The following is a 56,172-nucleotide window of genomic DNA, read 5'->3' as shown; positions in this document are numbered from 1 at the left end:
TGAAATGCTCCATTATCCTCGCATAGTTGGTGTGATGACTAAGCCACATTATATTGGGCCTGAACTCGCAGACACTCAGCATGTCTAGGTGCTTGTTCGCATCAAATCGCATCTCCTCGGGACAAAACCCCTCCCAAGTGACCTCCTTTAGCATCGGAGCAACGACTGTCAACTCTGTGCCAGCCGGATCTTTCCTGCCCTTCCGCATATAGCAACATGACACTATGAACACAAGGAGTTTCATGGCTACAACGTGCAACCGCTCCAGGTCCGGGAGTACAAATAGATGCAGCTTCAAGAGTTGTTTGGACTGAATGTTGAGCTCTGTGACGCCTATGACATTAAACAGTCGCAGATATTGCAGCTGGGGCAGCTCGAAGAGATGAGGTCACCCATGGAAGCTCCACGATCACCAAAGCGAAGATTGAATAATAGGTCCAAGGCGTTTAGGAAGGCGAAGTTGCCTGTGCTTGGCATCGGAAGCCTAAGGCCGTCCACAGCGTGCAAGTGGTGCTCAGAGAAAAGCAGACGCGGTGGAAAACGAGGCATCGCCCTAGCACAGCTGCAGTGTGGAAAGAAAAAGGCATCGCAGCCATTCGTGACTCTTCAAATAAAATAATCAGTACATCACTATTTCTCCCTAAACAAGGTACAATGCACTGACCAATGGTTGTAGAGACCGGACCAACAAATTATTTTGTTGTTGTGCGGGCAGCGCAGCTTGTACATGCGTCGCTCCTTCTAGGCATCCCTCGAATTTGGCACCACCGGTTGCAGTGGAAGGAGCGGTGCTCAAATCCTCTCTCTCCTTTCTTAGCTTTACTCCGGGAACAACACTGCAGAGGGCCTAAGTTCAGTGTTGGTTGTAAGGCACAAGTAGATGTACCTGGCCCTCAGGAAGCATGGAAGGTCAAGAACTGTGTGCTGCTGAGCATCTAGCACTGCCACAATAAGCTTGAACTGGCCGGTAACCCGTGGGGCCACAGCACGGGCCAAGAGCCCAAGCGTGGCACATCCAGGTTAGCCGCATTGGCAATGCGAATTTCAAAGAAATTGAGGACACCAGAGGCCCGCGTCAGGGCGGCATCAACAAGATTGGCGAAGCCCCAATAAAGGGTGCTAGGCCTTGTTCGGGACACTGTAGCACGTTTTGTTTGTATTTGACAAACTTTGTTCGATCATGGATTAATTAGGCTTAAAAGATTCGTCTCGTGATTTATAACCAAATTGTGTAATTAGTTATTTTTTTTACCTACATTTAATGCTCCATGCATACGTCCAAAAATTGATGTGATGGAGAGAGTGAAAAAACTTAGAATTTTGAGGCAATCTAAACAAGGCCCTAGTTTCATTGTCGTGAAAACTAAGCTTTGGGAGTCGTGTCCAAAGATCGCGCCACATAGGAGAGAGGACACATGTGCGAATGGCCTCGACGGTAGTGAGGCCGAGGAGGATCGTCAGGAGGAGATCATCAGGCAGCGAGTTGATGATGTGTCCTGTGCTATTATGTTTTTTCGCCATTCTGTGCAAAATGATGTCTAGAGCGAGTATTAAAAATGCAAAAAAATACGGAAATCAACTACAAAAGTTAGATGCATTGCACATAACAATCTACTACCAAGTATGTCTACGGTTCCCTTAGTTCCCCGCATATCCTATTGTCATCTAGAGCTGGCCCTATCCCACACCCGCCCACCTGCCATTGTTAATGATGTCATTGCACTTGCTAGATACATGACCTCTATGGATGAATTCTGTCGGGCTCCTCACTCTCTTGATCCAAATCCACTATAGCACAAAATGATTATCCTTGCTACCTCCTATCTCTAATTCTTGATGGATAGTGCTAGAACCATATAATACCCCCTTTAGACTATTGAAATCCCCCAGATGAGCATGAATTGTATGATTGTGCAACGTATCAATACAAAATTGTAAAGAACTATGCATGTAAACTCTCTAACTTTCACACTGGTTTGAGGAATCAAGATCCAACAGGACTGTTTTTCTGGGGGAAATAGAATTAGGTATAGGGGATTCAGTTTCCCCTTGCTCTAAAATAATAAGATTCTCGATGGTACCTAGGTGATTCAAGATATAAGTGCAACAATTCAAATCAAGATGGGTAGCACAAGGCTAAAAGGGATAACCTGGACAAACAGGGAAAGTAGGCGAAGGTGGGTGTGATTTGCCGTCGATGTGGTCGAAACGAATGAGGTAAATGGATAGTGGACGACGAGACGGTGGCGGCGGGGACTTGGAAAATAATTTAGGGTTTGGGGAGTTGAGATGTTTATATAGGTGAGAGGATAGAGACAGAAACAAAAATGGGCCATGGGGTGTAACTGGTGCCATATCGATGCATCCTAGGGCCCAAGGATCCAAAAGGTCAAGCATTCTAGCCCATGTAATCCAATATAAGTTATTAGGAACAGATCCAAAGGGATATTTGTTTATGTTCGACCTCATGTGTTTCTGCTTGATGTTGTGCTTCTACTAGCTAACGCCCTATGCTTCAATCCATATAGGCACTTGCTGGAGCCTAGAGGATGCACAATTGCTGCCAAAGTCCCTTTCCTCACTAGACACCACATTGCTACATCATGACTACTAGTCGCGCGTGGCTTACAAGAAACCCGAAGTTTCCAACTTATATTTCCTTCCATCTATTTTTTCTTGATTCTTTCAAACAATTCAAAGCCCCAAATTTGGAAGATATGTTTGTTGGTATAAATTAATGCACAAAGAATAATCCGCAAGCGCACATATATTATACCGTTGTAGCACTTCACCAAGAGTAACCCAGTTTTATATCGAACCCAAAGGAACGAGGGTGAGAGTATCCAATTCTAACTTAACCTAACTTCACAATCAAGGCTAGATAATAGGAGCATAAAGGAGACTGCTAAGGTCTTATGCTTCTAACTTCGTAAGCTTTGTCTTCTATTATTCAATTCTGGGGATATTACTAGAGAAAACACAAGCATAGTTTGTTTCCTATAGTAACAAAGTCCTGCTAGACCTACTAACGGGAGGTGGACTATAGAGGATTCAACGAGGCTATAGGAGTCACCCTCGCGAGCTACCACCGATCCAAAAAATAGGGTACATCCACGAGTAACCGAGTCTAAGTACCACACTTACACTACGAATACTACTTTAACCCAGGAGCTACAAGGATTAAAATACTCAAAAGAGAGTCGCAAACCTAAAGAATAATATAAACAAGATGCTTACTTAAATTAGAAGTCGATTAACAGAGAAATCTCAGAAGCAAGCTCAAGAAGAACTTGATTCCGCCAAGGTACAAGCCGTAGAGAGAGCACCGACAGGCCGAGACTCCTCCAAAACTCTTCCCTCTCACTCTATCTCTCTATCTCTAATACAAGACTAGATCCTATCGAGGATTAATCTTCTCTTGATTGCTAGCCCTGATCCTGGTGGACATATGAATTAGGGTTTCTGGCTTCGCAGCTCTCAGGATCTGAACATGGTAATGAATTAGGGTTTTTGGCGGGAGGTGTAGGCAGGTATATATAGCTCGGAGCATCAATCCTAAGCCCTTGGATCAAACCGACTTGAAATAACGGTTGAGATGCATCCTAGGAGGCGGTGGAGAACCGACATAACAAAGAGGATGACAAGTGGGGCCCAAAGGGGCTGGGTGGCCTGGTAGTGGGGCCCGATGGCCCCACTTGTTAGTGGGTCGAGCCCTGCTTCGGTGGTGGGCCTCCTGGAGTCTTTTGGAACCTTCCCACGTTGATCCCGTGGTGGAATTCCGTGATTTCCTTTGACAAATAAGTCTCCTTGATGGGTTTTTGATTAAATCCCACTGAAAACATAGATTTACCAAAACTCATGGACTTTGTCAGTTTAAACCCCTAAGTCTATGTTGGTGATCCATTTTAGCCATTGATGCAAGTTACATTGATGTGTTGTGATGAGTGTTAACTACCGTCAACAAGCTCCCCCACACTTAGGCTTTTACTCGTCCTCGATAAAAGGATGGATTACTCAAGACATAACATTAGGACAAGGCATCAACATAAAACCATTCTAGTCATACATGTACTATGGGATTCAAAGTGTTTACCATGAAACTTTGGGCGGTTGAAGAATGGAACAGCTTGAAACAGATCACCATCTTCCTTCAGCCAAGTCAATTGGAGAAATATTTAAGATTTTTGAAACAAACACATAGCCTACCTTCTTTTATAGTACTCTCAAATCACTCTGTATATGTGATATTTTTGGATCCTCACCAAGGCATCAATGACTTGCCTTCTTTTTGCCTACTTCTAAAAGCTTATATGGAGCTCCAGTAGGAATAAATGTGAGAACATACTTGCGTTGCATATATTGTAAAGTCAAACCATGAATCCAAGGAGAAAAATGTCATACTCTTAGATCAAGATGTGCATGTGTGTGGATATATATATGGTGGCTAACCTAATTCTGCTATGCTCCTTGAAACATATCTCTCTTGTTTTTGAAACTTGGAAAACTTTTTGTAAGAAAACATGGGCTATCTTATTCATCTCTTTTTTTTCAGGCGGGCATCCAAGTACCCATTGTTTTAGATATCTCAAACACTTGTCCATTTTTTCATCACTTTTTTACTTGAATTACTTTTGCATAGCCTATGCCTCTTTTTCTGCAATTGAGATTTTTCAAGAGAGACATTTACAAGAACTTGGAGCATTTATCCTATCAAGCATATTTTTGTGTCTATTCCTAGTGTAGGAGTAGAATATTTTTGGGTGGATGGAAAACATATTGTTGCATACTCCTAGTGTAGGAGCAGCAGGTATATGTGGAGTGTATGCGATCTTGATCTTTGAGAGCATGATAAGTTTCTCAACAAGGGTCACAAGGTTTGACCGAACTCAACACCATGACAAGTAGTATATGTAGAAGGTTTCCCTAGTCTATATATCATGTATAGCTTTGGTAGGGCATTACTTACCACAAAGGAGAGGTGTAGCTATTCATTTTACTTTTTGAAATAAAATTCTCCAATAACAAGATATCAAGAATCAAGTTCTCATTATTCTACTATATCTCATTCCACAACAACTTAAGTGACATGGGGTCCCTAATAATAAGTTCCCAATAGTAGCATGACTTCTAGCAAAAGTATTATGTGAGTCTATCCTTAAGTCATGACTGAAATAACCTTTCCTCATGTTTTAAGTTGTTTTATCAAGTGATTTTCAATTCGGTTTGAAACAGAAAGCAAAACATACGAAAATAGAGTGTATGGGCTGCAAACCTGACCGTGGACAAAGCTCAGGGTGAGGCGGCGCAGTGATGGGCTAGGCAGCCCATAGAGGAGGTTGGGTGACCACTCTAGGGTCTGCTCGAGGCCCGCTTCATAGGACATGGTCATTCGCTCATTACTTTCTAAATTTCATGATTTTCGCGATTGAATTCCGTCTTGTTGTCATGGTGTGTCTCCCCCCACTTGTTTTCTTGTATACCTTTATGCACAACTTGCGGAGACAAAACACATATCTGAAAGAAATAGAAAGCATATAATAATAATAAGACTCCATTAATATATAAGGCACTTTATTACACAAGCACAAACTAAACACAAACTTTTGACTACCTAGCATAAACTTCAATATTCTAACGATCTGGGCTAAGTAAGTAACCTAATCATACTATCTTTAAAACACTTGACATAACCACTCATGCCTTATTATTAACTACCTAATTCTCACTTCTTCATCTTAGCAACAAAATGATTAAAAGCATTTAGGTCATGTTGTAGGCTCTTGCGATAGACGTGTTCTTCATCAATCCTTTGCTCTAGGGTATAGATAACATCGGAGAGGTCTTCAATCTTCTTCTCTAAGAGAGCAATAGTCATCCTTGGATGCTTCTCAGCCTCTAGAATAGGTGGTGGCACCTTCCTCTTCTTCTCCTTCATGGAACAACATTGATCTTGATCCGACATAGCCCAGACTCCATCAATGATTGTACGCGGCTGTGACTAACTTATATTTCGCATATGTAACATCTCCAAACTTATTGGTCTTGATTCCAGTTAGCAACCCTCGTGTCCCTTCGGAGGAAGGAGGTTGATCTCCTTCATCACCTTGATCACCTTCTTGACGTCTAGACGAGGCTCTTGTTGGCATGGCTGGCCTTTAAGAAGTGGGCATGGCGGCGGTGGATGGGGAGAGATCTTCGAGATGACAAATAGCTTGGGTGAAGTATAGACTAGCTTGAGTGAATGGGGGCTGATCTCTGGAGGAACAATACTTAGCGCAAGCGTGTCGGGCTTCTTGTTTAGATCAAAACCGTAGGGGTACGATCTGTTTGTTGGCCATGGGGACTAGAGAGGAGGAGAGCTTTGCTGCTGTTGGAGAGAGAATGGCTTTGACGGGATGGCTATGGAGACAAGCAGGGGCTCATTTATATAGGGGTTCAACTTGCAGTAGGGGTCAAGATCTATCCATATGAGGTCTCGTAATGAGGAAAAACAAAATGCGTCGAAAAAACTATGGGATTGTGAAGAGGAAGGATCTAGAAGACATGAGAGAGTTGACGAAAAGCGAGAGGCGCTGACAGTGGGCTAGGCGGCCCCACATGTCGGGGTCTCAGGATGATTTTCTCGCAGTGGTTTCTAACTCCTATCTAATCCCAAAAAGTATATTTTTGCGTTATGAAACGTTACAGAGTATGGCAGTGGTGTAAATCTATGGTAAAATCAGAAAATCTACCTCATCCAAATCCTCAGGTGGTTTTTTAGGTTCTAGAAAGATCTTGAGATGGTGGCCATTTACCTTAAATAACGTACATTCATCATTTAGAAGTGTTACCGCTCCATGTGACAAAGTGCTTATCACCTTGAATGGCCCTTCCCATTTGCTTCGAAGTTTTCTGTGCTCGAATAATTTAACCCTAGAATTAAAAAGTAGTACCTTATCTCCAGGGGCGAATTCCTTCTTCTTGATCCTCTTGTCATGCCATCTCTTCATTCTCTCCTTGTATATCTTGGTGTTATGATATGCTTTTTCACACCATTCATCCAACTCAAAGAGTTGCATCTTCCTCTTGGTTCCTGCGCCTTCAAAGTCCATGTTCCATCGCTTGATGGCCCAGTGAGCTTTGAATTCTAGCTCGACAGGCAGATGGCAGGTCTTTCCATAGACCAATTGATATGGTGACATCCCCAATGGTGTTTTATAGGCCGTTCTATAGACCCATAGTGCATCGGATAGTCTATCCTTCCATGCAGTTCCCATCTCGTTGACTATCTTTTGCAAAATGTTCTTGATTTGTTTATTTGATGTTTCTGCTTGGCCACTTGTCGTAGGGTGATATGGAGTAGTGACATTGTGATGGATCCCATGCTTCATCAAATAGTGGTGGAAGTTCTTGTCCGTGAAGTGAGTTCCTCCATCACTAATCACCACCCTTGGAATTCTGAATCTTGGAAATATTATTTCTTCAAACATCTTCTTGGAGTTCTTTGCATTAGTAGTGTTATATGGCATGGCTTCAACCCGCTTGGAGACATAGTCAACTACCACCAAGATGTACTCATAGCCTTTTGACTTTGGAAATGGTCCCATGTAGTCAATTCCCCAGACATCAAAGAGCTCGATCTGGAGGTTGTTGGTGAGTTGCATGACATCTCTTGAATTAATGTTCCGATGCCTCTAACACACTCCACACCTCCGGATGAAGTTCTTCGTATCTTCATACATGGTTGGCTAGAATAATCCACTTTGCTAGATCTTTGAATGAGTGCGGAATGCGCCATAGTGCCCTCCATATGGTGATGAGTGGCATCGTTCGATGATCTTGATGCCTTCTTCCACCGGTACAACATCTTCTAAGCAGGTCATCAGAGCAGACTCTAAAGAGGTACGGTTCATCCCATATGTGGAGACGACTTTCATAGATGAGCTTCCTTTTGTTTTCCTCTAGTGGTACATAACCTACAACCATAAAATTAACAATATTTGCGTACCACGGGTTGGATTTGGAGACCTTGTAGAGCTTGTCATCCCATAGAGAATCATTGATGGGCAGATCCCGTGAATTCTCAAACTACATTCTAGACAAGTGATCGACAACATAATTTTCTACTCCCTTTTATCTTTTATTTCTAAATCAAATTCTTGGAGTAGCAAAATCCATCTTATTAATTTGGGTTTAGCATCTTTCTTAGTGACCAAGTATTTTAAAGTAGCATGATCAGTATAAACAATCACCTTAGCTCCTACTAAGTAAAATCTAAACTTATCTATAGCAAAAAACAACAGCCAATAGTTCTTTTTCAGTTGTTGCATAATTAAGTTGAGGTCCTATCAAAGTTTTGCTAGCATAAGTAATTGCATGATACTTTTTATCTTTAGTTTGTCCCAAAACTGCCCCATAGCTTAATCACTAGCATCACACATAATTTCAAAAGGTAGCGACTAATCAGGGGGTTGAATGATTGGTATAAGTGCTTTCTTAAGAATATTAAAAGATTTCAAGCAGGCATCATCAAATTCAAAGGGAACATCCTTAGCCAAAAGATTTGTAAGTGGTCTAGTAATGTGTAAAAAATCTTTTATAAAGCGGCGGTAAAAACCAGCATGACCAAGAAAACTACGGATCCCTTTGATATTTATGGGAGGAGGTAATTGTTTGATTACTTCAATTTTAGCTCTATCTATCTCAATCCCTCATTCAGACACCAAGTGTCCAAGAACTATGCCTTCTCTAACTATGAAATGACATTTTTCTCAATTAAAGACTAAGTGCTTTTCTTCACATCTTTGCAAAACCTTGTCTAAATTTTCAAGACAATCATCAAAAGTTTTTCCATAAACAGAAAAGTCATCCATGAAAACTTCCATGATTTCTTCAATCATATTAGAAAATATCAACATCATGCATCTTTGAAAAGAAGCTAGAGCATTACATAATCCAAAAGACATTCTACAGTAAGCATAAGTTCCATATGGACATGTAAAAGTGGTTTTGCTTTGGTCATCTGGATGAATCAGTATCTGGTGGTAACCTGAATACCCATCAAGGAAACAGAAAAAGAGTGGTTCACCAGTCGCTCTAACATTTCATCAATGAAGGGCAACGGAAAGTGATCCTTCTTTGTTGCCTTATTAAGTTTTCGGTAATCTATACACATTCACCATCCAGTGATGGTTCTTTGGGGGATTAATTCATTCTTTTCATTTTTAACAACAGTCATGCCTCCCTTTTTAGGCACAACTTGAATAGGGCTTACCCACTCACTATGTGGCATGGTATAGATGATCCTGGCGTGCAGGAGTTTCAAAACCTCTTTCTTAACAACCTCTCTCATCATATTATTAAGCTTACATTGGGGCTCTCTAGAAGGTATAGAGTTAGGATCTGTAGGAATGAAATGGGTGCAAAGAGCAGGGCTAATTCCCTTAAGGTCTTGGAGTGAGTAGCCAAAAGCAGAGTGATGCTTCTCTAAGATAGTTAGCAAGCAGAGGGATTCTTCCTGAGAGAGTTTATCACTTATGATCATAGGAGAATCCTGATCATTTTGAGAAAAGCATATCTAAGACCAGAAGACAGGGGTTTAAGTTCAATGGAGGGCTTAGGTGATTCCAGCAATTCATCTAGAGGTTCAGGCTCTATAGGATTTTTGTCTTCTTCTTCAATGAAGAACTGGGCATCATCTTTAAGGTTGGGTTTGATCAAGTCATCAAGAGATGCAACCTTAACCTCTTCCATTGGGTCTTCCTTGGAATTGGCTTAGTCTCAGCATTTAGAGAATGAGTAATGGGTATAGAAAGCTTAAAGTTTTCCCAAGTCTTATATTCAACTTCCCTGTTTGTCCTTTTTGGATAAGTCTTTCAATTGGTTGTCCTATTAATAGGTCGAACTCCATAATACCAAAGATATAGAAGCTCAGATGAATTTTAGTTCCTTTTACCTAGATAGGAAGGACATAAAGTATTCCTAAACTTGGGAGAATGTGTCTTGAAAGATCTTTCAATAACTTTGTTGTTGGGGTTAATGGCATGTGTTTCAATAAATCATGAGCAAAAGATGCAGACATGATATTAACACCCACAACTAGATTGTAAAGAGCATCAAAAGGAGCTTTATTAATTTGGCAACGAATGGATATAGAAGGTGAATCTAAGTGAATCACATCAAATGAAAGCTCTGATTCTTCTAGCAATCCATTACTTATAATAGATACTAGCTCTTTGGTAGTCTTTTTAAGGAAAGCTTGCTCAGATGGGTCTAAAGATTCTTCATGAGATGAGGATTTCCTAGACTTTTGGGGTCTCCTCATAGTATGATAATTCGAGATATTTCCATATTCATCAAAAAGTTCATCCTCGAATTTAAGCATAAAATCCAAAATTGAAGTTTCCTCCTTTTCCGGTGGTTCAGGATCTAAGATAGCTGAAGTTGGTGATGTGTTTTCTATGGATTTAGATTTAGCTATCTGGGATTCCTCCTCTAATGGCTTATCTTCTATTTCTTCAGGGGCATCCTCTAAGATTTTAGTAAGAATGCTTCTCCCTGTATTGGCAGAGACATGCAAGAATGAGCCTCCTGAGGCTGTATTAAGATGTCTCAACATTTTCCTATTAAGACCCATATAAAAGTGTTGAAGAAGAATAGGGTCTTGAATGGTAAGGTTTGGACTAGTTTTATTGAAAGTATTAAAGCGTTCCCATGCCATGCCTAGAGATTCTTTTTTCTTTTTTCTAAAAGATAAAACCTCTAAATGAAGTCTGACTACCCTAGAGATGGAAAAGAATTGCAAGCAAAAGCTAGAGCACAGGGCTTCCCAATCTCCTTGTCTACTCTCAATGGTGAGATTGTACCAATGTTTAGCTTTTTTGTCAAAGAGAATGGAAAGAGCTTCCATCGTAAGGTTTCATCTGACATGCCCTCAATGCGTAGGCATGCACAGGTTTTCTCAAACTCATTTAAGTGAGAATAGGGGTTTTCATCACCTTTGCCTAAAAAGGGTTGATCTTGAACCATGTTGATTAACCATGGGCGTAGGTCATAGCTAGGTGTTAGGATAGGCTTTGAAGATTCTTGTGGTTGTAAGCTTGTGCCCGTGGGTGCACCATATTGGTAGATAGAGGTGGATTCTAGATCTAGGTAAAAAGGATAGAAAAGATAAAAGGATAAAAGTATAGTACAAGGTTAAGCTAGACTCGAAGTTAACTTAGCTACTGTTCCTCGGCAACGGTGTTCCTCGGCAATGGCGCCAGAAATGCTTGTTGGTATAAATTAATGAACACAAAATAATCCATAAGCGCACATGTGGGGGGTATGACTCCAGATACCCATGGCAGACCACATGGGTTGCGCCCTCAGGGGCGGCCCATCCCACAAGATGAAGCCTTACGGGGCACGACTCTGGTTGGCGCCTTCTACAAGACATCTGGAAGATATCCTGAAGATACTACGAGATCTGTTAGGATATGTATGATCTCAAGATTCCTGTAATCAGTTATTACTTTCAGGTTATCTCTCAGATCTAACCGACTTTGTAACCCTGCTCCCCGGACTATATAAGGCGGGCAGGGACACCCTCCAAACTCACGCAATATCATACGATAGCTAATACAAACCAACATACCACAGGAGTAGGGTATTACGTCAGACTGACGGCCTGAACCTGTCTAACTCGTGTGTCTCTGTTTCCTTCTTGTTCTTGATCTCACACACCTCTGCCGATCAATCTACCTTCGTGGGATACCCCTCGGAGGACTGCCGACGATATTCTGTCGACAGTTGGCGCGCCAGGTAGGGGCTTGCGTGCTGTTTTCTTGTCGAACAAGATGGCTTTTTTCGTAGGCTCTTTGTCCCTCCCGCAGCCTGACCAGATCTTCACGGTCGGATCGATCTCCTGAATCATCAACGCTAACAGGAGTCGGAGAGCTCCTCGAGCCGGCGCAAGGTCAATTCTATGCCGATCATCCCCGCACCTGCGACTATAGATCTGATCTCAGAACCACCTCTGAGGTCACCTTCATCAACAACTTGTCGCCCACTTCCTCGCTACCAGAGGAGGCGGATCAACAATGACAATCTGATTGTATCCATCGATTGGGTAAGTCTAAAGCTCGCCGATTGCCTCTCCATCGCCAAATCAGCTCTGGACACTCTGGTTCAGTGCTGAGCACCCTCCGATCCAAATCTATCGGAGGTTGCTCAGAAAACTCTAGGAGTTGTGGCTCTACCCTTTGGGCTCACCAACATCGCCGCCACCTACCAAGATGCCCTAGGGGGCAAATTCGTCGACCAGGTAGGAGACATCTTTCCTCTCGCCGACCAGATCGCCGACCAGCCTCCGTCGGTCATCAACATGCTCCACGTCAGCCGATGCTCTAGAGCGTCCCTCCAGACCATCCCAGAGGAGAATCCAGACTCTGAGTCCCAAGGCTCTATGGAGACCCTTGCCGAAACCTTCACCGAGCAACTTCCTCTCCCTCCTTTCTAGGGTGGTGCGATCTTCAACGTCAGCGTCGACAGTCTCCCCATAATGGCGAGACTAAGGAGGAACGCGCCACTCGTGAGAACCAAAATGTCAACCATGCACAATGCCGAGCAAACGAGAATGCCCTCGCAATTGCCAAGCAGCAGCTCAACTCGCAAAGAAGGCCACTCCAGCACAACCTTGACGAAGAGTTTGTGCGCGTTGACGGCCACGATGTCTTCAAGACTCCAAGCGTCAATCTGGCAGTGGCCGCCAACGAGCTTGTTTGCCTCCCATAGACGCCCGAGCTTGCTAAGGTCACCACCATGCTTAAAGCAGCACACTGCCAGGTCAATGAGATTCAATAGGATTAGACACCTTCGTACTCCACTACTTCGATTCATCGATCAGTCACCACAAGAACCGACCGCCGCCAAAGTCGCTTCACTGACCAGCACCGCGACAATAGGCAACCCCTCTAGGGTGGAGCTAGGGGCAACCACGCTGAACATCACTGCCAACACGACCAGGAGGTCGACCAGGACATCCAGGTGCACCTCAACAATCTCCGAGATGCACGACGATGTATTGACGAACGCCGTTTCAGTCGCCATAAGGATGAAGGACGTCGCCGCCAGGAGTACGAGCAAGAGTATGGCAACCTGGACTCAGCCCTCGAGCCAATCGCTGGTAGCAACGCTGTAGATGATGGCGCCGACAACCTCAAGGGGCCCCCAACATTCACAAGGGCGCTCTGAACACTTTAGTGGCCCCATGGTTTCAAAATCACTGGGGTCGAGCCCTATGAGAGGAGGATGAATCCAACACAATGGTTGCATGCTTATGCCACTGCTATTCGTGCTGCCAAGGGAGACACCAGTGTCATGGTGAACTATCTTCCCGTCATGCTCACGCCAACCATCATGAACTGGTTTACTAGCCTTGCCCTAAAATCCATCGGATCCTGGGATGAGCTGAAGAAAGTCTTCACCGACAACTATATGGCTATGTGTACGTGACCGGGAACCAAGCATGATCTCCTCCGTAGCTACATCCGATGCTTTTCTAAGATGGGGAATTCTATTCCAAACATCATGAAAGCCGAGGTCATCACTGCCTTCATCCGAGGACTCCATCACCGTGAGCTTCGCTCTAAGTTCAACCATAAGCCACCCATGAGGATCGGTGAGATGATCACAACTACCAACTAGTACGTCGATGCCGAGGAAGCCGAGGTGCGCTTCAACGAGGATGCAGGCACTCATCGCCCAACATGCCACTACGATGATCGCTCTGACGATCGCCGCCATGATGACCGTAGTTATCATCATGAAAGTGGCCGTGATCGGCTAGAAGGACCCAAGACTGGTCAAAATCACCGCCGCTGGCCAGACCACGTCGTCGCTGCTGTCAATGAACCTCACGCCAAGCGCAACTATGACAAATAGTACAAGAAGATCCTCGATGGCCCGTTCCCTCTCCATAAGAATGCCAAGCACAAGATGAAGAACTGCCTCAGTTAGGCTAAGGAGTTCTAGGACAAAAAGCTAGATGACGATGCCAACGACGGAGTCAGAGGCTCCTGACCACCTAGGGGCAATGACAATGCCTTCTAGGACCATAGCAAGGTGGTCACCACCATCTTCGGGGGCCTTGCCTCCACCAAGAGTAGAAGAGAGCGGAAGCTCACCGCACGACAGGTGCTCAACATCACTACGAAGGATGCTATCACCAACCCTAGCTATCGCCCATGGTCCGAAGTCCACATCACCTTCAGCAGGGCCAACCAGTGGGTGGACATTCCCTACACAGGGCATTTCCCCCTCATCCTCGATGCAACCATCCAGAAGCTGATCTTTGGAAAAGTGCTCGTCGACGGTGGGGGCGCTCCAAATCTCCTCTTCGCTAGAGCCCTAAAGGTGCTAGGCCTCGGATTAGCGGATCTCACACCCTCCAACTCCTCCTTTTAGGGTGTGGTACCTGGTAGGGCCTCCAAACTGCTTGGAGAGATCACCCTACCAGTACAGTTCAGCACGGCAAGCAACTACCACATCGAGCACATCAACTTCTATGTCGTCGATTTCAACACCGCCTACCATGCCATACTTGGTTGTCCAGCTCTGGCCAAGTTCATGGCTGTACCACACTACGCATATCTGTTGTTGAAGATGCCTTCGCATGTAGGAGTTTTGGCCCTATGGGCCAACCTTTCCATCACCTATGCCTGTGAGATAGAGAGTCTCGCTCTCGCCGAAGCCACTGACCTCTCCATCTAGATGGCTAGCGTGGTCACCGAAGCCAAGACGTTGTCTACCAATGACATGGAGATCCTAGAGCTGGAGCCTCCCCGTGCCTCCGCCAAGTCTAAGGAAATAAAAGAGGTTGGCCTCGGCCTTGACGACCCCTCCAAGACCGTGAAGATTGGGGCTCACCTTAAACCTAAATAGGAAAGCATGCTCATCTCCTTCCTACATGCCAATGCCAACGTGTTTGCTTGGAAACCTGCAGACATGCCGGGGGTACCACAGGAGAAGATTGAGCACTCCTTGAATGTCTTGCCGACCGCCAAACCGATCAAGTAGAAACTCTGCCGATTCACGCTAGACAAGAAGGAGGCTATTAGGGTAGAAATAAAATGGCTCTTAGCTGCTGGATTTATAAAAGAAGTGTATCATCCTGAGTGGTTAGCAAACCCTATTCTCGTTCGAAAAAAGAATAAAGAATGGAGAATGTGCGTTGATTACATTGATCTTAACAAACACTGCCCTAAAGACCCCTTTGGTTTGCCTCGGATAGATGAGGTTGTAGACTCCATCATCGGATGCGAACTGCTCTCCTTCTTTGACTGTTACTCCAGCTATCACCAGATCTCCCTCAAGAAAGAAGATCAGATCAAGACGTCTTTCATCACACCCTTTGGTGCATATTGCTATACCACCATGTCCTTCAGACTCAAGAACACCGGGGCGACTTATCAAAGGGCTATCCAGATGTGCCTCAATCAATAGATTGGCTGCAACGTCGAAGCTTACATCGACGATGTGGTTGTCAAGTCCAAAACCACCGATGATCTTATTGCTGATCTCGAAGAAACGTTCGCCAACCTAAAAAGGTACCGATGGAAGCTGAACCCTTTAAAGTGCATCTTTGGAGTTCCATTCGGTATACTCCTAGGCTACATTGTCAGTGCACGAGGCATCAAGCCCAATCCTAACAAGGTCTCCACCATCACCAACATGAAATGGCCAACATGCATCAAGGATATATAGAAGCTTACAGGCTACATGGTTGCCTTAAGTCGCTTCATATTGCGCCTCGGCGAAAAAGGGCTTCCTTTTTTCAAACTCCTCAAGGCCTCCGAGCACTTTTCTTGGTCGGAAGAGGCAGACATAGCTTTGGAGCTACTTAAGTTGTTCCTAACAAAGCCTCCAACCATGATGGCATCACGACCAGACAAAACTCTCCTAATCTATATCACCGCTACTTCTCGCGTCTTCAGCACAGCAATTGTGGTCGAACATGAGGAGGCTGGGCACGCCTATAAGGTGCAATGTCTAGTATATTTCATTAGTGAGGTTCTTACTAAGCCCAAGACTCATTATCCTCAGGTCCAGAAGCTACTGTACGCTGTCCGGGTCATGTCACGTAAGCTCCGTCACTACTTCGAGTATTACAAGATTGCCATCGTCACTGAGTTCCCTCTAAAGGACATCCTCCATAACAAAGAGGCCAATGGCCATATCATTAAGTGGGCTGTCGAGCTCGGCACTTACTCCATTGAATTCAAAAGCAGGCCTATGATCAAGTCTCAGGTGCTTGCTGATTTTGTCGTTGAGTGGACCGAGATCCAAGAGCCCATCACCACCACCTACCTCGAGCACTGGGTGATGTACTTCAATGATGCCCTTAACATGAATGGTGCTGGTGCAGGCATTCTGTTCATTATGCCGACCAAGGATAAGCTCCGATACGTTCTCTAGATACACTTTCCGGCCTCCAACAACACCGCTGAATATGAAGCATGTCTCCATAGACTCCTTATAGCCGTTGAGCTCAGTGTCAAATGCCTCATGGTATACGGGGACTCCACGCTAGTCATCAACCATCTTAACAAAGACTAGTCTTGCTCCAGCGAGAAGATGGATGCATGTTGCACCGAAATCAGGAAGCTTGAAGGAAAATTCTATGGCATCGAGTACCACCACGTGGTACGTGACCAGAATCAGCTCACCAACCATTTATCCAAGTTGGGCTCTTCTCATGCCATGATTCCACCGGGGGTCTTCATTCAAGATATCCTGGCGCCATCCATTAAATAAGATAAGGAAGTTCCCCCCGCTGAGCAGCTGGTACTGGCGGTACCTTCACTGGCCGCCAATTGGAGGGAATAATTCATCAAGTACCTTACCAGCACCGAAGTACCCACCAATAAGACTGAAACTGAATGCCTAATCCGTTGAAGCAAACATTACATGCTGGTGGATGGCAACTTGATGAGGAAAAGTGCTAAGGAAGGGATTCTGCAAAAATGCATTATCCAAGAAGACAGAGTGAAGTTACTTCTCGAAATTCACTCTGGTTCCTACGGCAACCAAGCGGCTTTGAGAACACTGGTCGGCAAAACTTTCTAAGCTGGTTTTTACTAGCCCATGGCCATCTCCGATGCAGAAGACCTCGTCTGATGTTGTGAAGGATGCCAATTTTTCGCCAAGCAAATACACGTGCCGACACAAGAACTGCAGACCATTCCAGCTTCCTGGCCCTTTGCATGCTGGGGACTGGACATGATTGGCCCTTTTAAGCCAGCCCTAGGTGGCTTTTGGTATGTATACATTGCCATTGATAAGTTCTCCAAGTGGTTTGAGTATAAACCGCTCGTCTCAGCTACTGCAAAGAAAGCAGTCGAGCTCTTCGAAGACATCATCCACATATTCAGTCTCCCGAACAGCATCATCACCGACCTCAGAACTACATTTACTGGCCATCACTTTTGGGACTTCTGCGAAGACCATTACATCTCCATCAAATACATCTTTGTTGCCCATCCTAGAGCCAACGGCCAGGTCGAATGGGAGAACGGCATGATCCTTGATGCCCTAAAAAAGAGACTATATCTGAAAGAAGAAAAGTACCCGGGCAGATGGCTCCAGGAGCTACTAGCCATAGTCTGGGGACTATGCACTCAAGCTAGTCGCAGCATAGGTGTGTCTCTATACTTCTTGGTCTATGGCTCAGAAGCCATACTACCAGCGGATATTGCCTTCCGAGCACCTAGGGTGGAAAATTATGATGAAGAGCAAGCCACAAATGTTCGGACAGAGGATGTTGATAGGGCCGAGGAAGAACGCCTAATCACTTGCATCCGCACAACCAAGTATATAGAAGGCTTGCGGAGGTACTACAACCGCAACATCAAAAGTCATTCATTTGCTGTTGGTGACCTCGTTCTCCACAGGAAACAAAAAACCGAAGGGATGCATAAGCTTTCCTCCCCTTGGGAAGGGCCTTACATTGTCAAAGACGTTACCTGACCAGGGTCTTATCGCCTATGTGACTTAGACGGAATCGATGTTCCCAACTTTTGGCACATCGAGCACCTTATACGTTTCTATCCTTGAAACGCCCTAGATATGTACTCTCCACTTTATGATGAATAAAGTTTTGATCTCCATAATTTGTCTCCATTTTTCTCCATTATGGTTTAAATCTCCACTTACGGTCGCCGGGCTCTATGCCACTCTATGACAAACTCCAAAACAAAATCGCCGAACACGTTTTCTCCAAATCACCGAACACGTTTTTCTCTAAATCGCCGAATGCGTTTTCTCCAAATCGATGAACATGTTTTCTTCGAATCGCCGAACACGTTTTTCTCAAAATCGCCGAACGCGTTTTTCTCCGAATCGCCGAACACGTTTTTCTCCAAATCGCCGAATATGTTTTCTCCAAATCTCCAAGATCTTTCGCCAATCAGCGAGCAGCATACGTTCTATTCTGTTCTCTATGGAAAAGACCCAGTCTCTGATCCCTCCCTACATGTGCCATGGGCTCTACGCTCTGCGTTATGAGTGGTCGGCTATGGTTCCTTGGTCATGCCTATTCCTCCTACACGTCCATGGGCTCCACGCTTGACATTATGGACTATGGGCTAGCCAAGGCCGAGAGCTCAGCATAGAACTAATTGCTCGGACACCGCTTATACTACCTATATCTCCAAGTTTTTTTGATAACCGCCGAGTAGCACACGTTCTGCTCTGTTCTCTATGGAGAAGACCCAGTCTTCAATCTCTCCCTACATGTGCCACAGGCTCCACGCTCTGCATTATGGGTGGTCGGCTGTGGTTTCTTGGTCATGCCTGTTCCTCCTACACGTGCACGGGCTCTACGCTCGACATTATGCACTATGGGCTAGCCGAGGCCATGAGGTTCAGTAGCAAACCAACTATTTGGACGCTACTTGTACTATGTATAATTGCGTTATGGTTAAAACTATGAAGATTGTTTTGCCAAAATACAAGCTAACTGCATACACATGCACCTTATAACATTTATCATATACATAAGTGTTTTTTGCGCTTTTGCACGTTCTAACTACACTGTCTAGAAATTACAGATGATAATCTCCGAGCATATCACCGAGCTTCGCCATCGCCGCTCGTCTCACCAAATAGGTCGATGTCGCCTGGCCAGCTTTCTCACTAGCATCCTCCACCTCATCCTCTAGCTGCTGGGTCTCCGCCTCGCTCAGCCCTTCGGCGAATCCACCCCCTATCGCCTGAAGGTCAATGGATTGATAGTGGGACTAGACCACCGCAAGGGCATGAGTAATGCCAGTAACAACGGCGTCGCGATTGAAGTTCTTGAAGCTCTCCCATGCTGTCTTGCACCTTTTGATGTCAATGTCCTAGGCGCTGGCGGCCTGCCGTTGGGTTGAGGAGTCCACCTCTAGGTCGATGCAGTCGAGCACTGGTTTGACTCCGGCAACTACGGCATCAAACTTGTCCCTCTGTGTTCAGGCGTCCTGCTCCAGCACATCGAATTGCGCTTTGACCCTCCGACGGTAGTCTGCAAGCATTACAAAGTTTTGTCAAGAAAGGAAACTACTTTAGCATTTACTTCGACTAGGGAGTACTTACCATTCAACTCCTTGGCCAGTTTATCTGCTCACCCTGTCTCCTTTGCCTTCTCCTCTCGAAGTTGTTCGAGGGCTTGGTGCAGCTGGCCGAGCTTCGTGTTTTGCACTACAAGCACAATAGTCATCGCTAAAAATATGGCTGTTCAGCAATACAAAGCACATTCGCTGATATACCGTACCTACTTTCTGCTTGGATACACTTCTGAGCTGCTCGGAAGTCTATTCTTGTTGCATGGAGGCACTCGCCAGCTCCTCAGACTTGCTCTATAGCTGCTCGAACGTAGCCGCTAGCTGCTCGGACAGGACCCCCTTCTGGTGTTCTAGATCTTGCATGTTGGACTCAGCAAGGTCTCGCTTGAGCCGGGCTCTCTGGATGTTTCTCTCCATTAGGTTCATAGCCTCTCTAAGTTTTCCATTCTCTTCAGTGAGGGGTTCCATCCTCTTTATCAGCTGGTGCCGTTGCTCGGTAGTCCGAGTTATCCCCTACAAATACACAATTATAATGATGAACTTTGATCTCCAACATCAAAGATGACCTCGCCAGATGAAGTACTGACCTTGATTTGTTTCATCACTCCAGCGAGGGCAATCTTCATCTCCTCATCTCCCTGGTGGTGTCTTCATCCTTGATAACCACCACCTCATCGCCACGCTTGCGAAGGATTTGGACAACTTGGGGTCGAGGTTCAACGCGCTCGATCTCCTCCACCTCGTCCTCTTCCGTTGTAGCTCGAGGCACCCAGGGGGCTCTATGGATGGACAACGGCTTCGACCATGCCCTGCGACCCTTTAGGAAACGCCATTTGCTCCTTGAACACCACTGGCTTCACCGCCCTAGACTCCAGTGCATTGCCGGCAACTTCAGCCTCTACTCCTAAAGACCCGGTAGTTCCCACCGTTGCCTCAGGCACTACCGCCGATACATCCGTCACCAACGCCGCTTGTTAATCGTCGCCAAGATTGCCTGTAGCAGCGGTTGACTGCTCCAGTTGCTGAGCCCTTGGGGATTCTAGGACGGTAGCTGCCAGCATTGCTTCCACCATGGGATCAGCCCTCGGCGGTTCGGCAATCTAGACTGATGGGGTCAGACCCTCCGCACGTATTGCTCTACATCAGATCAGTTCGTCAAGCGCAAAGAAAGCTAAGAAATGACAACAAGGTAACTCCAAGGAAAATATACTCATGGTTTGGTCTACTGAAACAATTTCTTGAAGCGGTGACGCCTACCCAAACACCTTGGTGTGGCCATGGGGTTGACTCCCGTACTCTAGGGTGGAGGTCTGGTTTGCTCCACCGTTGGCCTCTGTGCCGCCTACTGCTCTACGACTCCCTCCGCCTATTATGCAGGGACTCCTATCGTCTGCTTCTTAGGGACTCCCATCACCTACTGCTTAGGAACTTCTTCGCCTCTCCTCGCTTGTTCCTCCGTGCAAATGCTGTGCGGAGGTGCTTTAGTGCTCGACGGAGGAGACACTAAAGTTTCATCATCGTTCGACCACTCGAGCACCACGGTCCTCCGCTATCGAGTGGTCTGGTCACCACCAAGCAAAATGCCACCCGGTTTGAGGGGATTGGCGGCCACCATCTTCCTCTTCTTCTAGGCCAGCTTGTTTGCTGCTGCTCTTTTTCCCCAGACTTTCTCTGATACTAGGGGCAAATTTTCTGTCCAACCATCCTTGGGCTCTAATGAAGCGCTAGCCACATCTCCCTCAGGCCAAGTCAGTGGCTGGGAGTCTACACCCCTCGACCAATCACCCCTTGGCACGCTGGAGAAGTACACCGCTCTTTCCCACAAATGGATGTTTTCATAAGTGAATCAGTTCACTGCTTGACAATGCTTCAGGATAAAGTATCAAAAAAACAATCGAGATGGTTACCTAAGGAGGTGGATTTGTATAGTTGAAGGCCCTCATTTGCTTTGGCTTGCTGAATGAGGCGTTAGGAGGGAATAGCTCTATGGCTCGCTCTAGGACAATTTGTTTCATCAGTCATTCTGTCCTCTCCTGGGTCCTATCGTCATCACCTCTATAGTCAAAGCCTGGGTGGACCCTCTCCTTATAGGGCTAGATTCGGCGCACTATGAAGCTTGCCGCCACTAGTTCACCGCTAATCTCTATGCCTTCAAGTAGGTCGAGGAGCTCCCTTACTTGTTCCATGTCAGCACTGTTCAGTTTCTCCGACCAACTTTTCTGGTTCTCCAGGATAAGGTGGACATCACATCGGATTGCAGGGTGACTCTGTTTCATGTAGAACCACTTGGAGTTCCACCCTTTTAGAGAAGTGTTCAGCGGTACATTAATGTACTCGCTGGTCATTCTATCCCAGAGCTGAAGATATACACTACCGACCACCTTAGATCCACCGCCACCCTTCTTCTTCAACCAGAACAGGTGTCTGAAGAGGTTGAAATGCGGCAGAACCCCTAGAAATGTCTCACAGAAATGAATAAAGATCGATATGTGTAATATGGTGTTGGGGTGGAGATTGCACATACTAATCACCTAGAACTCCAGCAGATCCTGCAAGAAAGGATGAACAGGGAACCCCAACCCACGCCTAAAATAATCCTCGAAGACTACAACTTCATCCGTGTTAGGCATTGGGAAGGGCTCACCATTGGCTGGCCGCCATCCGGCGGTGACGCGGTCAGGAAGCATGCTCGTCTCCACCAATCTCTTGAGCTCCACTTCCCCCATGCACGATGGCACCCACTCTTCATCATGACTGGCTCCCGCTCCTGCCTTGTTTGGGTTCATAGCTCTCCTATTCGGTGCCATCTCTTAGATCTAGATGGGGACTGGCGTTGGGAGCATGCATGGATGCGAATCTAGAAATGTGAGGGCTGAGGATGAAGACGGAATGGCAAAGTGGCTAAGGTATGAACGAGGGATGCGGCGGTGCAATTATAAAGCACTTTCCCCACCCTTTCACATTCGAGGGTTTTTGGGACACCGTTCCCACGATTTGCGCCCCTCCAAATTCTCCAACGCGGCTTGGTGGGCCATAACATGGGCTTTTACGCAACCGCATCCCACGTCGCTAATTTATCGCTACCGTTGGTTATCACTCGCTGAATAAATCGTCGACTTCACCGCCATTTATTGAGGCTCGGTAACAGTTACTGTACAACCATTACTCCAGTTTTTTTCTCCACGGTTGGGTTTTTTAGATATATCTGTAAATGGCTCAGGGACTGGCTGCTTGCTTGGCTGGTCTTTTTATTATTTTTATGTTTCTGACCTTGGCACCACGTGACTGTGTCACCTACTGTTAGGCTCGGGGACTAAGTGGGCACACTTCACCTTGCGGTGAATGTGCTCTCTCTCTCATTTTAGAGCTTCACTCGAGGACTGGCTGCCTGCTTGGCTGGTCTTTTACTATTCTTCTACTTTGGACCCTAGCACCACATGACTATGTCATCTACTGTCAGGCTCAGGGACTAGGTGGGCACACTTCAACTCACAGTGAGTGTGCTTGCTTTATTCCTGAAGACTCCATGCCTCTTGAAGTTGAAGAAGACTATCTCCTTTTCTCATGGTTGGACTCTAAGTGGGCTCACTTATTCCACTGCGAAGAAATTTTCAGTTCTAAACTTGAGCTCCTTACACCCTTATGGCAAGCCATGCTTGGGTTATGCTGCTCGGCTATAGTTCGAGCTGCTCGGTGATAGTACACGCTGCTCGATAACTGCTCACAACTGCTCGGCAACTCATTATGGTGGTCGGACCATGAGTTCGACTGCCCGGCTTCGTTCGCACCTGCTCGGACAAGCTCAAGGCGGCGTTGCACTATAGATACAAGGTGCTCGGGGACTAGCTATGGGGTTATGACCCTAGATACCCATGGTAGACCACATGGGCTACGACCTCAGGGGCGGCTCAGCCCATAAGACGAAGCCTTACAGGGCACGACTCTGGTCGGTGCCTTCTGCAAGACATCTGGAAGATATCCTAAAGATACTACGAGATCTATTAGGATATGTATGATCCCAAGATTCCTATAGTCAGTTATTACTTTCCGGTTATCTCTCAGGTCTAACCAACTCATAACCCTACTCCTTGGACTATATAAGGCGGGCAAGGACCCCCCTCCAAACTCACGTAATATCATACGATAGCTAATATAAACCAACAGACCATAGGAGTAGGGTATTACGTCATACTGATGGCATGAACCTGTCTAACTCGTGTGTCTCTGTTGCCTTCTTGTTCTTGATCTCACGCACCTCTACCGATCAATCTACCTTCGTGGGATACCCCTCGAAGGACTGCCGATGATATTCTATCGACAACATAGATATTATACTATTGTAGCACTTCACCGAGAGTAACCCAATTTTATATAAAACCCAAAGGAACGAGGGTGAGAATATCTAATTCAAACTTAACCCAACTTCACAATCAAGGCTAGATAATAGGAGCATAGAGGAGACTGCTAAGGTCTTCTAGTTTTAACATCGGTATGCTTTGTCTTCTATTATTCAATTCTGGGGATATTACTAGAGAAAACACAAGCAGAGTATGTTTCCTATAGTAACAAAGTCCTACTAGGCCTACTAATGGGAGGTGGACTATAGAGGATTCAATGAGGCTATAAGAGTCACCCTCGCGAGCTACCACCAATCCAGAAAATAGGGTACATCCACGAGTAACTGAGTCTAAGCACCACAATTACACTATGAATACTACTTTAATCTAGGAGCTACAAGGATTAAAGTACTCAAAAGAGAGTCGCAAACCTAAGAATAATATAAACAAGATGCTTACTTGAATTAGAAGTCGATTACTAGAGAAATCTCAGAAGCAAGCTCAAGAAGAACTTGATTCTACCAGGGTAGAAGCCATAGAGAGAGCACCGACAGGCTAGAACTCCTCCAAAACAATTCTCTCTCACTCTATCTCTCTGTCTCTAATACAAGACTAGATCCTATTGAGGACTAATCTTCTCTTGATTGCTAGCCCTAATCCTGGTGGACATATAAATTAGGGTTTCTGGCTTCTCAGCTCTTAGGATCTGAACATGGTAATGAATTAGGGTTTATGGTAGGAGGTGCAGGCAGGTATATATAGCCTAGAGCATCAATACTCAGCCCTTGGATCAAACCAACTTGAAATAACGGCTAAGATGCATCCTAGGAGGCAGTGGAGAACTGACGTAACAAAGAGAACGATAGGTGGGGCCCATAGGGGCTGGGCAGCCCACTTGTCAGAGCCCCGCTTTGGTGGTGAGCCTCCTAGAGTCTTCTAGAACCTTCCCACGTTGATCCCATGGCAAAATTCTGTGATTTCCTTTGACGAATAGGTCCCCCTTGACGGTTTTTATTAAATCCTGCTAAAAACATAGATTCACCAAAACTCGTGGACTTTGTTAGTTTAAACCCCTAAGTCTATGTTGGTGATCCATTTTAGCCATTTATGCAAGTTATATTGATGGTTTGTGATGAGTGTTAACTACTGTCAACAATGTTTCAACTAAATGACTGCCTTTTCTTTGTCTAAGAGTGTAAGGTTATTGTTTTAATTAAAAATGGTTTAGAATAATCAATTAAAGTTGCAAACAAGAGGACAATTAAGCTTGAAGGGACCATTTGGCATCTCTCATTGTACATAGTTCTTGACTATTCCATTTTTGATTTGTGAACTATAAAATGGTTGTGCATATACTCTCTTGATATTTTGATGACATATCAAAAAATTTAACCATCTAGAAGGGATAGAAGCCAAATGGTGCCAACCAGGAGGTGGCTGGGGTGGGGGGGGGGTGAGAGGGGGAGGGGGAAGCTAGGGTTAGGGTGGGCATGCTATTTGTTGTTTATGTCCAGAACATAGAAGAAATGCGTGAGAAGATGACCATGTTTTTGTTGTTTCATGAACATAAGAGAAAGTGAATATGATACTACTAGGTATTTTTAGTGGACATTTTGTAGTTGGAAACTAATTTGCTTCATTCTCACTATACACCTCTATTGCTAGCTTATATTGAGTTGTTAATGTCACAAATTGCTGGTTGCATTATTATTTAGAAAATGTTGCTGGCAGAATAAATACATTGTTAAACATGTTACAAAGTGTTGTGCACCCTAGATACTCCATATTGTTCTACCTATGCCCATGTGAAAGACATGAGGAAATTAGTTTTAGATATATATATATCTAATGGTAGGTATGGTTTAACATACTCATTAATTAATTTAACACGAACCCTTAGCATCGGTGAAGGTGATGATGGAGGTGCAATAGTAAGAAAAAGGAAAGTAATTGAGGAGGCTAGCACACAAAGGCAGAACATATATCTATGACTTATTAGGAATATACATACAACTATCTTAGATTGTTCATTTATGGCCTCCTTATGGAACACTACTAGATGATCTATAAGTTTTGAACTACACATATGAAAGGTCCAAATGGCTAGAGGGGGGTGAATAGCCTAATTAAATTTTCTACAAATCACTAGAGCAAATAGTTAGTCAACTAAAAAGCAAATATTTTTGCTCCAGCTCTACTATGTGTTGCAAGCCACCTATTCCCCAATTCTAGTTCACTATGTTCTCTATGGCACACACAAGGTCTAAGTCACTACAACTATACTAGTTGAGCTAGCTAACAAGTAAAGTTACTAAGACACTAGCTAAGCTACTCTACTAACTAGCTAACTACCTATCGGGTATCATAAAATGGGGTACCCTGAGCGTATACTGAAAATATCGCCTAGACCCCATTTAGGACAAAGCCAAAAGGCAAACCGTTGGTTAACCCCTGGCCTCGTCCGAGCCTACTGGCTCTCCGCCTCACTCGAGGCCTCGCACAGAAGGCCTCGATGGCCTACCAAATCTCCGCCTCACTCAAAGCCTCGCACGGGAGGCCTCGGATGGGGAACCAATTCTCTGTCTCACCCAAGGCCCCGTGCGTAAAGCCTCAGACGAGATGCCGATTCTCCGTATCGCTCGAGGCTGGCTCGGCAACAACCAGTCGCTTCTGCCTCGACCAGTATCCCCGACCGAGCGTCACGTCCCATTAATGCACCAACCACTCCCGTGATATTAGCCGGACGACAGCTCAACACTATGGAGCGACCGACGAGACGGGAGGTCGCATCAACGCCATACCGTATAGGATAGGATGGGGTAGGGGTTACCGACCACTATGCTCTAGTGCTATGCCCACGATTAGCGCCCGCACTACACTGCGCCACCTAACTCCTGCCCTAGGAACAACACGGCATGGGGAGTCAAGTCCGGGTCACCATAGCCTCGGAATCAGTGCACGGGACCAACTGCTCCCCCTAAGCCTCGGCAATATACTTTAGGGTCTCGGCAACCTCAGGATTCACGCCCACCGAGCCTCCCACGATGGCTCAGCCTCGGCACCAACTGAGTCTCGGCTTCTCACGCAGCCAACACATGGTGACTGGCGCGTGGACCGCCACGCCCCACTTCAAGCTAACACTGGAGCTCAGGGTTGGATGTGACTGGCGTGTTGCCCCAGTACTTCAAGGACGGGACCACTCCATCGACCACGCCGCCACAGTAATAGGCTACAGGGCTCATACATGCCACCTCCATTCGCATGATGCCAAATAGCTAGCGCATGTATCACCCATGTCACCCCTTCAACTATAAAAGGGAGGGACTAGGGCCATTTCTAGGGGGGGCAGACGTTTATGATTAGGCCAATGCCCATGCGATGAACTCATGCATAAACACATAGACAAACACACGAGCTTCCTCACTGCTTGAGATCAACATCTCAAGCAACCCATGCCGCTCCACGTAGAGACCTGGGACTAGCTCCCTCTCTCGCCCTACTTGTAACCCCCTACTACGAGCATTTCGGTGCAAGGAATACAAGATCGAATTCTCAGACTAGACATAGGGCACCCCTTGCCTAAACCAGTATAAACCTTATGTCTCTTTGCATCACCATCAGGGATTGGGCACACGCAATACAAATTTACTAGTTGGTTGAGGGCCCACCAGTCCGAAACACCAACAGTTGGCGTGCTAGGTAGGGGACTCTGCGTGTCAGCTTCATCGTCCCAACAAATTCTAGATGGCAGACCTCGTACGACCACTACGTCTCGGCACGGTGATCTAGTTCAGGAGCCTAGAGTTCATATCCCTAGGATCTGAGTACGACATGGTACTCCTCACACCTCGAGCCCCACCGACCGACGACGACATCACACACTGGCAGCCCAGGCGCAGGCGGCGCCAGGGCCGCCGCTCTCATCACACCCACCAAGCGCGACACGGGCGGGATCACCCCGACACTGCGCAACCCTAGGGCGACACGCCACACTTCGCCGGTATCCCATGCCCAGCTATTGGCACAAGGTCCCTGGTTGGGGACCTGTTTAGCCTAAGCTTGGACAAGGGAAAGACGCTGGTGGCGTGCGGTGATGCCCCATCATCAAGCTCTACCCCGCCACCTCCTGAGGAGCCAGCTCTAGCGGAGCAGAACCCAGCGATGGCACCATCCCCATACCCCTTCAGGTTGAGAAATGCCGCCGCCTCCTACGCTTATGACTACGCTTCTACTCATGCGGAGCCCTTAGGACGCCGCCAGCTCTTTGCCCTCAACTTCGACATCACAGCTTCAACCCACATCCATGCTGACTCCTTGGAGGAGAATGAGGCGTGGGCCAAAGTAGATTTCTCTAGACTCCATGACCCTAAAGCCATGCGCCGCTTCTTGGCCACAAGTGACTACTGCTTCGGCTACTCCGACGACGAAGGGACTTACGACCCCACTCGCGAGTGCTTCCACATCGGACTCAGGATGCCAAGAGCAGGCAAGGAGGACGAGGGGGTAGGCAACCATTCCTCGCTTCACTAGGGAGTAGGCGTCGCCACACCTCCACACGTTGTCCCACCAGCAACGCGGAACGGGAACCTTGCCCCCGCACAACCTCAATGCCCAGACCTGGAACAGCTCCATGAGCTTCAAGCCAAGGTTGGACAAGGCCGACTCCTTCTACAGCTGCTTCGAGACACTCTCGAGCAGGAGCAACGAGGTCACGGCGATGGCGGAGGAGCCCGATGGAGGGCCCACGATGTCCACCACCGCATCAACGACGATGAAGGGAGTGAGCAACCCCCAATCTTCAATCGTGCCAGCCAGAACATCGCGGCTATGGCAATGCTAGTCCACACGATGCCCGAGCCCTCTACCACGGAGGGGCGATGGGTCCGCGGTGAGCTCTAGGATCTCCTCAAGACCGCCGCGGTGTAGTAGGCCAAGAGTTCCACCTCCCGATGGCATAGAAATGCCTCGGACCTTCCCACGACACCGCATTGGTAGGATAGAGAGGCCTCAGTTTGTCCCAAGCCCGCTCGGGCACCGACAATCAACAGGGTCCCCTTGCTGCGTGACCGCCTCGACAACCGACACGAGGCACGGGACAACCACGAGGTGGTTAGCAGGCGATGATGCCATGACAATGAGGGGCCCTCCCATGGCTACCATCCACACTGAGGCAGCCGCTACGACAGTGGGGAGGACCATAGCCCTTCTCCTAAACTGCTTGGCCCCTGAGTCTTTAGTAGGGCCATCTGCAGCGCTCAGTTCCCGATCTAGTTTCATCAACTGGCCAACCTCACAAAATACAACGGCGAAACCAACACCGAGCTTTGGCTGGCCGATTACCGCCTGGCTTGTTAGCTAGGCGGCGTGGACGATGACCTGCTCATCATCCGCAACCTCCCCTTGCTCTTGTCAGACTCAGCACGAGCCTGGCTCGAACATCTTCCTCCCTCACAGATCCATGACTGGCATGACTTGGTTAGGGTCTTCGTCGAGAATTTCCAGGGCACATACGTGCGCCCCGGAAACTCCTAGGACCTTAAAAGCTATTGCCAAAAACCGGACGAGTCTCTCCGAGACTTCATCCGGTGCTTCTCTAAACAGTGCACTGAATTGCCCAGCATTGGCGACTTGGAAATCCAGGCTTTCCTCTCCAGCACCACCTGCCGAGACTTGGTCCGAGAGTTAGGCTGGAATGTGCCGAGCTCGGCTACCACGCTCCTCGACATCGCCACCAACTTCACCTCGGGCAAAGAGGCTGTTGGGGCCATCTTCCCCGACAACAACGCCAAGGGGAAGCGGAGGGATGAGGCCCCCGAGGCCTCGGCTCCCCACCTCCCCAAGAAAAAGAAAAAGGGTCACCAGGGGAAGCAGGAGGTCCTCGAGGCTGATCTAGTCATAGCCGTAGAGCGCAAGAATCCCTGAGGTCTCAGGGGCCCCGGGCTCTTTGACGACATGCTGAAGAAGCCCTGCCCTTACCACCAGGGCCCAGTGAGGCATGCCCTCGAGGATTGCACCATACTCTGGCATTACTACGCCAAGCTCGGGCTCCCCAACGACGATGCCAAGAAGAGGGGCGCTGGTGACCGGGATGATGACAAGGACGATGGGTTCCCCAAGGTGCATAATGCCTTCATGATCTTTGGCGGACCCTCGGCATGCCTCACAGCACGCCAGCGAAAGAGGGAATGCCAGGAGGTCTTCTCGGTTAAGGTGGCCAACCCCTGATACCTTGACTGGTCTCGGGAGGCGATCACCTTTGATTGGGATGACCATCCCTACCATGTTCTGAATCCTGGGCAGTACCCACTTGTTGTCGACCCGATCATCAGCAACACTCGACTCACTAAGGTGTTGATGGACGGAGGCAGCAGTCTCAACATCCTCTACACCAACACCTTGGAGCTCCTAGAGCTCGATCGGTCGCAACTCCGGGGTGACGCCGCGCCTTTCCATGGCATCGTGCCAGGGAAATGCATGTGACCCCTTGGGTGCATCGACCTAATCGTTTGCTTCAGCACCCCCTCCAACTACCATAAGGAGGTCCTTACCTTCAAGGTGGTTGGATTTAGGGGAACCTACCATGCCATCCTGGGGTGGCCGTGCTATGCCAAGTTCATGGCGGTCCCCAACTACACCTACCTCAAACTCAAGATGCCGGGTCCCTATGGCGTCATCACAATTGAATCCACGTACGAGCATGCATACGACTGCGACGTCGAGTGCATCGAGTACGCCGAGGCTCTCATGGAGGCCGAGACCCTCATCACCAACCTCGATCGGCTCAGTAGCGAGGCGCCTGACTCCAAGCGTCGCGCCGGGACGTTCGAGCCCATGGAGGCCATCAAGCTCATCCTAGTTGACCCTGCCTACCCCGATGACCGGGCGCTGAGGATCAGTGCCACCTTCGACATCAAATAGGAAGCCATGCTCATCGACTTTCTCCGTGCAAATGCTGATATGTTTGCATGGAGTCCCTTAGACATACCGGGCATACCGAGGGAGGTCGCCGAGCACGCCTTGGACATCCAGGCCGGCTCTAGACCAACAAAGCAGCGCCTGTGCCGATTCGACGAGGAAAAGCGTAGGACCATTGGTGAGGAGGTGTAGAAACTTTTGGCTGCCGGATTTATCAAGGAGGTATCCCATCTAGAGTGGCTAGCTAACCCGGTGTTAGTCAAGAAGAAAAATGGTAAGTGGAGGATTTGTGTAGATTACACCGGTTTGAATAAAGCCTGTCCGAAAGTCCCCTTCCCATTACCTCGAATCGATCAAATCATTGACTCCACTATGGGATGCGAGACCCTGTCTTTCCTCGATGCGTATTCCGGTTACCATCAAATCAAGATGAAAGAGTCTGACCAGCTCATGACTTCTTTTATCACACCATTCGGCATGTACTGCTATGTGACTATGCCTTTCGGCCCCAGAAACATAGGGGCCACATACCAACGGTGCATGACCCAGGTCTTTGGCGAGCACATCAGGCGAACCATCGAGGCCTATGTGGATGACATCATGGTCAAGTCTAGAAAGGCTGAGGATCTCATCGACGACATGGAGATAGCCTTCAAATGCCTTAGAGAGAAGGGCATCAAGCTCAACCCTAAGAAGTGTGTGTTCGAGGTCCCTCGAGGCATGCTCTTGGGATTCATAGTCTCGGAATGCGGCATCGAGGCAAACCCAGAGAAGGTCTTGGCCGTGACCAGCATGGGACCAATCTGAGACCTCAAGGGAGTGCAGAGGGTCATGGGATGCCTTGCGGCCCTGAGCCACTTCATCTCACGCCTTGGCGAAAAAGGCTTGCCTCTGTACCACCTCTTGAGAAAATCCGAATGCTTTTCTTGGACCCCTGAGGCCGAAGAAGCCCTCACCAAGTTCAAGGCACTGCTCACCAATCCTCCCATCTTGGTACCGCTAGCCAGGGACGAGCCCCTCTTACTCTACATCACCGCAACGACCCAAGTGGTCAGCGCGGCCGTGGTAGTGGAGAGGCAGGAAGAGGGGCACGCTCTACCCATCCAATGACCTGTTTACTTCATCAGCAAAGTGCTCTCCAAGACCAAAATGTGCTACCCCCACATCCAGAAGCTGATCTACACTGTAGTCTTAGCTCGACGCAAGCTGCGTCACTACTTTGAGTCCCACCCAGTAACCATGGTGTCGTCTTTCCCCTTAGGAGAGATAATCCATAACTAGGAGGCCTCGGGTAGGATAGCCAAGTGGGCCGTCGAACTCATGGGGGAAGCCTTGACTTTTGCGCCTCGAAAAGCAATTAAATCTCAGGTCTTGGCCGATTTTGTGGCTGAGTGGACCGACACCCAATTGCCACCTGCTCAAATTCAGATGGAGAGCTAGACCATGTACTTCGACGGGTCCCTAATGAAGACCAGGGTAGGCGCGGGTCTGCTCTTCATCTCACCCCTCAGAGTACACATGCGCTACATGGTTTGGATCCACTTCGCTGCCTCCAACAATGCAGCCGAGTATGAAGCTCTCGTCAATGGCTTGCAGATCGCCATCAAACTTGGAGTACGGCGTCTCGACGTCCGGGGTGACTCGCAACTTGTCGTCGATCAAGTCATGAAGGAGTCAAACTACCTCGACCCCAAAATGGAGGCATACTGCAAGTTGGTATGTCGCCTAGAAGACAAGTTCGACGGTCTCAAGCTCAACCACTTCGCGCAGAAATACAATGAGGCCATGGACGAACTAGCAAAGATGGCGTCAGCATGGGCTCCGGTCCCCCCGAACATCTTTGCCAGAGACCTCCACAAGCCTTCCATCAACCATGGCTTGGCAGCAGGAGAGGGCCCACCGGTCGAGCTCACCGCAGGGCTCGAGGCCCCCTCCATCGCTGAGACCCCTTCGGCCGAGCCCGAGGTTATGGAAGTAGACATAGAGCCTCCCGAGGCCAACTAGGGCACGGACTAGCGGGTCCCGTTCCTTGATTTCCTCATCTGAGGAGAGCTCCCTGCAGACAAGACCGAAGCCAGATGACTTGCGCGACGAGTCAAGACTTACGTCCTCTGCAACGGCGAGTTGTACAGGCGAAGTCCATCTAGCGTCCTCCAACGATGCATCACCATAGAGGCAGGCCAGACCCTACTTTGGGACTTGCATGCGGGGGCCTACAGGCACCATGCAGCACCTCGGACGCTCATCAGAAACGCCTTCCACCAAGGGTTCTACTGGCCGATGGCGGTTGCTGACACCACTAGGTTAGTACGCTCCTGCGAGGGATGCCAGTACTATGTGTGGCTGACGCACCTCCTAGCCCAGGCCCTCCAAACCATCCCCATCACATGGCCATTTGCCATGTGGGGGCTCAACATGGTCGAGCCTCTACAGAAGGCCCCCGGGGCTACACCCATCTGCTGGTAGCAATCGATAAGTTCTCCAAATGGATCGAGGCTCGCTCGATCAATCAAATCAAATCCGAGCAAGCAGTGCTATTCTTCACGGATATCATCCATAGGTTCAGGGTTCGGAACACCATCATCAATGACATCGGGACACAGTTCACTGGCCAAAAATTCCTAACATTCTACGGCGACCACCTCATCCGTGTGGCCTGGTCGGCCGTAGGACACCCAAGGACAAATGGCTAAGTAGAACGTGCTAACGGCATGATCCTACAAGGCCTCAAGCCAAGAATTTACAACCGGTTGAAGAAGTTTGGCAAGAAATGGCTCGCCGAACTCTCGTCGGTCATCTAGAGCCTGAGGAACACTCCAAGCCAAGCCACAGGGTTCACACCTTTCTTCCTGGTCTATGGAGCTAAGGCTATCCTCCCCACTAACTTGGAATATGGTTCCCCGAGGCTATAGGTCTACAACGAGCAAAGCAACCACACCATCCGCAAGGATGCCCTTGACCAACTGGAGGAAGCCCGAGACATTGCGCTGCTACATTTGGCCAAATACTAGCAAGCCCTATGGCGCTATCAAGCCCAGCGCATTCGAAGCTGAGACCTAAAGGTAGGCGACCTATTGTTGAGGCTAAGGCTGAGCAACAAGGGCCACCACAAGCTGACCCACCATGGGAAGGACCATACATCGTCGCCCAAGTGCTGAAGCCCGGGACCTACAAGCTAGCCAACGAGAAGGGCGAAATCCTCACCAATGCTTGGAACATAGAACAGCTACGTTGCTTTTTCCCTTAAATTTCCAAGCATTGTATACATTGTTTCTTGAAATACAATTAAGAAGTGTTCTTTAGTTGTTCTAATTTTTAGAGAAAACACCTGAGCCCATCGTGGGCCTTAGCATTATGATAACACCGCAAGGGAGACATGGCTCTGCTTTTGTAGAACTGAGCCTCCCTTAGGGGCTAGATAGGGGACTCCCCCCTAAGTCCCACGCACCATTCTTTAGTCATTCTCTGAAAAAATTCCTACACCAAACTCTCTAGCACGCTCTGACAAATTGGTTGTGAAAAACCCAAGGACCGAAAGTCCATCTCAGGGCTAGAAGGCCGGTAGAGTCATGAGATGGCCTATGCCTTCGGGCTAGGCACTCCCTCACCACCTTTCACCCAAGGGGCGGCTTAGGCTCCAAGGAGGTTTTTTGCAAAGAAATATGATCAGAGACAATAGAGGGCAGAGGCTCAGAAATATAAGAAAAATGATTAAGAAGCACGAGTACTTTAAAAAAGGGCCTCGACGGCCACAAGCATTATGATACAAAGTTAATCCCTATTCTATTTACATGGCCTCTTGGGCCTAGGTCATGGCTCAGGGCCTCCAGCATCGGCGGACGGCGTGGGAGGGACCACCCCCTCTTCGAAAAGCTTGGCCAGCGCCGTGCCGGGGCCCTCTGCCACCTCCATTAGCCTCACCACCTCCTCGTCGGCCTCCCCATCATCATCAGGTAGGACATAGCCATCGTTGATGGCCTTGAGGTCGACACCGATGTAGTGCAAGGCGATGACGGCCAAGGCGCACTTAACACCCATGTGCAGCGCCCCTCAAAGTCACTCGTGCGCTTGGCCGCTCAACACAATCAGGCAGCTCCCAAGGGAGCTTTGTGACTAGACCCCCTCAACCTCTAGGGCCTCATAGGCGGTATGGGTGGCACTCTTTAGCGCATCGTGCTCCCCGATCTCCGTCTCCAACTCTACGCCAAAGGAAATGAAATGGGGTTGAGCGCAAAGGAAAATAAGCCAAATAGGGATGGAAGCCTATGGGACTCACCCTTGGCCTTCTCCTCCCAGCGTCGGGCCTTGACCCGAGATGCCTCGGCCTTCTCCTTCAGGCGCTAGACCTCGATCCGAGAGGCCTCGGCCACCCTAGAAGCCTCTCCCTCCAGCTCTGTATCACACCAAGGAGTTAGGGGCCAAACACAAGAAAAATAAATAAAACAAGGGGAATAAGACTCACCCTCTGCCTTTCCCCTCCAGACCACAGCCTCGGTCTGGGAAGCATCAGCCACCTTGAGGGCCTCATCCAAGGCATCTTTTGTCAGCTGGTGCGCACCCTGCTCTATCCCTAGCTGTTCAGCAAGGGCCTTGACAGAGGCCGTGGCTTCTCTAGCCTGGGACCTGAAGGCATCGCAATCGCCAGCCACCCGGGCTAGCTCCTCCTCCAACTCCTTGACCCACGCCACCAAAGGGGCGACCTGCTCCTGAGCCGTGGCCGCCTCGGCCTTCGCATCGGCACAACGGAGGCAGAGGTCCTCCACCTCCGTGCTCCACGCCGACAGAAGCTCATTGGCACCAGCAAGCAGGCCCTCCTGCCGCTGGAGCTGGTCCCAAACATCCCTCTCCCACCGAAGAAAGACCGACTTCCCGAGGGACCGGGTCTCGAGCTCCTAGATAAGTAGAATAGTGGTCATGCACTGCAAGAAAACTTAGAAAAAGATGATACCACATGAGAAAGGAAGGCACATACCTAGGCGACGCCGAGCAAACTGTCAGCCACGATGGACCATGCTGTCCACAGCGACCGCTCCACCAACTGGCGGTACTGCTCGAAGGTATCCCAGTGCCCCCCTTGGCCGTGTCCTCAAGGGCGAACAGAGGCTCCCCCTCAGGGTCGTCCCGGCTCTACCATAGGACACGTGGGTGATCCCACCCACGGGGCTTGGGTCATACCCGCACAAGGGCCGAGCTTCCCTCGCCCGTGGTCAGAGCCAACTGTTCCACGGTGCCAGCCACCTCGATGTTGACCACCTCCTATGCCTAGGAAGTATCATCGGAGGAGATCGGATAGACCTCTGCCTCCTAGGCGCTCTCTCGCAATAGCAGCAGGCCTTGGACCAGGGGCATCACCAAGGCCTCTGCTGCCTTCATCTCCACTTCCTAGGCCAATGGCTTCACCGCAATCACATTGGCCTCGGTGGTCCCGGGGGCTCCGACCTCCGCCATCATGGCCTCGGTGGTCTCGGGAGCTCCGGCCCCCGCCACTGCGGCCTCGGTGATCCTGGGCGCCCTGGCCTCTGTCGCCTCGGCCTCAAAGGCCTAGGGGGCCTCGACCTTGGAGGCCTCAGCAACTGAAGGTGCCTCGGCCCCATCTAACTTGCGAGCCTTGGCCTCATGGGGCGGAGGCCCTCCCTCCCCCATCTATGTCAGGGTCGCCTCGGTAGCCCCTCCTTGGGCAACCGACTCCTTTGGGTCGGCCCTCGCTGACACCGTGCCACATTGTATGGTGGCTTGCGCCTCCACCACCCAGTGGGCGATGGATCTAGGGCTCACCTTGAGCACCTTAAGGGGCGTCAAGTTGGGCACCTCCATAGGTCGCTTCTGGCTAAAGACAAAATACTTACGGGGTCAGCATGAGACCGAAGAATGAACGGAAAATGCTGCAACTCTGCCGAACATACACTTACCTCGAGCGGGGCTGCAGCTGCTTCGGCACGGCGACCCTCCTCTGTGAAGGCGGTGACGATGGTAGAGGCGCGGCCTCTGTATCCGCCGGTGCCGGTCGGTCCTCAATGGACCCCGGTGCCCCGTCGGTCCTCTGCAGGGGCAGTTGTGTCACCCCCACCGCCACCTGCTCCACCACTGCCGTTGAGCCCACTGGGCTGACAGCGCGCTTTCCCAACACCCACGCCTCGGGCATGTTGGCCTCGGCCCTGGGGCGGGTGATCACTGGCCCCAAGGTGTCTCCTTCTCCTCCTCCTAGGAGCGCCAGGCTGCTTGCCGACGCCCCAAGCACCATCTCCCCGATGTCGGGGAGATGGTCCAGGGGACCCCGCCCCATCTCGCTCTCGTCATCTCCGCCCGTAGAGTCCACCGACAGCGATGACAACGGAGATGACTCCACCGGGAGACTATCCTACCTCTGCTGCCGGTAGCACTTCTCTAGTTCCTCGTGCGCAAGGATCTTCCTCATGGGCTTCACCACCTCGGCATCCTTCCGCCTCTTCTGGGCCTCGGCGTGCGCCCAGTTGGCCGCCCGCCGCCGTGCGTCCTTAGGAATGGGTGGCGGGGAGTATCGCATGTCCCTCATTCCCTATAGGAACGACGAACACAAATAAGAGAATAAGAAACGATGAGAAACGAGGAGGCCTCAGGGGCTGCAGCGGCGCATGATTTACCAGTGAGAGGAACCCCCGCGATGGGCGCATCGCGAAGGGGGTCAGGCCACCGCTCCTCAGCTTTGCCTCCACCGTCTCCCTCACCCGGTGAAGAATTTCCTCGTCAGAGAGGGTGGAGGCAGACATCCGGATGCCCTCGATCGGCTCATTCAACCTCATCTTGAACAGGTGCCACCATCGAGCCATCAGCGGCAGCACCCTCCGGCGGTGGAAGGTGGCCACGACCACAGCCACAGTAAGGCTGTAGTCCCATAGCCTCTCAAGCTCTTCCAGGAGCGGCTGTAGCATGGCATATTCCACCCCTCCTTCCGAACAAAAAGGAAGCGCGAGGGTCGTATAAAAAGCTAGGGGAACCCCTGACGACCCTCTCGCTCCATGCAGAGGCTAAGGGGCTCTTCCTGCAACCTTGTCGAGACCCAGGACCTAGGCTCACACTCGAGGGGGCTCGGCAAACAACCCCTCCTTTTGAACGAAAAGGTTGCGCGAGGGTCATACAAAAAGCCAGGGGAACCCCTGACGGCCCTCTCACTCCATGTAGAGGCTAGGGGGCTCTTCCTGTAGATATGCCGAGACCCCGCAACCCAGGCTCGCACCTGAGGGGGGCTCAGCAAACAAACCCTCACACGCGAGGGGCGTACAAAAAGCCAGGGGAACTCCTGATTGCCCTCTTGCTCCGCGCAGAGGCTCGGGGGTCTTCCTACAACTTTGCCGAGACCCAGCGACCTAGGTTCACACTCAAGGGGGCTCGGCAAACAATCCCTCTGTCCAAACAAAAAGATATGTGAGGGTCGAACAAAAAGCCAGGGGACCCCTGACCGCCCTCTCACTCCGTGCGGAGGCTCGGGGGCTCCTCCTGCACCCAAGACGAAGACAAACGACCCAAGCCCACACTTGAAAATTTGGAAAAACGTGATAAAAGGGCATCGAGCCCGTTATAGTCCAGGGGTTCGAAGGCTGGGCCCTGAGGGTTTCAACAGCCACCCTAGGGCAACAGAGTCAAGGATGGCTATGGGCGAGCCCATACGGGGCTAAGACCCAAGCAAGCGAAATGCTTGGGATGCCCTAAGTCATGTCCGAGACCGATAGGGAGGTCTCCGAATGGGATCCCACCGTAGGGAGGCACCGAGCCACCGGGGCCCAGCGAACGGCCCCGGCACCCACTAGAGAAACCCTTTGGTACTCTTGGAGTGCGTCTCTAGACTGCTAGCTGACCCCTAGCGAATGGGGAATGGGCCTCCACTCGGACTTACCCGATAACAGCTCACCAGAAGTGCCACTGCTCGCGCCCATCGAGGGTAGCCTGGCATATTCCACCCCTCCTTTCGAGCGAAGAAGAAGCGTGAGAGTCACACAAAAAGTCAGGGGAACTCCCAATCGCCCTCTCACTCCATGCCGAGGCTCGAGGGCTCCTCCTGCGATCCTGCCGAGACCCCGCGACCCGAACTCGCACTCGTGGGCTCGGCGAATATGATAAAGTCCCTTGACTCAACATGGAAAAAAGACCCTAGAGGAATAAATTCATTCCCCCAGGGCCTCAGGGCCACACCCGCTAGGTCTTGGAGTGCGTCTCTAGACCGCTAGCCGACCCCTAGCGAACAGGGCACGGGCCTCCACTTGGACTTACCCGAAAATAGCTCACCGGAAGTGCCACCGCTCGCGCCCATCGAGGGTAGCCGGGCATATTCCACCCCTCCTTCCAAGCGAAGAGGAAGCGCTAGAGTCACACAAAAAGTCAGGGGAACTCCCGATCGCCCTCTCACTCTATGCCGAGGCTTGGGGGCTCCTCCTACGATCCTGCCGAGACCCCACGACCTGAACTCACACTCGTGGGCTCGGCGAATACGATAAAATCCCTCGACTCAACGTGGAAAAAAGACCCTGGAGGAATAAATTCATTCCCCTAGGGCCTCAGGGACTACACCCAGCAGGTGCGCTCATGCGCACCCACCAAGGCCTCGAAGTACGAAACACTATCCTGTCAGGAGCTACCGTAGGTCAAGCCTCGTCAAAACCTCAAGAAGAGCGCTCACGCTCTCCTTGAGGCTCGGGGGCTACTGTCGGGTATCATAAAATGGGGTACCCTGAGCGTATACCAAAAATATCGCCTAGACCCCATTTAGGACAAAGCCAAAAGGCAAACCATTGGTTAACCCCTAGCCTCATCCAAGCCAACCGGCTCTCCGCCTCGCTTGAGGCCTCGCACGAAAGGCCTCAACGGCCTGCCAAATCTCCTCCTCGCTCGAAGCCTCGCATGGGAGGCCTCGAACGGGGAACCAATTCTCCATCTCGCCCGAGGCCCCGCACGTAAAGCCTCAGACGAGATGCCGATTCTCCATATTGCTCGAGGCCAGCTCGGTAACAACCCATCGCTTCTGCCTTGACCAGTATCCCCGACCGAGCGTCATGTCCTATTAATGCGCCAACCACTCCCACGATATCAGCCGGACGACTACTCGACACTACGGAGCAGCCGATGAGACGGGAGGTCGCATCAACGCCATACCATCCAGGATAGGATGGGGTAGGGGTTACCAGCCACTATGCTCTGGTGGTGTGCCCACGATCAGCGCCCGCACTACACTGCGCCACCTAACTCCTGCCCTAGGAACAACGTGGCGTGGGGAGTCAAGTCCGGGTCACCATAGCCTCGGAATTAGCACACAGGACCAACTGCTCCCCCCGAGCCTCGACAATATACTTCAGGGTCTCTGCAACCTCAGGATTCATGCCCACCGAGCCTCCCACGATGGCTTGGCCTCGGCACCAATTGAGTCTCGGCTTCTCACGCAGTCAACACATGATGACCAGCGTGTCGACCGCCACGCCCCGCTTCAAGCTAACACTGGAGGTCCCATGATGTATAGGGTCAGATGTGACTAGCATGTCGCCCTAGTACTTCAAGGATGGGACCACTCCATTGACCATGCCGCCACAGTAACAGGCTACAGGGCTCGGACATGCTGCCTCCGTTCGCATGACGCTGAATAGCTAGCGCATGTATCACCCATGTCCCCCCCTTCAACTATAAAAGGGAGGGACCAGGGCCGTTTCTAGGGGGGCGAACGTTTACGATTAGGCCAATGCCCACATGATGAACTCATGCATAAACACACGGACAAACACACGAGCTTCCCCGCTGCTTGAGATCAACGTCTCAAGCAACCCACACTGCTCCACGCAGAGACCTAGGACTAGCTCCCTCTCTAGCCCCGCTTGTAACCCCCTACTATGAGCATTTTGGTGCAAGGAATACAAGATCGAATTCTCAGACTAGACATAGGGCACCCCTTGCCTGAACCAGTATAAACCTTGTGTCTCTTTGCATCACCATTCGGGATTGGGCACATGCAGTACAATTTTACTAGTTGGTTGAGGGCTGTCTGTCCAAAACACCAACACTACCTCTACAACAAGATAAGTAATGAAATAATGCAAGAGAGGTAGGAGAGTACACCGCACGTGGCAAGTGACAATCAATCAATATAGTGGATACCAAGTGAAATCCAAGAGACAATTGACACATGATTTTTCTTCCGAGGTTCACGTGCTTGCCAGCATGGTAGTCCCCATTGTGTTGACCGTTTGTCGTACCCAATTTTAAGGATAAAATGGGATGCAAAATCTTATGTGTGCCTAGAGATCAGTCACACACATAAGCTGACAAATTATGAATAGTATCATCACAAGTGTTTATTACATCACGAATAAGATAGAGTTATCACATAAATGTAGCGGAAATAATAATAGATCTCTCATGGAAGCTCCATTTCATAGGGACATCGACTGGTTGACCACAAGTCTAGTAGTCCTCAGGAAAATCATCATACCCATAGCCATCTGTTACCCATTTAGGATTTTTATCCAAATAATGAAAATAAACAAGCGTAAGTACATGTCGTACTCAACTAGTGTAACATGGGGTTCATGAGGCTCAAAAGGCTTGACATAGGTTTAACAGCGTTCAGCTTTTAGTTGTCACAATTTTAGCTTAAGAGTAGCAACAAGTTGTTTCAATTCCCAATGCAAAACACATGATCAATGTAAACATGAATAATGAATAGCATAAACAGATAATACTTAGTGTTCATCTATTCCATAAGGGTTCTAAGGCCGCTCGTGACCATGAGCATGGCTGATATACCAGTTTTACACTCTGCAGAGGTTGTACACTTTCACTGTGAGTCATGATACCCATATGCCCAGGTTAATTACTCCCAAAACACTTCCAAGGTGAGCAGGCAGGGGTCACTATGAAACCTTTCAAAGGTTCGTCTAACAAGTTAGGGCCATTAGATTCACTCGACAAACAAATATAGGAACCCCCTGTCAAATGGCACAATTCCATCGCGGCTATACACATAAGAGTAGAGGCTATCCTATACCTGATTCGGCAAGCTGTTCTTACACCAATAAAGGTAACCACTAACAAGCTAGAAAAGGTCCTCATACTAAGCTAAAGTCAGAGCCATGTAGCCCTCATAGTTGTACTGTAAGTCCCGGTTGATCACTTACAGATAAGTCCTTAGGGAGAGGAATCTGAAGCATTTAGAAAGTAGCTAAAGACTCTAGCCCCCTGTTTCGAAGTTGCTAAAAAGTCATATTTTAATGTTTATTGCATATACCATTAGTCAAGTTATAAGATTATGGTTAATTGAGCACTAGCAAAGCTACCCAATGCAAAACCCGTAGGTACAAGGTAAAAGTTCAATTCTAGGGAATCCCTATCAAGGTGACACATGCAACATAAATTTAATGAATTAAAGTGAATAGGAAACAAGGATGATCCCATGCTGTACTTGCCTTGAGCAAAGTACTCCTGCTGGTCCTGCACGTCAAAGTAGTACCCTTGATCTCCCAAGAATTGCTCACCGTCTATACTCGATAACGCAGCAACATACAAGCATCCAGGAGCAATCATGCAAAGCAAACAAAGCTATAGATTAGAACAGTACACCAATAGCATAAAATCAAGATGAAAAGTTTGGAAAACGAATCTACATCTCGCTACGAACACACATATGTGAAGATCATAAAAATCAGAGCTAAAACGAAGAAGTTATGAATTAAACAAGATTTCCTATAGTAAAATAATAGATTGCATCTAACCTCGAATTTTAAAAGTTGAAAACCTACTTAACAGTAGTATAAACATGTAGATTACTTAATTATGAACCTAACACAACTTGAATGGATCAAATCGGAGTTAAAACGGAGATTTTATGGCTAAAACAAGTCTAGTGACAAAACTGTAAATAACTAAAAACATATTTTCAATCTAACCAAACCAAAATATGCTTTCAAAAGGAGAAAATAGAATCTTGAAAGACGTTAGGGATGGTGGGTTAATACTGAAATAATTATAAGGGCTCTTATGCAAAGTTCTAGAACAAAGGGGTATCCTTCATCCTGGGCCGCCGGATTAGAGATGGACGGCCGAGATTGGATCTGGCGGGTGGAAGAAAAAACATTACTGCCGAAACTAGGCCGGCGGTGGGTTGACCATGGCGGTGCCATGGATGGCTCACCGGAGCTTTGGTTTTTGGTCTATAGTGCTTGGTTCGATGAAAGAGAAGCACTAGGAGAGAGAGAGAGGAGGGGATGGGGTCTCACCCGAATCGAAAGAGGCAACCGGGAAGCGATGATGGCAGCGCGGCGTTTGACGGATGACGATGGCTTTCCCCAAGATTGCGGTGGCGCTGATGTAAGGCAAGGGTGGCTGCGGCTTCTTCCCAAAATGAGATGAGGAGAGTGGTGTAGGGTCGGGCGACATTTAAAGGGCACGAAAAACTTGGGCGGCACGGCACTGAGCTTGTGGCATAGGCGGACACGGGCGTCGACGCGAGATAGTGTTCGAGGTGGACATGAGCGAGAGGAAAGAGGAGCGCCTAACTGGTGGGCTAGGACGGTCATTGGCCAGAGGGAGGAATGCACAATGCAAGCATACAGAGCTAGGCTGGGCGCTCAGCTGGGCCACGCGAAGGAAAGGCCACGACACATCAGCGAGCGAGGACGCGGCGCGGCATGCGAAGCTGGGCCAGCTCTTGCTGGCCCGCTATGGGAAGGGAGTGAAGCGGGCTGGCATAGAGAGGAAAGAAGAGCAGGCCTGTGCGGGGAAAGAAAGGCAGGCCGATTGGGCCGAAAGGAGAAGGGAGCATGGGGAATTCAGTTTCCAATTTTTGCAAAACAATTTCAAAATCACTTTCAAATGCAAATTCAATTCAACTTGGAATCTGATTTCAAATCAAGCAATACAAAAAAATATGCAGTGGCATGGATGCACACACATGATTGTGAACCTACATTTGATTTTAATTTGATAAAATTTATTATTTTCCTAAATTCAAATTCCCACAAAATGCATAATTAATCACTTTCTCCTATTTCAAAAATATGCAAAATTTAGGGTGTTACAATTCTACCCCCTTAAAATGAATCCCATCCCCAACATTCGGACGATGCTTACTCAAATAACTACAGGTATGTTTTCCTCAAATCCTCTTCTCTTTCCCAAGTAGCCTCATCTTCTGTATACCAAGTCCACTGAACCTTACACATCTTTATAACTCGGCTCCTTGTAACTCTTTCTGCCGTCTCCAAAATCCTTACCGGAAACTCCTCAAAAGTGAGATCTTCCTTAACAGTAAGCTCTTCTAATGGTATTTGCTCCTTAGGTACACGCAAACACTTCTTTAGTTGAGACACATGGAACACATCATGCACACCTGACAAACTGAAAGCTCTAGTTTGGTTTTGGTAAATTGATGAAACCCTAAGTGCCAACCTAGTTTATCAAGTGATTATGAGATAGGTAGCACACTCCAAGTTACGAAGCAAACAAAGATCATAGCATGATGAAGATGATACCATCATGATGATCAAGTGCTTGGACTTGGAAAGAAGAAAGGGAAAAACAAAAAGCTCAAGGCAAAGGTATAAACCATAGGAGCTATTTTGTTTTGGTGATCAAGACACTTAGAGAGTGTGATCACATTTAGGTTTGATAGCCATACTATTAAGAGGGGTGAAACTTGTATCGGAATGCGGTTATCAAAGTGCCACTAGATGCTCTAACTCATTGCATATGCATTTAGGATCTAGTGGAATGCCAACACCCTTGAAAATGTTTGTGAAAATATGCTAACACATGTGCACAAGATGATACACTTGGTGGTTGCCACATTTGAGCAAGGGTGAAGAAGTTAGAAGTGAAATGGAGTTGGTCACAATGATGCTGGCATCGGTCAACTGACCGAATGCTGGGTCGCTCTGTGACCTGACGCTGAAGGCCTACGTCCGGTTGTGTTGTCGGTCGGCACAGTGATTAGGGTTAAGCACCGAATGCTGGGCTGTGTTCGGTCAAGCTTGACCGGATGCGTCCGATTGGCAAAAACTTGTTTTGGACCCTTACTGTAAATGACTGAATGCTGAGGGTCCAGCGTCCGGTCAGCTCTGTCAAAGCATCTGGTCAACATTTCGACCATTGAGATCAAACATTCATAGTTGAACACAGGAGACACCTGGCTGCCATCGGGCGACCGGACGCTGAGGAGCAGCGTCCGGTCAGCCTGTGTTATGCCCAGTGAAGGGGTATAATGGCTCTATTTCATGGGGGCTTCTATTTAAGCCCCATGGCCGGCTGTAGCTCATGACTTTTGGCCATTTTCATTGACATAGCAACCTTATGAGCTTAGCCAAAGCCCTCCCACTCATCTCCATCATTGATTCAACATCATAGTGAGATTGGGAGTGATCCAAGTGCATTGCTTGAGTGATTGCATCTAGAGGCACTTGGTGTTCATGTTTAGTTGTGGGATTCACTTGTTACTCTTAGTGGTTGTCGCCACCTAGACAGCTTGGAGCAGTGAGGATCATTGAGCGAAGGGTGGTGATTGTCTCTAGCTCTGATCGTGGTAATTGTGAGGGGTTCTTGACCTTTCCCTGATGGAGCGCTAAAAGGTACTCAAGTGGATTGCTCATGGCTTGTGTGATCCTCATCTTGTGTTGGTTGTGCGGCACCCTATTGAGGGTTTGGTGTGTGATGCTAATTAGCGCGTGAACTTCCAAGTGAGTGAATCGCCACAACGAGGACTAGCTTGCCGGCAAGCAAGTGAACCTCGGTAAAAATCATTGTCTTCATTATTGATTCTGAGGTGATTAGTCTTCATTGTTATTCATCCTTGTGATTGATTGGTTCCTTCATCTACATGGTGGTATAATCTTCTTGATCACTCTCTTTACATTACCGCAAACTAGTTGTCAAGCTCTTTAGTGTAGCTAGTTATGAGAGCTTGCTTTCTTGGTTGGTGTGGCTCTTTAGTTAGCCTTTGAGAGCACACTAACATAGGGTAGTGTCATAGCTATTGTGTGAATAGATACTATCTAAACTAGAATTGTGGTAGGTGACTTGCATTTTGAGTAGGCTAGTGCAACACTTGCTTCGCCTCATAATTGTCTAACCATTTTGTTAAGTGTTGTTGTAGAAATTTTTATTAGGCTATTCACCCCCCTCTAGCCATTAGGACCTTTCAAGTGGTATCAGAGCCGAGGTCACCGTGATTTGAGGCTTAACAACCTTCGATGTAAAATGGCTCAAATCAACAACACCAAGAAGCCACCCCAATTTGATGGCACAAATTATCCCTATTGGAAGGCTAAGATGACAACATATATCAAGTCAATCAATAGGAAGATTTGGAAGGTGGTAGAAACAAAAATTGAGATAGAAGATGAAGAGGCTCCCACCCCCGTCGAAGAATTGCTACTCCAAAACAATGACATTGCTCTTAGTGCCATCCATGATGCTTTGGATGAGAGAACATTTGAGCAAATCAAGAACATTGAGAGAGCTCATGAGGCATGGAAGAAATTGGAAGAATCATTTGAGGGCACCAAGGCAATCAAGGGTGCAAAGGCATACATTCTCACGGATAAATTTGCTAGTTTCAAGATGAAGGAAGATGAGAGTGTGCCGAACATGTTCCATCGGATGGAAGTGATTGTAAATGATCTCAAGGCACTTGGTGAGAAGATAGAGGACAACGAATTCTCAAATAAGTTCTTGAGATGCTTACCCTCAAGATTTGGTACATTGGTCACTATTCTAGTGAGGTCCAGTTTGGATACAATGACACCAAATCAAATCTTGGGAGATATCATGACCGATGATGCTTATAGAGATGATGATGAGAAGGAAGAAAAGAGGGAGAAGAAAGATGAGAAGAAGGATGACAAGAAGAAGAGCGTGGCATTCAAAGCCACATCATCTAAGGGCAAAGCCAAGCAAGAAACATCAAGTGAAGAGGATGATTCATGGGATGATGATGATGATGAGAAGATGGCTCTCTTTGTCAAGAGATTTGGCAAGTTCATGGTGAAGAAGGGCTACCATGCTAGAAGAAAGAAGTCTTCATCCAAGAACAAAGAAGAGACAAGAAGGTGCTTCAAGTGTGGAAGCAAAGATCATCTTGTTGCTCAATGCCCATACAATAGTGACAATGATGATGACAACAAGAAGAACAAGAAGAAGGACAAGAAGGAAAAGAAAGAGAAGAAGGACAAGATGGCCTTCAAGAAGAAGAAGGGTGGTTCATATGTGGTCACTTGGGATAGTGATGCTTTCTCAAGTGATGATGATGATGATAGTGATGATCACAAGACCACCAAGAAGAAGGTTCTAGCAAGCATTGCCATCAATGAAAGCCTTCTCTCTTCGACTCTTCATCATGCTTCATGGCTAAGTCCACTAAGGTACAAACTTGTGATGATGAAAGTGATGAAGAACATGATGATGACAATGACAATGAAAATGATAGTGATAGTGATAATGATGAACCTACTAAGGATGAATTATTCGATATGCTAGAAGATGCTAGAGAACACTTTGACATCAAGAGAAGGGAATGCAAAAGCTTGCGTAAGGAACTAAAAGCCCTTAAGCAAGCCTTTGATGAGCTAGATGCATCTCATGAGAGGCTAGAGGAAGCCAATGAGAAGCTTGGCAAAGCTCACAAAAAGCTTGAAAAGGCTCATTCCTCTTTGCTTGATGAGCAAAATAAAAAGATGCATGTTGATACTTGTGATGTAGGTTTAACTTGTGACAAAATTGGTGAATCACTATCTATGCCTATCATTGCTCCTTCTACTAACCCTTCTTGTAGCACTTCCACTTCTACCTCATCTAGTAGTGATGGTCTCACTTGTGATGCCTCACTAGTGGTTGAGAATGAGAACCTCAAGAAGGAGGTCACTAAGCTCACTCACACCTTAGCTAAGGCTTATGGTGGTGAGGACCACTTGCTTATGTGCTTGGGTAGCCAAAGAGCTTCTCTCTACAAAGAGGGATTGGGCTATACCCCCAAGAAAGGCAAGGCAGCCTTTGCTCCTCACAAGACTAGTTTTGTGAAGAACAATGGTCGGTTTTACACTAGTTGCAAGCAAGTTGGTCATAAAGAGCAAGAATGCACCAACAAAAGCAAAAATGCTAATGTATCCTCCATTAAGCTTAATTCTTCCTATATGCTTATTAAGGGTACAAATGGTGTAAAGGGTAAGTTCATTGGCAAACCATGGATGGGCTCAAAGAAGAAAGCCATTTGGGTGCCAAAGAGCCTAGTGACTAACCTTCAAGGACCCAAGCAAGTTTGGGTACCTAAAAAGAATTGATCTTCTTTTTGTGGGTTAATTATAAGGCCGAATGAAGGCATTGGGTTCTTGATAGTGGGTGCACTCAACACATGACCGGTGATGCAAGAATGTTCAACTCAATCAACACCAATGGCAATGATGGTTATGATAGTATCACATTTGGTGACAATGGCAAAGGCAAGGTCAAAGGGCTTGGTAAGATTGCAATATCAAATGACATGAGCATATCTAATGTGTTGCTACTAGAGAGCTTGAACTTCAATTTGCTATCCATAGCACAATTGTGTGATTTTGGATTTAAATGCATATTTGGGGTAGATGATGTAGAGATCATAAGTGTAGATGGCTCTAACTTGATCTTCAAAGGCTTTAGATGTGAGAATCTATACTTGGTTGATTTCAATGCTAGTGAAGATAGATTATCTACATGCTTGTTCACTAAGTCTAGCATGGGTTGGTTATGGCATAGAAGGCTTGGTCATGTTGGAATGAAACAATTGAATAGATTGGTTAAGCATGACTTAGTTAAAGGCTTGAAAGATGTTGTGTTTGAAAAGGATAAGCTTTGTAGCTCTTGTCAAGCTGGCAAACAAGTTGGAAACAACCATCCTAAGAAAAGCATGATGAGCACTAGTAAAGCATTTGAGTTATTGCACATAGATTTGTTTAGGCCAACATAATACACTAGTATCGGTGGTAACAAATATGGCTTTGTGATAGTGGATGACTACACTAGATACACATGGGTATTCTTTCTAGTGGACAAAAGTGATGTGTTTGCAATATTCAAATCATTTGTCAAAGGCATTCACAATGAGTTTGAAACAACCATCAAGAGAGTTAGAAGTGACAATGGTAGTGAGTTCAAGAACACTAGAATTGATGAGTTGTGTGATGAATTTAGAATTAGACATCAATTCTTGGCCAAGTACACTCCTCAATCAAATGGCCTTATTGAGAGGAAGAATAGAACACTTATTGGTATGGCAAGGTCTATGCTTAGTGAGTACAATGTGAGTCAATCATTTTGGGCCGAAGCTATCAACATGGCTTGCTATTGTAGCAACCGCCTCTATTGTCACCCATTGAAAGAGAAGACACCATATGAGCTCTTGAATGGTAGAAAGCCCAACATTGCATATTTTCGGGTCTTTGGCTGCAAATGCTATATCTTGAAGAAAGGTACAAGATTGGGCAAATTTGACAAGAAGTGTGATGAAGGATTCCTACTTGGCTATTCCACTACAAGCAAAGCATATAGAGTTTGGAATTTGGATAGTGGTACTCTTGAGGAAGTTCATGATGTTGAATTTGATGAAAGCAAGGGTTCACAAGTAGAGAATGAGAACTTGGAAGATGTTAGAGGCATTCAACTTTCAAATGCCATGAAGAACATAGATATTGGTGAATTAAGGCCTAGGCAAGTGAATGATGATGAAGATGATCAAGTGCAAGTGCTCTCTAACTCAAATGTGCAAGATGATACAAATCAAGTTAGTGCAAGTGGCTCTCATGACAATGAACAAGATCAAGTGGCTAGTACATCATCTCAACCCAATGATCAAGCAAGTGCAAGCAATCAAGTTCCAATGCTCCAACCAACCAATATTGCAAGAGATCATCCTTTAGACACTATCATTGGTGATATTTCAAGAGGTGTACAAACAAGATCAAGATTGGCATCATTTTGTGAACACTTCTCATTTGTATCATCCATTGAACCAAAGAAGATAGATGAAACATTGAAGGATATTGATTGGGTAAATGCTATGCATGAAGGGTTGAATAACTTCACAAGAAATCAAGTATGGGAGATGGTAGAAAGACCAAAGGGACACAATGTGATTGGAACCAAATGGGTCTTTAGAAACAAGCAAGATCATGATGGGATAGTAGTAAGGAACAAAGCAAGATTAGTAGCACAAGGCTATACACAAGTTGAAGGTCTTGACTTTGGAGAAACATATGCCCCGGTTGCTAGATTGGAAGCAATTAGAATCTTGCTAGCCTATGCTTGTGCCCACAACATCAAGCTCTATCAAATGGATGTTAAGAGTGCATTTCTCAATGGCTACATCAATGAAGAAGTATATGTTGAGCAACCTCCCCATTTTGAAGATGACAAGAAGCCCAACCATGTGTACAAGTCGAAGAAGGCATTGTATGGCTTGAAGCAAGCACCTAGAGCATGGTATGAGAGATTGAGGGATTTCCTACTCTCTAAAGGGTTCACAATGGGCAAGGTTGACACCACTCTTTACATCAAGAAGATTGGAAAAGATCTATTTGTATTGCAAATCTATGTTGATGATATCATATTTGGATCAACTAATCAAGAATTTTGTGATGAGTTTGGAAAGATGATGGCTAATGAGTTTGAGATGTCCATGATTGGAGAGTTAAGTTACTTCCTTGGTCTTCAAATCAAGCAATTGAAGAATGGTACATTTGTAAGTCAAGGCAAGTATATCAAGGACATGATCAAGAAGTTTGGCATGAGTGATAGCAAATGTCATTAGCACACCAATGGGAACCAATGGCAACTTGGATGGTGATACAAGTGGAAATATGGTGGATCAAAAGTTGTATCGGTCTATGATTGGAAGCCTACTCTATGTGACCGCATCAAGGCCGGATGTCATGTTTAGTGTATGCATGTGTGCAAGATTTCAAGCCTCACCAAGAGAAAGTCATTTGAAGGCTACAAAGAGAATATTAAGGTACTTGAAGCATACACCAAATGTTGGTTTGTGGTATCCCAAAGGAGCAAAGTTTGAGCTAGTTGGTTACTCCAACTTGGATTATGTGGGATGCAAGGTTGAAAGGAAGAGCACCTCAGGCACATGTCAATTGTTCGGAAGATCACTTGTTTCAAGGTCATCAAAGAAGCAAAATAGTGTTGCATTATCAACCGCCGAAGCCGAATACATATCCGCCAGTAGTTGTTGTGCACAAGTACTTTGGATGAAGGCCACTCTGAGTGACTTTGGAATCAAGTTCAAGAAAGTGCCATTGCTATGTGACAATGAGAGTGCAATCAAGCTAACCAACAATCCGGTTCAACATGCAAGAACAAAGCACATTGATGTCTGCCACCATTTCATAAGAGATCACCAACAAAAAGGGGACATTTGCATTGAGAGTGTAGGCATCGAAGATCAACTTGCTGATATATTCACCAAGCCATTGGATGAGAAAAGGTTTTGCAAGCTAAGGAATGAGTTGAACATATTGGATTTCTCAAATATGTGTTGATGCACCCCCCACTCACATGACATGCCTCTCCTTCAAGCTATTCAAGGTAAAAGTTGATTGGCATGGCATACATCCTTGCTAAGGACATGTTTAGTGCATCTAGTCATATTTTCAATTTTATTAGGACCTTTCAAGTGGTTCTATTTTATTAGGCTCATTCATGAAAATCAAATGATTTTGATGTCTATATGGTATCACTATTGCTTCTATGCTTGACTTGATCCAGTGATGGCATATGACATGTTTATGGGCTTGTAAACCTAGTGTTTGATCTAGAAAATGATCTCTAAATGTTTAACTCAACATGGTACAAGATAACCCTTATATGGAGGTGTGAAGAAGCTTGTCCTTGGATCAAACCGAGTTAAATATCTTTGGCAAATGATCTAGATTGGACCAAATTTGGGAAAATTATCCTCACCTCATTGATTGACATTGATAATCTTGACCCTACAAGTAATACTATCTATATTTAGAACCTTTGTGGTCCTTTATGATAAAGGGGGAGAGAAACAAAGATAGTAGTAAAAATAGTGAAAAAGGGGAAGAAATATCATAAAGGGAGAGAAACATAAGATATCTTGATATATGACATAGGGGGAGAGATATGACAAAGGAAAGGGATCAACTAAAATTTTGAGCACACAAGTAGGGGGAGCAAGCTCATGAACTTGGATGATGCATTTGAATGTGCATTTCATATGTTTGCTTCCATGGCATGAGTATTAAATTTAAACATCCATGCTTGTGTGATATATGTTAGTTGTAAGATTAAATGATGAAATGAAATCACTAGATAACTTTCATTTCCAAGTATTGTTTCCAAGTGGTATTGAGCTAACCATGGTGCTAAGGATGGTACATTGGTGCACTCCGATTGGTATCACGCTTCAAAGGTCCATCTTTTATACCTTAGCATCATTTGGTAGACATTGACTCCTATATTTCCTATCTAGTCATATGTGCAAGCTACAATCCAAACTCTTAGCACATATGTAGGGGGAGCAATTGCTACCATTTGGGGTTCATGAAACTTGTCCATATCCTTTTACACATGGTAAATATGCTTGGGCAAGCAACATGGATTCAATTGAATTTCAATTCATATCTTTGTGTAAGGGTTGTCATCAATTACAAAAAAGGGGGAGATTGAAAGCCCTAGTTTGGTTTTGGTAAATTGATGAAACCCTAAGTGCTAACCTAGTTTATCAAGTGATTATGAGATAGGTAGCACACTCCAAGTTGCGAAGCAAACAAAGATCATAGCACGATGAAGATGATACCATGATGATGATCAAGTGCTTGGACTTGGAAAGAAGAAAGAAAAAAACAAAAAGCTCAAGGCAAGGGTATAAACCATAGGAGCTATTTTGTTTTGGTGATCAAGACACTTAGAGAGTGTGATCACATTTAGGTTTGATAGCCGTACTATTAAGAGGGGTGAAACTCATATCGGAATGCGGTTATCAAAGTGCCACTAGATGCTCTAACTCATTGCATATGCATTTAGGATCTAGTGGAATGCCAACACCCTTGAAAATGTTTGTGAAAATATGCTAACACATGTGCACAAGAAGATACACTTGGTGGTTGGCACATTTGAGCAAGGGTGAAGAAGTTAGAAGTGAAATGGAGTTGGTCTCAATGTTGCTGGCGTTGGTCAACTGACCGAACGCTAGATAGCTCTACGACCGAACGCTGAAGGGCTGTGTCCGGTTGTGTTGTTGGTCAACACAGTGATTAGGGTTAAGCACCGGATGCTGGGCTGTGTCCGGTCTAGCTTGACCGGATGTGTCCGGTCGGCAAAAACTTGTTTTGGACCCTTACTGTAAACGACCGGACGCTGAGGGTCCAACGTTCGGTCAGCTCTGTCAGAGCGTCTGGTCAACATTTCGACCATTGAGATCAAATGTTCACAGTTGAATGCAGGAGACACGTGGCCACCATCGGGCGACCGGACGCTGAGGAGCAGCGTCCGGTCAGTTGGACCGGAGCATCCGGTCAACCCGTGTTATGCCCAATGAAGGGGTATAATGGCTCTATTTCGTGGGGGCTTCTATTTAAGCCCCATGGCCAGCTGTAGCTCATGACTTTTGGCCATTTTCATTGACATAGCAACCTTGTGAGCTTAGCCAAAGCCCTCCCACTCGTCTCCATCATTGATTCATCATCATAGTGAGATTGGGAGTGATCCAAGTGCATTGCTTGAGTGATTGCATCTAGAGGCACTTGGTGTTCGTGTTTCGCTGCAGGATTCACTTGTTACTCTTGGTGGTTGCCGCCACCTAGACAGCTTGGAGCAGCGAGGATCGTTGAGCAGAGGGTGGTGATTGTCTCCGGCTCCAATTGTGGTGATTGTGAGGGGTTCTTGACCTTTCCCCGGCGGAGCGCCAAAAGGTACTCTAGTGGATTGCTCATGGCTTGTGTGATCCTCATCTTGTGTTGGTTGTGCGGCACCCTATTGAGGGTTTGGCGTGTGATGCCAATTAGCGCGTGAACTTCAAAGTGAGTGAATCACCACAACGAGGACTAGCTTGCCGGCAAGCAAGTGAACCTCGGTAAAAATCATTGTCTTCATCATTGATTCTGAGGTGATTGGTCTTCATTGTTATTCATCCTTGTGATTGATTGGTTCCATCATCTACATGGCAGTATAATCTTCTTGGTCACTCTCTTTACATTTACGCAAACTAGTTGTCAAGCTCTTTAGTGTAGCTAGTTGTGAGAGCTTGCTTGCTTGGTTGGTGTGGCTCTTTAGTTAGCCTTTGAGAGCACACTAACATAGGGTAGTGTCATAGCTATTGTGTGAATAGATACTATCTATACTAGAATTGTGGTAGGTGGCTTGCATTTTGAGTAGGCTAGCGCAACACTTGCTTTGCCTCATAATTGTCTAACCATTTTGTTAAGTGTTGTTGTAGAAATTTTTATTAGGCTATTCACCCCCCTCTAGCCATTAGAACCTTTCACAAACTCTTAGGCAATTCCAACTGATAAGCTACTTCACCACGTCTCTCTAAAATCTTGAAAGGTCCAATATACCTTGGTGCTAACTTTCCTTTCATGTTAAACCTTCTCACACTTCTCATAGGTGACACCTTCTGGTAAACATTATCACCTACTTCAAAAACCAATTCTCTTCTCCTAGTGTCGGCATAACTCTTCTGTCAAGACTGAGCCACTCTTAAGTTATCTCTGATCATCCTTACTTGCTCTTCTATGTCTCTTAGAACATCTAGCCCGAACACTTGAGTTTCTCCCGTTTGATTCCAAAACAATGGGGTTCTACACTTTCGTCCATACAAAGCTTCGAAAGGTGCCATATTGAGACTTTTCTGATAACTGTTGTTATATGAGAACTCTGCATAAGCCAAACTCTTATCCCAACTTGTACTGTACTGCAATGCACAAGCTCTCAACATATCCTCTAATATCTGATTAATTCTCTCAGTTTGTCCATTTGTCTAAGGATGGTATGCTATACTAAAATTCAACTTTGTTCCCAATGAACTATGTACTTGCTGCCAAAAATGAGATATAAATTGAGTACCTTGATTAGACAAAATTTTCTTAGGAACTCCTTGTAGACACACTATCCTTTCCATATATAACTAGGCTAACCTCGGTCCATTATAAGTAGTCTTGACCGGTATAAACTGAGCAACTTTAGTTAACCAATCCACTATTACCCAGATTGAATCATAACCTCTTTGAGTGTGTGGTAACCCAACTATAAAATCCATACCAACTTCTTCCCACTTCCACTTAGGTATCTTCATTGGTTGTAGCAATCCTATAGGTCTTTGATGTTCAGCTTTGACTCTCTGACATGTATCACATAAAGCAACATATTCAGCCACATCTCTTTTAAGTCCATACCACCAATACTTCTCCTTCAAATCCAAATACATCTTAGTACTCCCAGGATAAATAGAGTAAGCAGACTCATGTGCCTCATGAAGAATTGCCTCTCATATAGCCTTATCCTCAGGCACACATAGTCTTTTCCCAAACCATAGAGTTCCATTGTTATCCATACAGAAACCTAGTGCCTTACCAATCACTATGTTTTCCGCTATCTCTTTCAACTTCGCATCATGTAACTGTCCCTTACGTATTTCTTGCTCCAATTTGGGCTCCAACACCAACTCCACTGCATTAGTGACAAAGCCCAAATTCAGTCACTCAAACTCAGCACACAACTCACTTGACATCGATGTCACTTGCACCTCATTGGCATAACTCTTCCTACTAAGAGCATCGGCAACAACATTTGCCTTTCTAGGGTGATAGTGTACCTCTAGATCATAATCTTTGATCAACTCTAACCATCGACACTATCTCATATTCAGATCTGTCTGAGTGAAAATGTACTTCAGACTCTTGTGATCAGTATAGATGTCACTCTTATGCTCGATAAGATAGTGCCTCTATATCTTTAAAGCATGAACCACTGCTGCTAACTCCAAGTCATGAGTAGGATAATTTAACACATGCTTTCTCAACTGTCGGGAAGCATATGCCACTACTCTGACTTCTTGCATAAGAACACATCCAAGACCTTGACGAGATGCATCACAATAGATAGAAAAGCTCTTGTTCAAATCAGGCAAAACCAATACTGGGGCGGTAGTCAATCTCTTCTTCAATTCTTCAAAGTTAGCCTGACACTTCTCGGATCACACAAACTTGGCATTTTTCTCCAACAAAGCTGTCATAGGCTTGGCAAGTTTAGAGAAACCTTCTATGAACCTTCTATAGTATCCAGCTAATCCCAAGAAACTTTGAATCTCTCCCACATTTGTTGGTGGTTTCCAATTCAATACATCTTTCACCTTGCTT

At 47.1% G+C, this 56,172-nt stretch overlaps 1 protein-coding gene across 1 annotated transcript; it reads left to right on the top strand.

The window, feature by feature from the left end:
- The first annotated feature begins 30,511 nt into the window (after nucleotides 1–30,511).
- Nucleotides 30,512–30,814, top strand: LOC136543777 (uncharacterized). The gene has a single exon (XM_066536137.1). The coding sequence runs from the start codon at nucleotides 30,512–30,514 to the stop codon at nucleotides 30,812–30,814; it is 303 nt and encodes a 100-aa protein (XP_066392234.1).
- Nucleotides 30,815–56,172: the final 25,358 nt, after the last annotated feature.

The sequence above is a fragment of the Miscanthus floridulus genome, chromosome 3 (assembly GCF_019320115.1).
Source record: "Miscanthus floridulus cultivar M001 chromosome 3, ASM1932011v1, whole genome shotgun sequence".
NCBI lineage: Eukaryota > Viridiplantae > Streptophyta > Magnoliopsida > Poales > Poaceae > Miscanthus > Miscanthus floridulus.
The sequence above is the reverse complement of the archived record's forward strand: the minus strand, read 5'-3'. Positions and strand labels throughout refer to the sequence as shown.

Coding starts and splice junctions, on each gene's coding strand:
- LOC136543777 (XM_066536137.1), top strand. CDS start 30,512: ATGGCGGTCCCCAACTACACCTACCTCAAACTCAAGATGCCGGGTCCC.